Source organism: Schistosoma haematobium, chromosome 7, assembly GCF_000699445.3.
Source record: "Schistosoma haematobium chromosome 7, whole genome shotgun sequence".
NCBI classification, from domain to species: Eukaryota; Metazoa; Platyhelminthes; class Trematoda; order Strigeidida; family Schistosomatidae; genus Schistosoma; species Schistosoma haematobium.
The window spans coordinates 16,961,787-17,033,875 of record NC_067202.1 but is presented as its reverse complement, the minus strand read 5'-3'; the positions used below and the strand labels follow the sequence as shown (position 1 = coordinate 17,033,875).

Sequence of the window (72,089 nt, the reverse complement as noted above, 5' to 3'; positions counted from 1 at the left end):
GATATAACAAGCTAGTTGAAACATTAGAAATTTGTGGATGGGTTCAACAGGTCCGAAAACCGACCAGGGGGAATAATACACTTGATTTAATGTTCACAATCAACATAGACTCTATCTCAGTGCATATCAGTCATGAGTTTTTTATGAGTGACCATAGAGCTGTATTGAGTATTATTCACTCTTTAAACGCCATACAATTGAACTGTGAAGCTTCGTTGATGTACCAAAGCAGACATTTTGATCAACAAACATGGAAACGGACTGGAACTCTCATTCAGTGTTTACCATGGGAAACTTATTTTACCACAAATAATGTTGACATTGCGCTTTCCAATCTACACCACAACCTGATATATTGTCTTGACTACACTGCTCCAGTTATTGGCCGTGTGGCTTATAATGCTAATAGGGGCCAAAATACTTTTAAAAGAAAGCTGAGGAAATTAAAATGCCGCTACTACGAGCAGAATGATGTGTACGCACTTCAGACTATAATTAAATTAATCAACAGAAATGCTTCATCTAAACGTAAGTATTTTATGAATATAGAAAATGAAGCCCTACGTGGTAAAAGCCCAGAATTATCAATACTTCGGCTATTTAAATCCCGTGTAAAGTCAAATTCCCTTGGGACTACTAAATTCTTCATAGTTAACGGAATCATTGTTAACGACGCGAATACTATAAGCGAACAATTCAGCAAGCACTTCTCGCAGTGCTACAAAACTGGAACTGAAAACTCCATCATTACATTTACAATGCTGACATCCAGACATCTGTCGAAAATTGATTTTACACCCTCCAACATCAATCAGGCCATAGCTGCCCTGAAAAAGTCTTATGATGGTGGACCTGACGGGATACCTTTATCATTTGTGAAATATGGAAGTAGAGAATTCCCACTATTTTGTTCGAAACTTTTAAATCTGTCCATGGAATATGGGACCTATCCATCTGTATGATAAACATCCCTTATCATCCCTAGATTCAAAGCAGGACTACGTAGTGATATTATTAACTATAGGCCAATTATGTTGACATCCGTGCTCTCAAGAACCATGGAAAAAATCATCCACAAACAGCTATTATCATTTTTACTTTCGGCTAGTCTGATCAGCCCATCCCAACACGGGTTTATGACTAAGCGCTCATGTTTCACATCGCACCTGGAGTGTTTTGATCAAATTACCCAGAAGAGAGATGTTGGTCAGTCAGTGATAATTCTTTACTTCGATTTTAGTAAAGTTTTCGATAGTGTCTCACACAAACTTCTTCTTTTAAAACTCTCTTCATTTGGCATACAGAATCCCCTTTTATCTTGGCTCAAATCTTTTTTAGAAGAACGTAGCCAAATCGTTCTTTTTGGATCTTGCTACTCTAAACCTGTGAATGTAACCAGTGGGGTTATACAAGGAAGTGTGGTTGGTCCATTACTCTTTCTCCTTTTTATCAATGACGTGTGTTCCCTTTTTCAGTATGGTAAGCCTTTCCTTTTTGCTGATGACCTGAAAGTAGTATATTCATTCTCTTCTCCTACGAAAGAAAGCTATATTTCAGCGGTAATCCAAGAGGAAATAAACAAGTTGTAAGAATGGACTGTTTCGTGGAATATGTCACTTAATGTTGACAAAAGTGGATTTATTCACATTGGTCGCTGCTTTAACTTAAATCTGACGGTACACACACATACACTCAAACCTCTCAACACTGTTCGTGACCTGGGTTTAAGATATAGCAACAGTCTGAACTTTTCTGAACACATTATATCTCAAGTATCCAAAGCTAGAAAGCTGATCGGATTGATAATGATAAACTTCAATAATATCGAATCGAGATTGTTACTATACAGAAAATGTATCTTACCCATTCTTGAATATGGTATTTTAGTTTACAGTAATTGTAGACATACTGATCTGATTAGAATTGAAGGTGTTCAAAGAAAGTTCACCAAAGCTGTTCTGGGGTATTCTGATAACAAAGACTGTCACCAAAGATGTCAACAACTCAACTTAGAACCTCTTTGGATCAGACGTATCAAATTAAATCTTGTCTTCATCTACCGGCTTAATAACTGTATTTGCTACTCTGCGGTATCCACCCCTTCATACCTTATGATATCATCCCACAATCTACGCAATAAGGAGAATATTCTAGCGATTCGAAGAGCCCACACAAACTTACGTCAGAATTTTTTCCTTATTCGCTACTCAACGATGTGAAACAGACTGCCAGTGAACCTCCGTTGCAGTAAAACTACAACCCGGTTCAGAAGTTTCCTTAGCGATTTTCTTTCCAACAAAGGACTACGTCACCTATTGAATATCAATGTATTTAATAATGATTTATACAAACAAGGTCCATCATCCATTTAATTGCCTGGAAAGCAAAATAGAACCTTTAAAACTCTTCACGTCTATTTTATTTTATTTCTATTCATCTTGATATATGAAGTCTGCTTATGTTCGTATCTATAATTATTACTGTTATTAGTATCATTATTGTTCCCCCGACATATTAGATATTCCTTTTATATCTTCTTATCTTAATTCCTGACTGTCCTTTGAAATTAATTGTGACTTTCATAGCATCATTCTTAATTATTATTGCATAAATATTTATACTAATATCCGGGTTTCACTCTGTATACCAATACATAAATCTAAATGTATTTATCCGAGTGCATTAAAGGATTTTTATTTTATTTTTCTAAATTGTTGGTTTCCTTCTGAGGTTGATACTCATTACACAATTATTATTCTTATCATGGATGAATCTTTTCACTAGGTGTTCACTTCTTTTCTTTCTCTTCTTTCCCTCTAAATAAATATTATTCTGAAGATTACGAAGTTTGTAATTAAGACAATAACTTGTGTTACACTTAAATTAAATTCTCAGACCCATTTTATCTTCACTATGCATATATGACTACTCATACATATTGATATTTCATTATCCTTTTCACTCAATTGAGACTTTCATCGCATCACTCCAAACTATGTGACTGCACAAACATTTATTCTAGCGTCATAACCTACTGCGATAATAAGTGGTTTTTTCTTAATTATTTTTTTGTTACTAATTTGACGATACACACACAGACGTTTGTTCTTGTTCTGTGTTCATAAACACGCCAATTAAACTGTTTGCGTATTTCATGTCTCCTTAATTTCTTTTCCCTTATTTTCTCCATTTACTCTAAAAAGTTTTTTAAATATGACATGTATAATGCTAACATAATTGAAAATTGTGTATTATTGCATTTTTTGAAGAAACCCGAAATGGTTTCTTCACCACACTTATGTACCCATAAGATGTTTGTGAATAATAATAATAATAATAATAATAATAATAATGTTGATTATTACCCTGCCATCCTTGCTTTTCACAGGTCGTTCTGGTTTACGGTGATTTCCACAGAGTTTCTTTGTCGTGTCATACAGTTGTGTGTGTGATTGAACACCTGTGGAAATTTCATACACATAGTTCCCTCTATCACTTTGAAAAGAGCAAGAACAAACATTCTAGCAGAATAGCATGAATTCATTTTTATTTCGTTGGTTCTCGTCAGCTGCTTACAACCTGTGATTGAGTTACTGAGCATGTTGTTTTATACAGAATTTGAAGTTTGGCCGCCGGAAATGATGCATTCAGAAACCTGTTGCATTATTATTGTGGATGTCGATTGTGAGTAAACATGTCATGTATGCAGTACAGTTTCAAAACTAACAAAGAATATTTGGAATGGAACTCTCATACAGAAAAGTAACGTAAATGTCAAGTATCTGCACGATAAATACAAAAGTGAACAAATTGGAAACAGTCATTTTTCATATCACCTGTAAACACAGAGATCGAACTTAAAATGATTAACTTTAAAGTACTACTTTTCTAGGATCAGTTTTATTCAACGTTCTCGACAGCTGAATACTTCGTTTTTGCGAATTTGCTTGGTGGGGGAACAAGTGAGTTAAGGTCACAAAATCTCCCAAGATGCTCAACAACATGTCTAAGGAATGGGTAAGATTCATTCTCAGATAAGCATGGAGGGTCATGTTTCGAAATATGTCCAAAAACTGAAAAATTGATGGACTTAATTGGTTTGCTATTAGTTGGCAGTAATCATATTTGCTTTCAATGCAATAGTCACAATGTATTCATCAAAATTAAAAATGGATAAACTCGTTTCAATTTGTTCCAAAGTCGTGTTGGGATATTTTACTGTATATCATCCGTTATAAAACTGTCGTCACCATGTGAGACTGAGTTTTGATGTGACATATATGAAGAATAGCTTTTGGAGATGCAGTTGTTTGCCTGAGTAGGTGAAAAGCCATCAACGTTTCACATATGATTTTAACACATTAACTGATATAGACTGTGTTTTGAACGGAATGATTTTAGGATGCCTGGACATTAATGGAATATCAAGTTTTTATTGAATATCGTGCTTATGCACACCGTTGATCATCTTCTTAACAAAGCGCTCCTTACTTGTCGATTGTTGATGTCTATTCACCCTATCAGAAGTAGTGATCATAATATCACATCATCAATGCTAAATGTTTCGAAATGCTGGGTTGGGCTAAACAGAGCACAGCCACATTTCCAGCATTTAATTATACTTGCATCACCCAGTTGTTAAACACACACTAATTATTCTACATTTCGTATATAGCGGATCTTTTGATTGTTTCTGAGTCATTTATTTGTTTGTATGCTTGTCTATTTTCAAGTCGGCGTATGTTGCTGCATGCTCATCAATTTTAGTTGTTGTCACAATTACTCAGCGTGTTTCTCCGTCTTACTAAATAACTGGAGCATCACTCGTTTTCAAATACAATTTACACGTTTGACATCGTATCTAACTGAATTGGTTTACGAAATATAAACATCCGAAAAATTCGTATTCAATGTTCTAAATGCGTATTGTTACCAATACGTTTTGATGATCAAGTTTAAACAATATGAGTAGAATATATTTTCGTTTATTTCATAAAGGATTTCATCAAACTAGTAACAAATGGCATGATTTTCGATTGTTTCGTCAGAACTATATTAAATATTGGCCACAAAACATTATTCTGGTTTACTTTATTGTTCGCTATTCGTAATTGTGTGGAGACAAAACATTCAATATATCCATTGTCATCAGTGTTACGTCGAGGTTTTTGCTCGTTCCCGTTATTGAAGTACAGTATATCGATCTATTTGCAATTTACGAACCCAAATCAATAATAGAACGAAACTCCAATTTACGTACCAAAGTTTATTCGCAATTCACAAATAGTCGACCCAAATGTCGTCCTGACAACAATAATTATAAAGATTACAAAACAAACCATCAATTTTGTAGATTCCCGGAGTAAAAACTCCCAATTACCAAACCGAAGACAAACAGAAACCAAAATATCCAAAAATAATGATATAAACAAACAAGTTCAGAAGTTAAGTAAAATAAATACATCCAAAAGCACAGTGAAATTAATCATATACAATAAAAGGGTTTTAATCAGTCAAATGTCTTCAGTTCTCCCGTAACAATCAGCAAGACAGTTTTTATGAACTTTCATGTTTTATTTATCGGCTTGTAGTAGTATTTATTATTATTTAGGTTGTTTCATAGCTCTTATGCACCAACGTTTATACTTCCATCTTAATTTTAGAAAAAACATGGCTAATGTAATCAAACTAGGTGTCATGTCAGTTATAAGGTCTGCTGCTTCCAGTATTTTCATACATCATGATGTTCGTTTTTACTCACTATTTTAATAAATGCGATTTTCAACATACAAATATCTCTTCATTCATTGTAGTATGTTTGTAGTTGTATGAAGTGAATAAATATATCTTGTCATGAAGGGGTTTGGGGGTGATGGTTATCAAAAATGATATATATGACTAGTTCAAGTGAGAGCTTGTACAGTTTGTGAAGTATCGTAAATATAGTCGACCATATAGAGTAGTGGTGAAACTCCATGGTTATGCTGAAATGAAAATTGCAGTCTGTACTTTGGTGAATGTCTTTCTTAAAGCTCATGGAGTTTCAAACCCCCAATCTGCAATCACCAGGCAATAGGCCGTGGTTTTAAGATCATAGCTCACTTCAACACCAAGATCCTCCAGCCGAACTGCAAATACAGGCAATGGGTGCCGTCGAACGATCTAGACCTTGCAGATGATCTGGCTCTTCTATCGCACTCGCATCAACAAATACAGAAGAAGACGACTAGTGTAGCAGCAGCCTAAGCAGCTGTGTATCCTGTTATACACAAAGGGAAACGCAAGATTCTCCGTTACAACACATCATGAACCAATCAAATCATACATAGCAGAGAATTCTTCGGAGGATATAAAAACCTTTAAATATCTGGACAACATCATTTATGAACACAGTGGATCTAATGCAGATGTGAAAGCGCGGATCGGTGAAGCAAGAACAGTGCATCTACAGTTGAAGAACATTTGGAAGTCGAAACAACTGTCCACAAACACCAAAGTTAGAATTTTCAATACAAATGTCGAAACAGTTCTCTATATGGGGTGGAAACTCGGAGAACTACGAAAGCCATCATCCAGAAGATACAAGTGTTTATTAAAAGTTGTCTACGAAAAATACTTCGGATCCGCTGACCCGACATTATCAGCAACAACCTACTGTGGGAGAGAACAAACCAAGTCCCAGTGGAAGAAGAAATAATGAAAAAGCTCTGAGAGTGGATAGGACAAACATTCGGGAAAGTGTAATGTGGTGTCGAGTCGCGGTTGACTATGAGCACTACTACAAAGTAACGAGTATCAAACAAATCAGAAGGCGAAGATAGCGCGTAACCAAGTTTATTTCGTTGGCGATCTCGTGCTGTCGGAAGCACACCGAGGTCCTGCCAAAAGAAGTACAAGTGGAATCAGCAGTATAGAGTACGAACGTTCGAGGTCACAATCCGCATAAAAGTAATCGAGAATAATGGAGGAGTAATATGGCTGTCTTTAGCGCCACCAAGCAAACGAGCGCAGTAAAACAATCACTGGAACAATTGGTTATAATAATGATTGTTTCCATTAAACCAATCGCGTTCAGTTGATAAAAGTAAGTCTCTACAAAAGCACTCAAGGCGAGTCACAAAGCAAGCCATCATCACATGGAATTCTCGAGGCCAAAGGAGAAGAGGAAGACTGAAGAACACATTACTTCGCGAAATGGACATGGACCTAAGAAGAATGAAAAATTGGATAGAACTGGAATGCAAGCCTAAGGACAGATCGGGTGTAAGTAAGCAAGTTAGTAGTAGCAGTCTATTTGTTGGCACCTTATCAAATGCTTTGCCGAAGTCTATGTGGACACCATCTACTATTTTTTCACTGTCTAGAGTTTTTATGCATTGCCGGCAAAATCAACCATTTGTGAAACCATGCTGTTCGCTGTCTAACAAGTTGTTCGCTCACGTGAATGTCATTATGATCTTTTTGAATACTTTTTCTGGTATTTTAACTCCAGCACTGGTGAGATTGACAGGTCTGTAGTTAGTCGGACGTCTTGGTCCTGCTTTTTGTGTTGTAGCGACTGCATATTTCCGATCCGTAGGTAATTCACTAAGTGACCAAATGACCAAGTGACATAGTGAATGTCACAGCCAGTGTGGCTGCAATATAATGTGCAAATTGTCTTAGGATTTTCGATTGTAGCTTATCCTAACCTGTTGACTTTTCCGTGTTGGAAGTGCTAAGGGCCTTAATTAGATCTTCTAGATCGAAGTACGCATTATTTCCTATTTACTATTTATTAGTGATGGTTTTGTTCAATATTATATCTTGGTACAATATAGAATTCTCAGCACAAGGTATTTCAACAAGTGTTTTCGCAAAAACACGAAACAGCAACAAAAACAGAAGAGGAAAATTTGTACAACATTTTAAACTGGCGATATGTTGAAGAATACAGATTATTGACTAATCTTACTCTAACAACCTGTTCGTCACAGAGTATATTTGCTAGGTAAGGTATTATAGAACGATTACGCCTCTGCATAAGTGTATGAATTTTAATGTACTTGAGTCTCATTTTACCAGAAAATATAAAAAGATGGTTAGAATCTGACAAGATAATACCTGTTAAGAGTTTGTAAGACTTGAGATGTTTATCCACAACAATAATAGTAATAATTGCTTCAAAAGATTTACCACACACTTCGATAACTGCCCTCAGCACTCTCCGCAATACAGCAAAGTCTTACCTCAAAAGTTCAGGAAAGAGTAACGGAAAACGGTAAGAAATAATAGGTAACATTCAGGAATTGACAAATTGTTAGAGTAAATGTCGATTAATCTCAAAAACATGCAGCCTATTTATACAGCGAGTCAAACGGAAAACTTTCTTCGACAGCAGTAAAACATGAGAAGGCCAAAGCATCAGAAGAAAAGGTAACACCAAGATGATTGACATTCGACACTGTGTTTATCAAAGTGTCTCCGATAGAATAAGCATTGTGTGATCCCAAAATAGTGTTTTGATGCCGCTCATGTTTCAGGCTAAAATTAAGAGCTTGACAGTTAGACGGATCATATATAAGACCATTGCCGACAGACCAGCATCCAGGATGAGACAAAAACTTATTCATTTCCATGGGATGTATTGAGGTAGTGATCGACATGCATTCAGTGAGATAGTCAACATATTTCACGAAAGTGTTTTCTGTGGGAGATGGCGTATTACTCGAAAAGAAGAGAAAAATAGAGATGAAGGAATAGCTAGTTGTAGCACACCTTCATGAGACAGTAGAGACGTTGAACGCTTCGATCTAAACACAGTGTACTGTTCTCTTCCAGAGATGTAGGAACATAGCCTATTGATTATCCATCTGCCAGTGTTGACTTGTTAAGTAAAAGTTGTCTTGGGTTAGAATCAAAAGCAGAAGTATAGTCCAGAAAAGCGCATCAAACATGCTTCTTACCCTTTTTCAAGCTGAACACTACTGTGGTGCAGAACAGCAACGGCGTCTAAGATGCTTCTTTTGCACTTGTTAACATACCAATACAGATCAGTGTGGTCTTTTATCGTAGGCTACAGTGGGAGTATCAATAATTTTTCCATTCTTCTGAGGAAAGGTGAAGTCATCGCTATCGGTTTAAACTTCACATTATTATCACCAGATACTTTCTTAGGTATAAGGGTTATCTTTAACTTTCTCTGCATTTTTGATGAGTTTAGTTGAGATGGCTCTGTTAAGGATACACGTGAATGGTTGGCCTAGAACGTCGACGCAGGTTTGAGATACCATCAATTTCTGAACATTGGGATGAAACACGTGACTGGAGGCATTTTCGGGCACCAGTTTTAGTGAAACTAGAAACACAACTATTCTTAAAACCTGTGGATATAAGGAACATGTCATCAGATGACTGACGTACAAAAGGCTTACTTAAGTCACAAACATTTGGTTGGTTATAATCTCTAATGTGCCTATTACCTGTAAGTTCTTTGGAGAGTTTACACATGCTTGGAGAGTTTTTGCAAGAGAGGGGTTTCTTACTAAACGTCTAACCCCTAGGTTTATTAGACCATTTAGTCTACAAACTTCAATATAGGTTTTCTCCTTCTACATTCTTTATTGTACCCTCCGTAATCGTTTTAGTTGTAAAAATGTAGGTCTACTAAAGCGTTAAAAAATGGTTTTGGCGGGACAACAAATATCAAAACAGAATTCAAGACAACACGTTATAATATCAGTAGTGTTTTCCAGCGAGTCATCGGTAAATAGGTCCCAGTAAGTCGCATGAAACATGTTTTTTCAGATGTTGAACATTTTCCTCCAGTTAATATCTTATATTTGACTTTCTTGGTATGATGTAGGAGTGCACCGTTTCCACGTTTTTCATATACTTCAAGGAGAACACGAATTATACAGTGATTCGAGCTGGACAACGGAGCATGTTTACAAGTCACGTATGTACTTACATCGATAGTGAAAGCAAAGTCTAAATGAGCGCCGAACCCAGTAAGAAATTTTGCCGCATTTTGGTAACCTGGCAATAGTCGAATGAATTGAAATCACCACATTCAATTGAAAGTGAACCATTGAAGGCAGTAACAGCGAATCCATCAGCGAAAACAGACAGCACAGATGATTTGCAGTGTGGAGTCACGTAGATCTTAGAAACATAAACAAATTTGTATTTATTCAAATGGTTCGGACGGCATTTTAAGGCCAGACAGTCGATAAAGCCATTTGAAAACCCAACAGATGTAAAAAAGAGAACGACGCCAGTTCAAATATGAACCGTGGCTACACAACCGCGACACCCCTAATTTATCGAACGGTAGATCCTGACGATTAATATTGCAGTCTCATAGTGATACTAAGCAAACGTACTGTTTATCATTTAACCAAAATTTTTGAATTGACATCCCGGTCTACTACACCCATTGTTTTCTTCACCTCAGAAATTTTATTTTACAGACTGCGAGCTCTTGTGTAGCCCGCCTTTATTTCTGTGGGGAACTTTCCCTTACCACCAAGAGTGGTTTAAGAATCGTTTTGCTCCAAACGTTTGCAATCTGAAAACCCTTATGTTAGAGCTTTCTTCACCATTTCTGCCACTCTCATTTATTTCTACTTCTGCCAATCATCTTTCATTATGGTCAAACAGGCTAAGATTCTCGCAGATGTATATTCCGGATCCAGTCAGTTTGCCTGAGTTTTCCTGGATTTGGTATCTTTCTTCAGACGAAGCAAAGGCCACTCTTAAGAGGAGGATTTTCTGAGTATTTTCAGAACCAACCTTTTGTTCTATTCAATCAAGCTTACAGATGCAAACTTCTGAAGCTGTTTCTGGGAGTTCCTTGCACATTAATGGTTTAATGTGGCTGAGGTCGTGCTCAAACTTAACATTTGGCTGCTAATCGGAAGATCCTCTTAAATAAGAAAAAGTGATTGACCTGTCAGTGAAGTCAGTCTCAATGCGCTGTGGAATTTAAGATCTTGGAATATCATCCCTGCTGTCCGTTTCGAGGTCAAACACAGAGGTCTTACTCTGTTTGCTCATTTTCTTTTTATGGCTGTGACTGTAAGCCAATCATTTATCCTATTATGTAACCTAATCACAACATATACACCGTTCAGGCTTTGCTCTCCTATAGTTTGTTCCGTTGATATGGAAATCTGGAGACGAAACCGTAGATTCACATGTCTTGCTGCTGCGTATAACTTGTTTCTCCTCGACGTGCTTTTCTTGTTTCTTGTAACGTGCCTAAATTTGTGTGCTTGTTGTCCGTTTCTCTAATGGGGTCAACCTTGACGGTGTCATTCAAATCCAAGGATGGGCTCACGATAACGCTCACTGTTTCTTTCGAAAACTGAATTCTGACAGTTTACTGCTGTCTGTTTATCTGAGGGTGATTTTCTAGCCAATCTCAACAGCTCAATCGCCTCATGAATCAACAGAGACTTTGTAGAACATCATGCTTTGCACAGTCAACAGGATATTGGCTTGCAGCATATTTTATATGCGAACAGTGTGAGTCCGGTGCACACGCTGTGATTAAACGTATTGTAGTTGTCACAACACATACAATCATCCACAGGGAAATAGCATGCAGATCTGCCACAACGATGTTTTACTTGCACCACAAAACTGTTTGGGATCTCACGGAAAGAACAACAGCAAAAACTGATCTCTAGAATAAGTGTCTTTTAAGGGTTGATAGGTGATAGATACTGAAGAAAAACAAAAGAATATGTTTGTGTATTACTTAAACTGACAACAATAGAAAATTCGACTTGAGTAGATACAAAAAGACCTTAAAACCTTTGGATACAAACAATACTTAAAGATGTATTCGACGAGGGAGAAAACACCAGTACTCTTTTTAGTATGTAGTGACTTACTTTTATCACGAGAACACGATTGGTTTAACGAAAACAATTATTATTATAATCAATTGTACCAGGGACTGGTAAATGTGCTCTTTGTTTAACTGTGCCAAAAACATCTATTATACTTACTTCGATTGTAACCTTGCACGAATCCAGTTACGCTCAGTAACCAAGTTTGTATCCTGGCACGATCTCGGTATTCTTTCGATACCACGAGATCGCCAGCAAATATATCTCGAATTGGTCAATTAACTGCCTTCTGATATTTGGCTTCCGGGGATTTTATGGATATCCTGACGCGCGTTTCTTTGTAGTGGTGTTCATAGTCAACTGGGACTGAGTGGGTTGAGTACGACACACACATTCTGTAACAGTTGAAAACGTACTGGATAACTTCAACTGAAACGTAAATTCTGACGATGATTTCTGATAAGATGAATCGGTCGAGCTGAGAATTGCTTACAGACACTTTCATTCTAAATACTCTATTTCCTTCGGATGGAATGCAATCTGTTTGACCTTATTCCGATGTGTGAAATGCTATCCATTTATTTGTTGTAAACTTTGACCGTGTTCAAATTATCTAGATGAATCAAAATACCATTGTGTTGTAAGTCAACTGTGCACTGTTTTCATTTAAGGAAAATACATTCTGACACTTACTTGAATGACGTAAGTCCAAATTGATCACTAACATCTACATAATCATGCTGGAATAGTGGAATAGAATAAATATGATTAACAATATATTTGAGTAATAGAATATTGATCAGGTATTCACTGAAGGATTTCAATTGGTGAATTTGAATGAGTGTGTTCTTGTTTTCAGAATGGAGACTTTGATATGTGTGTAATTTGTATGGACGTTCAACCGATCTTTCAATTCATGAGAAAGTCTCTTGCCTCTTACTTCTTTCAAGTATTTGAGATCGTCGATCGTTTCATCGTTTTTGATAAACAACTGATGATGAAATCTCACTTCTTATAATTTTTATTTATTTGTAGATTTGAACTGTGTTATCCAATCTCAACGATCTCCCTATTTCACCCATTTATTCTCTTCAACAATGTGCTTCATATGGTGAAAGAGGCGAGCATGTTTTGATTGGTGAATGCAGTTGATACATTTCAATCCTCTTCCTCCTCCTCCTCCCCCGTCCACTGTTGTTCTCTTAATCATGGTTGTCGTGAATTGTACCTGACATAAATTCACTTCACAAATACATCGCATTCATCATTCCATTTGTAAAGTTAATCTTGTCTAAGCATTGTGCAATACATTAAGTACGTTGTATGTTTCAGCTGTGATAAATTCATCATTTTAATTGTGAATTGATGATTCACTATTGTCAGCAAATTTTTGTCATGTTAATGCAAATGTCAATTTCATGTTATAATTAACCATTCAATGTGCAGTTTTAGTAACAGTTCTCAATTATTTAGTTCTAAACTTCATGCTTTCCCTAACTAACTGATCAGTCAATCGATCAATTTAAATCCTTGATATGTGTGTAGATCTGGTTAGTTGTGTGAGTGCCAACAGTCCTGTGATGAGGTAGATCAGTCTCGACAATCTTTCTGCCTTTCATGATGTTGATCTGTTTGTGAAAGAGCGAATTTGAATGGACGTGTTGTGTGTAGATGTATTGTCTGGTATAAAACTGTTCATTTGAATATGTGTAATAATTCTGTGTGAGCGAATGGCATTGTCTTTTAAGGATAATTCTCACATATGGTGTTGATGTGTATTTGTTAACGCTGAGATTCACCATTCCGTTTGTGTTTAGTGTTTCGATACATGAGTTGATAAATCAACGATTATCATATTCTTTGTGAGATGAAGTAAACTATATGGTAATATTTAGTGATACTTGATGGAAAATTCCTTTGATGAATGAAAGAATGTTGCATATCATTAGTTACTATTGTTCAAGACCCTTGTAAATCTGTGAATCATACAATTCTTTGAATCCAGTTGAGTTAACATAGAACTTCAAATGGAAGACCGAAACATTCCATTTGTTAAGATTTGTCTTGTATACTGGAACATCTATATGTTGGTCGTTTCCTCGTATTAGTTGTATCTGTAGTTTCTAATCACTATTCATTCATCTATTCGATGTTCCCTTATCATCTTTACAATCACTTCCAAACATTAATTAACAAGCACAATTTAACACTGTTTACCATGGACAATAAGACCAGAGAATATTATGTGTCCAATTCTTAATCACAAACTGATATCAATTTGAAAATCAATGAAGACTAATGATTTGTTTTGTCGTTGTGCGAATGTCGTTAACATAGTACACATGAAGAACATCTGATACTTGAAGATCCAATAATTGATCTGAGGAAAAGTTGAACTCTTTCATTGACGACCGATCATTGGAGAACACTAGTTGTATTTGTTGTATTCCATATCAAACTGTGATGTATTCAGAAAGCGGATACACTTTTCTCTTTCTCTTAACTCAACAATTTTCATTTGCAGTTGTACACTTCACGTAACGACTGCATGTACAGTTTATTCTGTACGTTTATCCTCAAATGAAGTGTGATTTCATGTTTGATAATGATATTGTAATTTGGGAGAGTGTTTGATCGTTAGACAGTTGATTTCACAGTTAAATGAACGGCACATTTATTGTTTGAACTACATGTTCATGTTACATTTAGATATTCAGTATAGGACAGCTCATTTTATTTGGGAAACTGTACACTGTTGACAACCTTGAGTGATTTAATAGCCATTCTGGAAGCGTTGTTTGGTTACAAATCCGTTACAATATAGCAAAATTTAATAACAGTAACCGAACAACTTTGTTTGTATTAATTAAACGTTACATATCATATTATCGCGTATGGTAAATGGAAGTAGTCGTGTTTACATAGGCTTATGTATAAATAAATAATAGGTGTTGTGTTAGTTTTGTGACTTTAGGTTATCATCCCATTGTGTTTTGAACATCAACTGATATCTGCTATAATTCAAAATGTTTGAGGTTATGTTCTAACAGTTCGTTCTGTAAATTACGGTCAAGTTTATCAAATTGAATTGACATGCGATATAATGCAATACCTTCCCACTTTCACATCTACGAACTGGAGGATCTTGTGGTGAGTATTACACAAAACATGAGAAATTAAATTAAAGACAAAAGAAAGTTAGAAAATTAAAACTAATTTTATACAATAATACTGCACATGAAACAAATTCCCTGATTATTTATTCAGCGCATATAATTGATACTACTGAATACTTATAAGTAGATGCGTGAAACCCTGATAATTTCATAAACATTAATATCGTGACAGATAAATTCTGTTCCTGTGAACATTTATTGATTGACTTTGAATTGTCCTATAATAACTTTACTCATTTTTTCTGTTGATCGGTCAATTTTTCACCGTTTCCTCCCTGTTTTGCCGTGATATCACCTTATGCCCTATTGTAAACATGCAAAAATCATTGATGATAAGACTTTGCTACCTTTACTTTAATTTTGGAACTATAGTCGTCTGGGATCCCAGTCAGTTTGTCAATAAATCAGCTTTATAGTGATTTCAACTCAAGCGTGGTGACTTTGTCTGTAAAGTGTTCAAGATGTAAAATCAGGTTTTTGTAGCTCTAGCCATACAAACGTTTGAACCCGATTTATGTGTTTACTATCTATTCGTACTTTTAATCAACCTATCTTATTACCATTGATTTATCTAGTGGATTGATATGTTTCACAGTGCTTTATTTTTTATCTTTGATCATTTTCATTTATCTACTTATCGAAACTCGTTCAAATATGAACTCTTTAACAGGTGAATATGTGGTTTTAATTTTCGAAATGTGTTGCGCCAATATGACAAAGTTGAGATAAAATTTTGTATCAGTATAGGGGTCGTGGAGACCGGTAATTTTTGATTGAGATCACGAACCGGTTGATGTAAGATCACCATTGAAAACCTGGAAGCACTGTACAGCCGTTTCGTCCTATTGTGGGGCTCCTCAGCAGTGAGCATCCACGGTCCCGCTCGCGAGGTTCCAAGCCAGGGCCTTCAGTCTCGTGCGTGAAAGCTTAACGTACTGGACCACTGAGCTGGCATCCAATGGTGATAGTGTCTAACATCAACCAATCCATGAAATTGCGCGACCATCTTCCATTTTACTGAGGTAGACACCTGTTTATACCCGACACGGATTAGCTCCACGGGTTACGGTTTCTCACCAGAACTTCAAGAATTTTCTCACGATCTGATCACATTATCTAAACGCCAAAAGCTGTTAAAATTAAAGACAATTGAGTGGATGACATAGGACGAGCTCAATTCACAAGGCTTATATCAACCTCTTATTTATGGAGAAGGAAAATCACTTTGAATACATTATTTGCACATCATCCTTTAAATGTGGTTTACGTGCGTCATGATTCTCTTAATTCAGTTGTTATTAAAATGGCTTATTGTATCCTTTTCTATCCTCTTCAATCCTATCTTCTCTTGGCAGACATTCCACATCTGACGGAACGGCCGTCCAGTGTGTCCAGGTTTCCCATGGTGGTCTAGCTTCAACTGTCTCATGATCTTAACCATTGGAATAAATATTTATTGAAATGTATTTCAGATATTCAATGATGACGTATTACGTAACATCACTATTTTGATTACTTGTGAGTCGATGAAGTGAACCAGAAGATAATCATCTTTCACTTCTCGATATCCAGTGCACTGATGAGTAAAAGTGTTTTGTCAAATAATCATCAAAGCATGTTTGACTGAATAAATACGAAACAAGAAATAAGACAATTCAATTTTCAAGCATTCTGATATCAATGCTTATTGATAATTCACTTGCAGATCACGTTTCGCATGATCTGTGATCTAAATTTAGAAAGTTCACCTCAAATTCTATAAGTTTGACTGAAGTAATTTCAATAGAGCATTGCCTTCAGAAGTCTGTTTTGAAACTCTACTTATGTTAATTATTATGTTTCATTAAGCGAAAATAGTTAACTTGATCACATTAAAATTGAAATCAGAAATGAGATGAAAATGGTTCCATTTTGATGGTATGTTAACAAACAAAAGAGAAAGGACCAAAAAAATATTTGGATCATAATAATAAAACAGAATAGAAATTTCATAATAGATCCATCTTATCAAACAAGCGAATTGATCTTATCAAGTCTTTGATCAGAAAACAGTCTGGTATACATAACTTACATACTTACGTATGTTACTCCTCGTGGAGTAGCACAGGTCCCTCACAAGTATTCTTTTTCAAAGTCTGTTCTGACCAATCCTTTCCAGTTCTTTGCAGCTGCTAATCATCCTTTTTGTATCTGCTTCTATTTCCCGTCGTAATATGTTCTTTGGCCTTCCACTTTGCCGCTTCTCTTCAGAATCCTAAGTTCGGACTTGCCTCGTGATGCAGTTTGGTGTTTTCCGTAATGTACTTCCTATCAATTTCCATCGTCTTTTCCTATTTTGCTTATCAGTTGGAATCTGATTTGCCCTCTGCCACAGAAGGCTGTTGCTGATAGTATCCGGCATAAATATAATTTATGTAACTCACTTACATTTGTCATTGTAACTGCAACCACTGCCTGCGAAGTCTTACTTACTCCCCTCTTATGGCCAGGATGTTGTTTACGAAAGTGAGAGGACGAAAAGCGAATGTCTGGCTCTTTATCCGGGTTGGTGGATATGGAGGATCCATCCAGGTGAGTTGGAAAACCAAAAGTGCACATGGGTTCAAGGATCCTAAGGAAACAAATGGCACATGAAACTATCGTTGGTTACCGGTTACCGTGAGATTGCATCTTCTAAAGTTGCTCCACTGTATTGTGGATTAAACCTTTAAGTCGGATGCTCGGGGCGTGGCCCCTAAGAAAACAATCTACTTCAGTGTGGGTAGCTAGGCAGTATCCCAGCCCTCACATTAATCATCAGGTTAACGTGGCTCATATGTATTTAGTGCCTACTTGTACCAATGTTCATATGTTTAAATAAATAAATGTACTTAAAAGACTAATGACAATGCTCTTTATGTGTGGTTATATAATTGATATTGATAGAGTAGAAGAAAATATTCAGGATACAAAGTTATTTAAATGTTAATATGGATAGTGGCTAGCAGTGGAATCCAGGACGCGCGTTTCGTCCTGTTTGGGACTCGTCATCTGGATGTACCTGCATCTCAGAGTTGATGTTCACTCAAGGACTAAAGCATATACAAGCTTATACAAGCTTATAATACTTGTAAATTGAGGCAATATCGAGGCATACGCACAGTGTGCACATGTGTTAATAAGAGACTGATCGATTTCAGTCCTAAAAAATCAATGGGAAGACTCAAGTAAAACAATACCAAGTGAATTATTTAAATGTTGTTTTCAGGTGACAGATACGAGGAAGATATTTCGAATCAATTATAATTGGTCATTTACTCATTCGTAATGGTAGGTAATATGAAATAATTAAACGAACTATGATTGCTCATCTATTCACTTCACTTGGTGTTGTTTTACTTTATCTTCTCATTGTTATTCAGGACTGCGATTGATCAGTCTCTTGCCGTCATACGTGCATCCTATGTAAACCGCCTCGATATTGTCTTAAGTCACAAGCATTCTAATCAAAGATGGATAGTGACTATCACTGGAAAGATACAAGTAAACAATGCCGATGAATTCAAACTTCTCGCCATTGTATTAGCAAGTGACTATCAGGACCCAGTAGCTGAGTGGATAACGCGATGGCGTTTGAAGCGAATGGTACTAGGTTGGAGTCCCAGAGTGAGCATCAACTCTGAGATGCAGGTACATCCAGCTAACGAATCCCAGATAGGTCGAAACCCGTGTCCTGGGTTTCACTACCAACCACCATTCATCTTTACTTATCAAGTTCATATATTCAGTTTGAATAACACTACTATATTATATTTGTACATTCCTGAGAGTTGGCGAATATCTATCCAATATAAAATATGACTTGATTTAATTTAAATGAATCATTTTCTTTTGTTTTATTTCACTAATCATTGGTCAATCAATAATCTTCACTGATGACATAATAAAAGCACGGGGACAATGAGAGAGAGTACCGAGAGAACCGATTGATCGATCGAGGGAGGTTCCATTAACAACGTACCTTTCAATATTACTCTGCATAGACATGTTCTTCTTGTCTATTCATTCACTTCCATCATTTTGTAAGTCGAAAATGATCTTTTATTGTATGTTCGATGAACAGTTTTTTGTTGTTGGTATTTTATCCAAACTCAATGTAATTGAACACACCATTATAGAATGTCTTAATGAAATCTGAATAGTATACAGTATATAATTCATTTAGGGAATCTCAATCAATCGTCCTTCAGTTTCATAACGATCACATTCTGTTGACATTTCATTTTTGTTTGATGGTATATACTACTTATAACTGTTGACATCAGTAGTATACAGAACAGTTTGTCCAGTTTATTTCTATCATTGAGTCATTGATCCTATAAATTTTGAAGTAATGTATTGAATAAACTAACCTGTTTAATTCAGTATCTGAAATATGTGATGGGTAGATGCATGAAAGAAAAATAATCACGCACGTTATACATCATCACAAATAAGTAGTTCGGAACTAATAGGGATTATAAGTGAACCATTGAGATTTATATATTGATTTATTTGAACGCATAAATATTGGTAAAAGACGGGCATACAAGTCACTTGATTTATGGGCGGACTGTGATACTTCCCGGGTCCTGTGACAGGAGCAGACGGTTTTCCTAGGGGAACACATCCTCAGCCTTCAACCTACAGGTTTAATCCACAACACAGTGGAGTAATGTAAGGAGATGAAGTCTCGCGGTAGACGGTGGCCAATAATCGGTTCATATGCCATTTCTTACCTCAGGATCCTGAAGACCATGTGCACCATCGGTTTAGAATCAGGGTCTTCCAACTCCCCTAGGTGGATTCTCCGTGTCCACCAACCAACCCAATTAAATTTAAAACATAACTATTTTGTATGCTACCGATATCAACAGATATAAGTAGTGTGTATCATCAATCGAAAGTGAAATAACTGACAGCAGAAGGTTAAGAGGATCGAACAAAAGCGAAAGAGAACAGACAATGACTGGTATTGAGACGAAAGAACAATCAAGTCTGAGACAACTGATTGACATTATGCAAATGAAGTATTTACTGTATGGTTCTCAGATTTTACTAAGGTGTTATCTAATTCTGTATTCAAATACATTCGATCATCCCTATTTGTTTTTTCGTTCATTACATAACTACTACTACTACTACTACTCCATATGCCCGTTACCACTCACAAAGGAGCATAGGCCTCCAAACAGCATCACTACATAACTCCTTATAGCTAAATCATCTGCTAGTCATTTATACAACAAAGTATTAATGTAAATGTAATTTTTGTTTTCAGCTGATTTTGGATATGTGAATAAAACTATTGAAGATTTAATAAAAGAAAACACAGGTAATCAATTGAAATAGGTTACATATTCGCAATCATGCAGTGAATCATTATTTCAATATCAGAAAGGGTTTTGTGAATATTATGGTAAATTTAATAGTTGAGATTAATTGAGTCAGTTAAGATAGTAACTGAATGAAGACAATGGTGGATGTTTTGCTCAATGTCTTGGTTGAGTTGAAGTTAGATATCAACACTGTTAGATATTGGCTCAGTGGTCTAGGGGTTAGGCGTTCCCGTGCGAGACACGATAGATCCTGGGTTCGAATCTCGTGAGGCGGGATCGTGGATCGTGGTCTAGCTTCAGTTGATCCATGAATTCGACCATTAAGATCATTTTTTAAATAATCAATATGTTTGTGATCAATCATTTTTGAGAAGTTTGATGTTGGATGCTATATGGAAGAGTATGATTTTTACTTGAAATTTTTGTTCTATGATGGTATCTAATCAATTGATAATTTGTATAGTAACTAGAGAATTGATTAAATAGGAACAATTATGAATACTATTTCACTTAGCAACATAACTTCTAATTGTCATTTCTATAGTAAAATGATCCATGTTTATAAGCTTTATATTTCGAAATTTAGATCTGTTTCCTATGCTTGAAAATAATATCAGAACAATCAATCATAAATTGAAAGAACAAAATGGGTTATTAGAAATTTTTTTATTTAAATCACTATTTAATCACTATGCAACCCAAGGAATAAGTAAAGTGTAATTGTCTTTATAAGACAGAAGAACTTTAATCTATATCAGTAGTGATGGAGAATGTTTGTGGTGGGAGGACTATGCTACTCGGCAGGAGTAAAAGGCTTATGTAAGTTAGTAAGTAAGTAAGTAAGTGTGGAAGTAAGTAAGTAAGTAAGTAAGTAAGTATGTGTGTAAGTAAGTCAGTAAGTAAATAACTAAGTAAGTGTGTAAGTAAGTAAGTATGCAAGTAAGTGTGGAAATAAGTAAGTAAGTAAGTAAGTATGTGTGTAAGTAAGTCAGTAAGTAAATAAGTAAGTAGGTAGGTAAGTAAGTGTGGAAGCAAGTGTGGAAATAAGTAATTAAGTAAGTAAGTATGTGTGTAAGTAAGTCAGTAAGTAAATAAGTAAGTAGGTAGGTAAGTAAGTAAGTAAGTAAGTGTGGAAGTAAGTAATTAAGTAAATAAGTTTGTAAGTAAGTAAGTAAGTAATTAAGTGTATAAGTAAATAAGTAAGTAAATAAGTAAGTTAGTAAGTGATATGCCTTGTCGATGGAACTCTATATTGGTTTCCTAATCTTCTCTGGAAACCCGCAAGCTAGAACTACACAGCGACCTGAACACCTGCGAGAAGACGCAAAGCATGAGAGAAATACTTTACTCCAAGGTTCGTTTTTGTACAGAAAACATGGGTATTTATAGATGTTAACGTTTATTAAGTCAACATCATATTTCGGCCAATCAGTTAAGGACATATTATGCTACTGACCAATAGTAGCACGCCACGTTGGAATTCTAGAATGCCGCATCATTCTCTGATTAGCTAGGACCTTTCTGCCCTTTTTGGGCCTCTGGAAGCTCCGTTGAAGTTCTCCGAAATCCGACTCAACACCTTCCCCGAATAAGATTTCTTTCTAGGATCTACTTGTAGTTTGACAACTGGGTTGCGGTGGCGTCTCATTATTTTTGTCGTCTGCCTTGTCCGAAGCTTCTTTTCGGTGTACTTGGGCATGTGTAGCATTGGTGTATCTAAGATTAACCCCAACGGAAAATTCGGCCGGTTATTTCGAGATTGCATCGTTCTTTTGTCTTTATAGATTTGATTTATGTGTCGAATACATGTTCCAAAAATTACTCGGACTCTGTACAGAAGGTTTCCCAATTTTCGTACAACTTCTACTTGCTCCCATCGGTTCTTCACGATATATGATTTAATGAAAACTTTATCGCCAACATTAAAAATCCGGATATTTGGAATGTGATTGCCCTCATCCATTAATTTGGATGGCAACATGACGTTGAAGACAGTTCGAATACGCCTTTCGAACATGGCTTCAGCAGGAGACTTGCTGTCTGGAACATTCGGGTTCGGGTTGGTTCTGTACGATATTAAAAATTTTGTGATTGCCTGTTCAGTCATCCCTTCGCCTCCCCCTTCCAGTAATGCTCGTTTAGAGGTGTCCACAAAGCGTTCTGCTTGTCCATTTGAATGCGGATGATAGGGTGGAGAATGAACATGAATTATTCTGTTTATTCTACAGAAACGCTTAAACGAATCAGCGGCGAATTACGCGCCCTTAACGATTACCATGGTCTCTTGTACACCGAAACAGTCACTCAGGATAGAAAACATGTGGACAGTTTCTGATGTTGTACAATTTGGCATGGTATATATATATCTAAATCTATATATCTAATATATATGTATATACATGGTACTAATCGACAAGATATAAAGGGATACTACCCCTAACTCTCGGTCTGAAAAGTCGGACAAATGAAATTCTCGCAAATGCGATGAAAATGATCTTGGTAGTGTTGTGGTAGTATCCAGACAGCAGACAATGGTTTTTAAGCGTTGTTCGATCACTGACGCTTCAGACTGGGCTACTTCGTTTACTACCCTACATGTGTGTGATATACTGTATAAACTAAATTGCTATGTACAGCTGAACGTCTCATATCACACTGCAGGTTCACCATTGATACTGAGAATGCTTCAGCATGATCACTTTGGCAAGTTTGCTCACTGCTCATACGTAAAGTTGTTTTGCTGGTTAACCGATTTCATTGATACATCTTGCATTTGACTGATACATCTGACAATGTGTTGTAAGTTGTCAAAAAGATATTCGCAAGAGAAATCTCACCTAACAGAAGACAAAGTATATATATATATTGCTTTCAGACTAAAGACAACAATCACTTGTTCATAAAAACATAGTTTACAGTACAACAAACCTTCCTTCAGTAACATTATGCACTGACGGTCTATCTGGAAACAATCAACAATGAGATTAAACTCACTATGACTTGGGACATCACTCCAGCGTGCAATGAATGTACAGTGTAACGCAGTCGGACGTGGCGAATAAAAATCAAAAACGGAGCAAAATTAACAACATAATCTAGTTATTTAATTAAAAATACATTATGAAATGGCAAAATCTATGGTTACTTGAACGAACAGATGACCCTGGGCGATACATTAAGTTTACATGGTTGCGTTGCGGATAAATTCACCCGTTTAGCCACACTTTGTCTAATAATGACATCGTAATTATGCATGATATAGAACAAATCTTCAGTGATATTATTTTATCACAATGATTTACCAGTTTGGACGATTTTGAAACATGCTTGGAAGTACGTATATGTATACTGTTGGATCGGTAAATAAATCCACGAAATGAATAGCTCTGTAAGTTTACGAAATTGCATGCTGACCACATTAGTTTTTAATGGACTCACCCAGCTCAAGGCGCTCGGTCATGCATCCGCACCAGATCACGAGTCGGAACGCCGTGCTCAACACTCTCTGCAACTGCTAACCAGATTAGATCAGACGATCCTTGGTATTGATAGCCTATGAAATATGAATTCGAACTTCCTCGCTCCTGTCTTTTGATTTCACTTGATGGGTACGATTCGTATTGGAAGGTGTTGTAGTGACTTAATTTTATCACGAGAACGCTATTGGTTTATTGAAAACAGTTATTATTATAACCAATTGTACCGGTGCTTGTTTTAATGCGCTGCTGTTTAACTGTGCTAATGACAGACATATTGTGTACTTTCATTGTTGTTTCGCGGTTCGTGACTCTGCTCGCACATACTCCCTTCTGCTGCTTCTGCTTGTACCATTTCTTGGCACGATCTTGGTATTCATTCGATACCACGAGATCGCCAATTAAATAAACTTGGTTCTATTCCACCTTCTGATTTTATTGGCACGTATTTCTCGGTAGCGGTGTTCATAGTAAACTGGGATACGACACCACGCTGGTTAAAGCGTTGTAAAACTCCGAACACCCGTGGCATCTTCACTGTCATAGGGATTCTGTGATTGATGATTCCTTGCACAGTATACTCACACTAAGAATGTCACGTTATTATATATAAAAATTTAAGTATGACACGAGTCCAACATATCTTTTTGTCAGATATTTGCACGTTTGGATGCAAACTCAATAAACTTTCCTATTTTGGGGAAATCCTCAAAGTCCAATGGCCTTCCTCGGAGTTTGGGGACAAACCTCGGAGTCCGGGTTGCATAGTCTTCCGAACAGTCAGTTAATAACCAATGCATTTTCTAAACTTTTAGATGAAATGACAATTAATAAATATCAATCTTAATATTATTATGAAATTCAGTCAGCATTACATAACCGAAGTTCGGGTTTTGTTTTAGTTTATCAAACAGACACCAGACAACGGAGCGTCGACTACACTCCACCTTCACAAAAATCTCACGCAATCCATATCTACTGTTTCTACTGACCACAACTTCAATCAATGCTTCTGTTCAACCTGACTACGGTTAATTGTTTCTTTTAGACTAATAATGTAGAACGTAATGAAAGAGATGAAGGACGGGTTACAGGCAGTAGAGCGTCAAACCTGATGGGCTGCCCTAGATCAACCTTTAAAAGAGGGTTGATGAAGCTAAGATCTGGGTTTGAGAAAAGGTATCACTTAACGACTACTGACTATGAAAACTACAGTTCAGTTGGTGTAGGAGTAGGCATCGCCGTAGCTACAGAGCGACGTAGACGTACTGACCCACAATCAACCACTCCTTCATGTAGCTGCGTCCAGTGTGCATAGAGTACAGAAAAAGGTATAGTTTACGCTTCTTTATCAACAAGTTGTAGGTGGTGAAACTGCGAAAATGTCTACATCTTTTCATCTTTCAATAAAGCAACAGCTAGACAAAGTTGTAATTGAGATGATGAAAAGAGGTGACATAACTGGGAAGAAGGCAAACTGAATTCTGGACTTTTTCGGATGTATAATCCAGGTCCCTCCATGTCCGTCAAAGTGTACTAAGTCGTTACCATAGTGTGGAACCAACGTTTCCGGAGGCAGGAGTAAACTACTACATTGAACTGAAAACAGGTTTGCAGAGGATTTCAGAATATTGGCTATGCCAAGTCAGTTTCAGCAAACCGAAACCGCAACTGAAGTACGGTGGCCTGTCGTTATTCCAAATCTCTAACCAATAGTTGTGGTCAATACACACTCTAGACAAAGAAGATGACGTCAGTCACTTACGCACGCCACGTTTCAAAAGAAATTGACATTCAAGTCCAAGTACTGCCACTGCCGATCTGGACTTTGGATCCGTAAATTAAATAGTGAACTAGGGATTGTCACAATTCAGATAATGCTCAACCATCCTTGCAAAGGATATATTCCTGTAAAACCTTCGAAACAATGAGCGCTATTTAAAAGGGACAGTGGTATTTTTCTTTTGAGTATATTTCATAGTATCGATCGTTTAATTACGCATCAAGACTGTCGTTTTCGCTTTGATTGGATTTATTTGAGCTAAAGTAGTCTCCAAGAGTATCACTTTCTTTCTTAAGTAATTTATCACATGTGATTCTTGAGTGCAAGTAATAAAAAGGATACTGGTGTTTTCTCCCTCGTCGAATACATCTTTAAGTATTGTTTGTATCCAAAGGTTTTAAGGTCTTTTTGTATCTACTCAAGTCGAATTTTCTATTGTTGTCAGTTTAAGTAATACACAAACATATTCTTTTGTTTTTCTTCAGTATCTATCACCTATCAACCCTTAAAAGACACTTATTCTAGAGATCAGTTTTTGCTGTTGTTCTTTCTGTGAGATCCCAAACAGTTTTGTGGTGCAAGTAAAACATCGTTGTGGCAGATCTGCATGCTATTTCCCTGTGGATGATTGTATGTGTTGTGACAACTACAATACGTTTAATCACAGCGTGTGCACCGGACTCACACTGTTCGCATATAAAATATGCTGCAAGCCAATATCCTGTTGACTGTGCAAAGCATGATGTTCTACAAAGTCTCTGTTGATTCATGAGGCGATTGAGCTGTTGAGATTGGCTAGAAAATCACCCTCAGATAAACAGACAGCAGTAAACTGTCAGAATTCAGTTTTCGAAAGAAACAGTGAGCGTTATCGTGAGCCCATCCTTGGATTTGAATGACACCGTCAAGGTTGACCCCATTAGAGAAACGGATAACAAGCACACAAATTTAGGCACGTTACAAGAAATAAGAAAAGCACGTCGAGGAGAAACAAGTTATACGCAGCAGCAAGACATGTGAATCTACGGTTTCGTCTCCAGATTTCCATATCAACGGAACAAACTATAGGAGAGCAAAGCCTGAACGGTGTATATGTTGTGATTAGGTTACATAATAGGATAAATGATTGGCTTACAGTCACAGCCATAAAAAGAAAATGAGCAAACAGAGTAAGACCTCTGTGTTTGACCTCGAAACGGACAGCAGGGATGATATTCCAAGATCTTAAATTCCACAGCGCATTGAGACTGACTTCACTGACAGGTCAATCACTTTTTCTTATTTAAGAGGATCTTCCGATTAGCAGCCAAATGTTAAGTTTGAGCACGACCTCAGCCACATTAAACCATTAATGTGCAAGGAACTCCCAGAAACAGCTTCAGAAGTTTGCATCTGTAAGCTTGATTGAATAGAACAAAAGGTTGGTTCTGAAAATACTCAGAAAATCCCCCTCTTAAGAGTGGCCTTTGCTTCGTCTGAAGAAAGATACCAAATCCAGGAAAACTCAGGCAAACTGACTGGATCCGGAATATACATCTGCGAGAATCTTAGCCTGTTTGACCATAATGAAAGATGATTGGCAGAAGTAGAAATAAATGAGAGTGGCAGAAATGGTGAAGAAAGCTCTAACATAAGGGTTTTCAGATTGCAAACGTTTGGAGCAAAACGATTCTTAAACCACTCTTGGTGGTAAGGGAAAGTTCCCCACAGAAATAAAGGCGGGCTACACAAGAGCTCGCAGTCTGTAAAATAAAATTTCTGAGGTGAAGAAAACAATGGGTGTAGTAGACCAGGATGTCAATTCAAAAATTTTGGTTAAATGATAAACAGTACGTTTGCTTAGTATCACTATGAGACTGCAATATTAATCGTCAGGATCTACCGTTCGATAAATTAGGGGTGTCGCGGTTGTGTAGCCACGGTTCATATTTGAACTGGCGTCGTTCTCTTTTTTACATCTGTTGGGTTTTCAAATGGCTTTATCGACTGTCTGGCCTTAAAATGCCGTCCGAACCATTTGAATAAATACAAATTTGTTTATGTTTCTAACATCTACGTGACTCCACACTGCGAATCATCTGTGCTGTCTGTTTTCGCTGATGGATTCGCTGTTACTGCCTTCAATGGTTCACTTTCAATTGAATGTGGTGATTTCAATTCATTCGACTATAGCCAGGTTACCAAAATGCGGCAAAATTTCTTACTCTGATACACTCCTACATCATTCCAAGAAAGTCAAATATATGAAATTACTTGCAAGTAAATATTCAACATCTGAAAAAACATGTTTCATATGCACGTTTATTCAAATGTTGAAAATGTTGCTGTGATATGTTTGGCCCCACCCAGCATTTCGAAACATTCAACCTTGGTGATGTGATATTATGATCACTACTTCTGATAGGGTGAATAGACATCAACGATCGACAAGTAAGAAGCGTTTTGTTAACAAGATGATCAACGGTGTGCATAAGCACGATATTCAATAAAAACTTGATATTCCATTAATGTCCAGGCATCCTAAAATCATTCCGTTCAAAACACAGTCTATATCAGTTAATGTGTTAAAATCATATGTGAAACGTTGATGGCTTTTCACCTACTCAGGCAAACAACTGCATCTCCAAAAGCTATTCTTCATATATGTCACATCAAAACTCAGTCTCACATGGTGACGACAGTTTTTTTAACTGATGATATACAGCAAAATGTCTCAACACGACTTTATCCATATGGAAACAAATTGAAACGAGTCAACCAACACGAAGGTCAGAATTTTCTATACAAATGTCAAGACGGTTCTACTGTATGGGGCAGAAACCCTGAGAACCACGAAAGCCATTATCCAGAACCTACAAGTGTTTATTAACAGTCTTCTATGCAAAATACTACGGATTCGTTGGTCAGATCTATCAACAACAACCTACTGTGGGAGAGAACAAACCAGATCCCAGTGGAGGAAGGAGTCAGGAAGAAGCTCTGGGAGTGGATAGGACACACATTGAGGAAAGCACCCAAGGCAAGCCATCATCACTTGGAATTTTCAAGACCGAAGGAAATGAGGAAAACCGAAGAACACATTACTTCGCGGAATGGAGACAGACATGAGAAAGATGAACAGGAATTGGATGGAACTAGAAAAAAAGGACTAGGACAGAGTGGCTTGGAGAATGCTGGTCGGCGGTCTATGCTCCATTGGAGGTAACGGGCGTAAGTAAAGTAAGTAAGTAAGGTTTACGTTCAGTATTTTTATTATTTCATTATCTTCGTGAAAGGTCTCACAATTGCTCAAAACGACAATGCAATTATACTTTTCCTTTCACGTTCAAATCGTTATTGTTTATAATATCACATGCTCTACACTAAATGACTATATATTTAATATGCCAACGTCATGCTTTTCAGTAGTTTCATTTCAGAAGTTCTAAATAAAAACTAACAGTTTGTGAATAAGTGGAATAAGTGGAGGATCGTTCAAACAGAGCGGGATAAGTATGCTAGTCGTTCTACTTTGTAATAACCGAGCACTAATGAACTCGACTGTCATGTTCGGTGAGTGCGTGGAATTGTGGTCTACTTTGTTATTACCGCTTTATAAATAGACTTGATCCCAAGATTGAAGATTTGTCATGATACAAATGCCTAATCTATAAGATTTTACGTGGGAGTCACATTATTATCTGCATCATCTCATTGCATCCCAACAATCATCAATATAATGAAGGACACACTTAGGCTAGAGATAGAACAGTATACTTAATATGAATAAAAGATATATAACAAAATTAAACGATGACCACGCCTGCAAGGTCGAGCCATGCCATCCGATCGATTCGAATAAATTTAATTCCATCTTCACGCCTTTCCATCGTTGAGTTTTTATCCGTGTTAAATGTTAAATGCCTATTTTCCCAGTTTTCTCCTGTTCAGTTTTCAGGATTGTGTGGGAAGGACCCAACGTCACTACAAGTGCTTGTCCATATGAATGTGTGCTTCTTGTCTTCTAATTTTTTAGCATACCAGTGTTATATCCGGACAGTACTTGTGGGGCTATGTAGAAGATTTTAGATAAGGCTTATTTTGTAATTGGGTTTGCTGTAATCCGCACCTTGTCACTAATTCATATCCTTATATTAACCGCCAGATATCCTATACATTACATTTACTATTTCATCAACAATATGAATGGCCACACTGTCTTTTCGAAGATTGACCGGGAGTTAAAACTTGTTCCCTAGTTCACGTCCAATATACGATATTTTAAGGGCCACGAAAACAGAGTAGCAGATGGTCTATGAAGAACCCCAATAAACGCGCTTATTCCAAGTGTAATCGAGTGTCACCGTCTGGTGAAGTTGCAAGAGTCGGACATTGAGTTAAACAAGCTTACATCCAACAAATTGATTCCGTCATATTAATTGCTAAACATGGATAGAAAAATCTTGACGACAGGCGATCCGCGAGAAGGTTCGGTAAGTGAGCGCTTTTGATGAATTTGACTGTTTTCAATATCTTATATTCTCAACATCATATCTTATAATTCGCATTCATTGGAATGGCACGGATAGTGCGCATGACAAGCTACGAAAGTAAGGGTTTGCTAGCAGTTACATTTCATTTATTTCGCTGCTTTAATTTTCACCAGTTTTTTCTATTAACTCTTTCACACATCTTAACGAAAAAGGTGAAAGGACGTTGGTAATGTGAAGTCCCTTGAGAGCTGCGAAGAGCCTGAAGTTGTAAACAGTAACATTTTTCAGAACACTCGTTCAGCATATTGTTGTTAGTGACGTTTTTGAAGAAGGTTTTCAAAAAATTAAAGAGACATTTTTATCTGAAAGATAAAGATAAAGGGTGCGTGCTTGAACACAGATGGGAATAATGCATTAATAAACAAAAATGCCAAATGTGGGTAATAATATCAAGCGTGAAATAGTGTTACACAGTAGTCAAAGAGTAGCAAGTATGCAAATGTCAAACGGTGGAGTGATGTGAAAGACGATTGTCTACTTGTTGAATATCAGGAGGACATGGAGGAGAACAATATGTATTACAATCAACTTAGAATAGGTGGATGCGTTGTTCTGTTCATAATCTGTTCAACCACTAAACATTCCACTAGCATATAAAAAGCATCACAATTTTACTCATACAATATCAACATAAAGGAAAGTAATAAGTGCAAAATAATATAAACTCACCGGACATTGAGTATCAGTGTAGGAATTCAGCAAATGAAATGTCTAAATATATCCATGACCAGTGAACTACATCGCCAGAAACTTACATTTCTTACATATATTTTGCTTAACAATTAATTATGACTAGTTTTTTTGTCAAAAATGGCATACATAATTGACAAATTTTGTTTAGAATAAAAACTGTTTGTGAGTTAAATAAAAACAAAATGAAATGTCGAGAAATATTTTCGAAAGTCAATAAGAATATGTATTCGTCTGTGGGGTTATCCAAATCACTGGTAAGAATTAAAATGAATGTGATAACATTTTGAAAATAATTATACATAATTATATATAAACATAAAGATATACAAGATTTGCCGAGTTTCACAGTGTATAACATGAGCTTAGTTCTTTGTATGTACAAAATGAATGGGAATAATTATAGTTAATATTTGGAATAGTGGGAAATTATCAATTTAATATTTTAGTATCATAGCGTTGCGGCCACCTTACTCTGCAAACAAATGTCGTCGTTGCCCTGGTCTCTCTTTTAGCTTTGTTAGCGACGTTTATTCTTGAAACTCGAGTTTCATTGGTGTGACTGCTTTCGAGTTGTCTGTACTTGTCGAAGCTGATTTTGCTCAATCAATGTCAGCCACATCAGTCATTCTAGGTTTTTGAACCGTCACTGTTTTATAGGTCCTCGTAATCACGATCATAATTCCATTGCAATGGCAGATGCACACAGTCGCTTCTGATGAACACATGCGTGCCATTGTGTAGCCGTTGAGGCACGAACAGTCGGCATTGTTGTGATCTGAGGAGCGATAATTTTGAGTCAATCATGTGCTGTACGTAGTTGATACCATCCACCAGAAAACTAACCTGAATCACAAAACTCACCGGGTAAACGTAAAGTAGTTCTGTACACCCAATCTTGTTTAATTGCTGTACTTAGATCTGTAGTGACTTACTATTATCAAGAGAACACGATTGGTTTGATGAAAACAATCATTATTATAACCAAATGTACCAGTGATTGTTTTACTGTACTTGTTTGTTTAACTGTACTAAAGACATTCTTCCCTCCGTTGATTGTGACCTTGCAGGAACTTACGTCTGCTCAGTAGTTCCACTTGTACTCCTTTGGCACGATCTCGGTATTCTTTCGATACCACGAGATCTCCAACAAATATATCTCTCTACAACCTTCAATCGCTTTCTGATTTCTGGTTTACTCGCAGGTTTAGCCTGTCCTAGTACGCAATCTTCTCGTACTGGTGATCATAGTCAAACGTGACTCGACGCCGCGCCACAACTGGTGAACCCAAGACTACGAACACTTTCCAGTCGCGGTCAAATCTTCCAAAGCAGCCATTTGCGGTGAGTCTAATACTTATCTATCCACGTCTGTTTCACATTTTCTTGTTGATATTTTTCAATATATAATATTCTAGCAACCATTTGAGATGACCGATAACGATAAGAATAGTATTGATATAATAGACTCTGATGTACTCAGTAAATACAGGTGCCCAAGTTTAAGTCGTAACTACTGGTAACAGTAAGTCACGAGCTACAACGCTTCGACTACAAGCTGCGAATGGCTCAGCCATTCCTACCTATGGTGCACGACAACACACGGTCATCCTGGGGAACCGACGACAGTATCCGTGGACGTTCTCACAGGCATATTCCGTATTGATTTCCCACAGCATTATGAATTGCTGGTCGATTCACGTAGGCTACAGTTAGTTGATACTTCGTCGAACAATAAATTCAAGGGTTAAACAAACGCGTACCGAATCTTAGGCGTATTTTATTCGCGTGACGACATGTTCAACGCTTAGTCTAGAAATTCCTCTAAATCAAATAAACCACTCGAGGAGACTTCATCGGTGACCAGCCGTGTGGTACACCAAATAGTCACCCACAGACTCCCAGTCACGGCAAGACTACGCCGACTGGCACCGGACAAATTGGCTTTCGCTAAACTTGAGTTTGACAATTTACTAGCTACTGGTATCAGTTGTCCTGCTCACAGTCCCTGGGCCTCTCCTCTTTACATGGTGCGCAAGAAGGATTGAGTTAGTTGGAGACCATGCGGCGACTACCGAGCATTAAACGTAGTTACACGCTTTGATAGTCACACCATTTCCCACATACACGACATCAAGGCACCGCTCAAAGGCACGACTATCTTTTCTAAGAAAGATCTGGTACGGGCATATCATCAGATCCCAGTCGCTCTTGAAGATATCGAAAAAACTGCTATCACGACTCCTTTCGGTTTGTTTGAGTTTCTACGAATGTCATTTGGATTACGGAATGCTGCTCAAACTTTCCAAAGGTTTATCGATAGCATAGTACGAGGCATTTCTCGGTCTAGTTAACTTCTACCGACATTCTATCCCACACGCGGCAGAACGGTTACGACCATTAACCGATTTATTTCGCGGTAATCCACGCAAATTAGAATTGAACGAAGTCGCACGTATTGCATTTCCAGAGATCAAAACGGCTCTGACTCAAGTTACACTTCTCGCTCACCCTGACCCGTCAGCCATGCTTAGTATAGCGGTTGATGCATCGGATTTTACTATAGGGGCTGTTATGCAACAGAACATCTCCGGTAGTTGGCAACCTCTCCAAATTTTCTCACAACGCCCCACTCACCACGGAATCGAGATACAGCGCTTTTTGTCGAGAGCTACTAGCAGCCTGCTGTGCCATCAAACATTTCCGGCACTCAGTGAAGAAAAGCATCAGAACCGACAAACGTAGATATGTGAAAGATTTAGCAATGATGGCGGAAAAGGCTGCAAGAGAAGGAAACATGAGAAAACTGTATGACACGACAAAGAAACTCTCTGGAAATCACCGTCAACCAGAACGACCAGTGAAAAGCAAGGATGGCGAGGTAATCATCAACATTGATTAACAACGAAACAGGTGAGTAGAACACTTCAATGAACCATTGAATCGACCGGCCACACTGAACCCACCCAACATCGAAGCAGCACTCACGGACGTCCCAATCAATGTTTGCCCACCAAAATTTGTAGAAATCAGCATGGCCGTCAAGCATATGAAGAGTGGCAAACGGCGAGACCAGACAAAATTTCAGCAGAGGCACTGAAATAGGACGTAGCGGTAACTGCAAGGATACTCCATATTCTCTTCAGTAGGGATTGGGATAAAGAACAAGTACCAACAGACTGGAAAGAAGGACATCTGATCAAGATACCAAAGAAAGGCGATCTCAACAACTGTGCTAACTACAGAAAACGTCTTCGACAGGGTATTGGTAAACGGAATGAAGGACCGCGTAGACGCCCAACTTCGAGACCAACAGGCAGGATTCCGTAAGGAAAGATCGTGTATAGACCAAATTGCAACTCTATGGATCATTGTGGAACAATCAATTGAATGGAATTCATCACTGTACATCAACTTCATTGACTACAAGAAAGCGTTTGACAGTATGGACAGGAAAACACTATGGAAGCTTCTTCGACACAACGTAGTGCCTCAGAAGATGGTCAATCCCATCCAGAATTCCTGTGGTGGATAAATCCGCAAAATCGTGCATGGAGGACAGTTGACAAAGTCATTCGAGGTAAAGACCGGTTTCAGGCAGGGTTGCCTACTCTCACTCGTCCTCTTTCTCCAGATGATCGACTGGATAATGAAAACATCAACATCTGAAGGGAAACGCTGGATACAGTGTACATACAGGATGCAGATGGACGATCTGGACTTCGCAGATGATCTGGCCGACCTATCCCAGACAAAATTGACGATGAACTGAATATAATCCGAAAAACGCTTCTGAAATATTTTCTCCAACCCATGTGCATTGAAAGCAATCTCAGACCGGGATGTTAAGTCAGAATATCTCCCACTGTTGCAAACAAAGTTCTGTTCTCGAATATTGAATCCAGGGGTGACAGGGCATCTAAGACACCAACGAACAAACGTACAAATCCTTGAAAAACGTCTTTTCTAATACACTGCTCCAAACTGTTTTATCAACCATGAAAGTCATTCAGGGAAGTCTTAAGAATCCTTTGCTACCTCTGGCCATCTCAATATTGATCAACAAGTTTGCTTACTCTCGTGAAGTAGTTTGTAGCTGTACCTGATGAACGAATATCCGAGCGCCATTCTGTATGATTATCTAAAGGGATGAACAAACCAATCAACAACTCAGTTCTCGAACACAGTCGATTTAGTTCACATCCATCACGCGAATCTCCGTTCGAATTCCCTTACACAATAGATAGAACAGGCTCAAAAAGCTTTGGATGAGGCCGAAGCTATAGCGAGAGGAGAGGACTCACGTTTAATCTACTATTCCCCAACGGCCTTAGCACCCCATAGAATGATACAAATTAGAATTGCTGATTATTACATTCCTCTTCCTCTTCACCTCCTTCTCTCCATTATCACCATTTAAGTAGACAGTTATCTCTATCTTTTGTTTCATAGATTGTTGTTTTGAACACTGCCAATACTACTACACAACGTAGACTCTTTTTGACTGTTTACTACGTCGACAAATGACGAAACCTATTTTATTCAGCTTTCAAAGACTTAGATTACCATTAAATAACACCCCTCCATTTATAAATTATTGCTTCAAATACTCGAAGGTTCTTGATTATCTCGACTATTTATATGCGCAACAAAATTTCCTCTCGACTGAACCCGCATAAATAAGTCTGATCATCTGCAATAATTCTGCAACACCCATCTCTTATATCACACACTAATACATGCGAAAACATAATCTGGAAATACAATCGTGCAAATTCAGGAGTCGATATTGTCAAGAAGATAAGTTTCTTCATGAAACATCTTCATTAGTTTTATTGACAATTAGTGATATTCAATGATACAGCGAAGCGTGATTCCAGTTCCATAATGATTATCATTGATTGCTTGTTGGTTTATCTATTTGTATTTCGTCTTCTCTTCTTTGATCAAGCAGGCATTCGTGTTTCACTTCTCCACGTCGTTTGAGACCACAATGTGTTTGGTAAGTAAAAGATATGGTTGGACGGATTTGGAAGATAACATTTTTTGTACAGGAACACACTATTCTCGATGAACAGTCGTTATTTGGCTTGATCACATCATGTACTTCTAAAGTCCTCCTAAATCTAATCGGGTTAGGGACTGTCACTTGACGATTCAGTCAAGATTACTTAGTTGAATATTGCACATGATCATCGCATCTACTTCAATTCTACCAATCTGATATGCGTTGTCTCACATTAAATATTCTTTTAAAAAGACACTGAAATAGTAGTGAAAAACATCTGAATATTTCTGATGACCTCAGTTGTTTGTAGAAATTTCAATGATTATACTTTCTCTTCCTCTATCACCTCATTATATTTAATTATTCAAATAATATGGTATTGTCTATTGTGTAGTAGGCGAGATATGAAACATTAGAACAATGTGTCTACAATTAACCTACTATGTTTACACAATCCACTGTGAAACAATGAATGTTGTAATTTGTAAAAACATGCCTGTAGAAGTGGTGTGTACCTGCCATAGCAGAAGCATATATCATTACTATTGAATGATTAATTAAGAGCATTAGAAGAATGTATCTACAATTAACCTACTATGTTTACACAATCCAAAGTCTGTGCCATGATGAGATCAGAGCTGAGACATCTCTAAGATCCTTATTCAGCTTCGCTGAAATTTTCTGTACATGTCTAATCTCCCCGTTGTTTGTTTCATTCAAGTTTTCATTTCAAGTTTACGATTATTCTAGTGCTGAGCTTCACTGCTCCAACGTTTAGTCAAAATAACCGTTTCGCATCTCATCTGTTCAAATGTCTAATTAGTTATGACTTCTGAAAATCTACATAACACTTGAACCAGTATTATTAACATTACAGTTGTCACCATTATTATGATTACTTAACAGTCATGTCTTCAATTACAGTTAATTGTATCTTTTAGTCAACCCTATGAATAACAAATTGAACTTGTTCACTGCGATTGATTGTCTACTGCATGTTCTGTCTTAATATAGAAGCAAACTTGCATGGTTTTGTGGAGAAATTACAATTGATAAATCACTGAATGTTAGCCAACTTTTTATTTGTCTTATCTTTTAGTATTGATCACATTGCAACGATTAATGAATTGTAATGAACTTTAATGAATTGTAAACATCTCAAAAGTACGAGAAGCCAGTTACAGGTCTAAATAGCTGGATGACTACCTGTCAGACTGTTTATTTGGATAGCACGAGTTTGAATCTGTTTGGGAGCTTTAGACCTCTATAACATGTAGATACGCTTTGTTCATTAGTGTAGACTAACACGAATTACGTTTAGCATCATTCGATTTGAATCCGTTGTTTCGACAAATACCTTTTTGTTCTATTCTCTTCAAAAAGTAATGCTGATGTGTGTGAGTGATTATTAGACGCAAGTGTAGATCTAAGCATTACATGTGGAGAAAAGAAATAGTTTTCATTAGAAGATTGAGTTGATTTAACTTCGTAATTTGTATCATTGAATGTTTTTGATTTTATTAGTCTACGAAATGTACATAACGTTTAGGTTACTTTATAAGTCTACTAGAACAGGTTAAGCAAGAAGGTGTAGTGCTACTTTCTCATCCACCTCTTGTTTCGCAGTAATTGATGGGAGGGATCTTTTATTCGCAGTTTTCTCTTCTTTGTCTTGAGAAGCTTTGTGGAAAGCTGGTATCATTTTGTCTACAGAAATGGTCTCTTTGTTCCCGTTTTCGTTGATAATCAAGTATTTGTGAGTGCGTTTAATTACTTTAAAAGGATCTTCATATGGTGGCTTCAGTGGAGTTTTCACAGCGTCTACTCGGAGGAAAACAAATTTGCACGTTTCAAGATGTTTATCAAGTTGAACTCGATTGTTATGTTCTCGCGGGATATTGCTTTGATGTTCTGCGTCGTTTGCACTAAGGCTTACAAAATGGGAAGGATCCCCTGACGTTGCAGATTCACGATTGATCAGTTTCCCTGGTAACGTTAAGGTTGCACCATACACTAGTTTGGCAGCAGTGCATCCGATGTCTTCCTTTATAGTTGAACGAGCGGTAAAGCGTCGCTCCACTTTGAGGTGTCAGCTTGTGCCATCAGTGAGCTTTTCAACTGACGATGAAATCTTTCAATCATGCCGTTAGCTGCTGGGTGATAAGCTGTTGCTCTGATGTGGTTTGCCCCGACTTCCTCTTTTCAATGAACGCGTTAGAGCACCTCAAAATACAGACGCATCTAGTGTTCTGAGTAATGACTCCATATTCATCACAAGGCTTAGCAGTGGTCATCATGTGAATAGTTATAAAAACCTAAATAAAATCGAATCCATAATCATGTATGTGACCAGTGACTAGAGAAAATCTACAAATTAGTAGAACCACGACTTCCGCTTTTATTAACTGAACACACTTCAATAAATTAGTTTGACATTTAAATCGTTGACTTGTTTTTCGCTCATATCTTATGAAACCAGTCTGACGTTTGTCTAAGCCCAATATTTGCAAAGTGTTTATTCAAAGTTCAGATATTTCGACACGGCTACCGAATTCGCAAGCTTTCGTGAAGAAATCGACTCGAAATCATATGTTTATTTTGAGTCGGTGACTGCGAATCCTCATATGGGGTATCACTGAGTGAGGTGCTCTGACTCATTACAGTGCAATGATGACGTTTTATTCTAATGAATGCTGAATAATCTAATTTATTTACGAGTTCACGTTTATCCGTATTCCTGTCTGCGTAAAACTCAATGCACGACAGTGTTTCCAAACTCGAAATGGGTGTCTATGACACATAAAAATCGATTCGTCAAATTACTTGATCAACTGACAGTCATTCCAAAAACGATGACAACGCGAATGATGAAAGACAACAGGAAGTGTAATGGAAGTCTTAGTTTCGAAAATCTTATTGACGTAACGAGCAAGCCAGCGTAAATATTTGTGACATGAGTGGTGCAACGCTTGTGGAAAAACTCAATGAAAGCGTTAGAAGAATGGCGTTTCGAGAGTCAACAATACTACTTGATCATCGTTACAGAGGACAGTTCATCATGATATGAAAAAGACCAACCCAAAACAAACCACTATGACATCATCTGTAGATCATTAACAAAAACAGACATGAAAAGAGAGCTGAAGATTAGTATCAGTGGAACTCCATTACGTGTTGGTTTTCATAAAGACACAGCACTGTTGAATATATTCATCACAACATTTCAGCACACTTCAAATTGAACCGAAGCTAGATGTGGAAGATATCATTGAAACATTTTACTGAAATGTTTGTAGCCAGATGATGTTGTCGAGTCAACTCAGACATTCATTAGATCATAACTGTCTTACAAGAAACATTCACCACAATTTCAGATCGATTCAATATGTGATATGTATATTTGTCCGGAACTCATAATCCCTCCGTAGTTCTACGCATTGTTGTATGGCATATATTTTAGTGTAGGTAATAATTACATTATCCGCAAACTCCTACACTTTCTCATCGTATGGCTCGAGCTCATGACATACATTCTCGTGCGCCATCGATTATCGTCAAATCATTCAGCCAGTATCTTACAGTGATAATGTCTAACATCAACCAATCTAGGAAATTTTGCGACTATCCTCCATTGTCTTAGTTGAGTAACTGGCCCATGCCTGACACACATCAACCACAATGATCACGGCATCCCAATCGAACTCAGAAAATTATCTCCTACATTGATTGGCTCTTCTGAAATAAAACTCGACAAACTACGCAATCCTATACTGACTATTATGATTACATCTGCTGATACCATCATTAGATTTATTATCATTGTTGCTAGTTCTACAAATTCTACCATTCGTGCCATAAATAACCCGCTTACCAGTAATGATCGTAATACAAAGATACAATTATTCATAATAATAATACCACTGAAATTATTGCCGCTTCCATTATTAATACTCTGTTTATTATTATCATTACTACAGTGAACGAAGACATGGTGAGGCCAACCAATTTAATTTTAAATGCGAAATCACATTGTCGTCGTAAAATCCGAAAACCGTACATTAAATACTTCATTCGTACATCTTTTGTCAGTTGTCCCTCATAAACTTCAAAGTTCCGTGGTTCTTTTTTGTTACAATCACTTCTTATAACATATACGTTCTCTTCAACTCGATTTGCACATTATTCTGTTGCCAGACATTTTTTTTTGATTTGTATTAAATATTGTTCATGTCAGCCAGCATAGGTAGGATACATCACAACAATACTAGAATTTCCGAGTAATCGGATGTACAATGTGGAATGTAGCAATGTTGTGAACAATCTATGAATCTTAACAATTACTTTATGTACCATGGTAAATATTTTCTTCCAATTCATGACTATCATTATCATCGCCGTTAATGCACATATTAGCTTTTGCATACCACATACATTCCACACTTGATGTTGTCGCATTTTGGCATTTTTCAATGGAATCGTGTTTTGAACAACTTACTGTGAAAAAATTAGCGAGACGGCATTTCAAGTTATCAAACAAAAGATACGTGAATAACAAAGTGTGTAACTGATATCAATTATATCATCAATCTATATCTTGTATACCGTTTCTGCATGTGTGAAGTGCACAATCAATTCGTGAGCTCACTAGCACTGACTATTTCGAAATCAGTGCATGAAGGTCAGCTGTTCTCAGGCCGAAAACTGATTTTCAATGTTGTTGATTCGATGGAAGGACAAAGGAAGAGGGACTTTGTTTTTCAAATCATCATTGTGGCTTCCACGAAAATATTTTCACTAACCCATTATGTGATATAAGGTTTCAAACAACTGAGCTTAACAGACAGATATTTGCAAAACCACTCTCAGATAATCTACACTATTGTTACTATCTTTCAAAAAATATTTCTTATGCGAAATCGTAAATTAGACTAGTAGAATTCAGGTAGACATGATGATTATATGTAATATTCAACCACATCATCCTGACTGAATCGTCAAGTTACAGTCTGAACGATCCAAACAGATTTCGGAGCACGTAAGAAGCATGTGTATGTTTAGGCCAAACAAAGAACGTTTATCGAAAATAATACGTTCTGATGGTTCAATACTATCTTCCTAATCAATTCAACCAGATTCTCTAGTTGCCAAACACAGTGTGGTCTCAAACGAAGTAGAGAAGTGAAACATGATTGTCTGCTTGATAAAATTAGAGAAGACGAAATATAAACAATTAAACCGACAAACATCGATGATGATTATCATGGAACTGAAATCTTGCATCACTATCTCTCTGACGGTCATTAATCTTCAATAAAACAATTGTTAACCTTTCAGTGATGAACTGAGGCAGTTTCTTCGACTTCATACCCTGGTTCCAGATTATTTCCAATGCACCTGATTTGGAAGCCATTGTGCAGAATTGTTCGTCGGATTATATTCAGTTCACCATCGATTGTGTCTTCATTGCATATTTGTATGGCTCTTGTGGATGGAGAGTAGAATAATTTCCTCTTCCCACTCAGAACTAAGAAGTCTATATCCTGTTCCACGTCATTTTGATTGACTTCCACTCAAGTACGTTTACTATCTTCGATATATTTGTCAAACCGCTTATATTTAATCACAGAATACTACATGTAAAGGAATCACCTATGATCCTATCATTATAAGTGTGACATTTCTGATCGATTATTCATTCTATTTCATTAACTTTATTACTCGTCTTCCTTTTCTAATTCCTCGCTGACCTCAGAGCTTGGTTACAAGTGACAATATTAATTTCGGTCGGTCGAAATCAAACCCAATAAGAGTAAAATATATGTGATATCCTGATTGGTAGAAATTATAAATTAGCTAACAAAGAAAAAAACGAACATGTCAGTGTAGGGTATGAATTGAGTTCTGTTAAGCCCTTCAACTAACTCATTTGAAAGACAATGTAGTTCAAACGACTTATAAAATAATCATTGAACCAATATCACGTTGAAATGTAGTACTGCTTGAGCATCTGGACTACCTGTTCCTGCCATCTAGATATTTCAACAAGTTATCTATTTTTTGATTGTTTTAATATATCATTATGTTTATTAACCTATCCTGGTGCATTTCTGAAAAGTGTACAACCTTTCATTGTCAAAGTTACAAAGAGCCCAATAAGAGATAATGTGGTCGCTGACAATATGTAGAGAAGAGAATATACATTATTCAGATGTTCATTTACTGTACAGCTAACACCTAACTGGAGATCACTCAATATTTATCGTCAGGATCGACCAAGAAGTAAAGAACGGAAACCTGTTGAAATACCTCTTACTGAGAATTCTATATTGTACCAAAAATATAATATTGAATAAAGCTTATAACAATAATAATACACCTTGTACCTACCGACAGTATTCCTCTCCTTCTTTGTGTAACGTCATGCCGGTGTCATTTCCAGGTGTAACAATTCTAATTCATCAATTTCAAACTGTTTTCTGTGAGCTTGCTTTTATACAAACTAACCTAACCAGAAATCCCTGTGTTAAATAGGAAGAAATGAAGAATATTGTAGTGGAAAGTGTTTTCGACAACTTCATCATCACACTCTACAGTTACAAGTTCACAAACATAGTGTAAGGAGGGCTAAAATTGAGCATTCAAGTGGATTAGACAATGTTGTGTTAAAACGTGACCAAATCGGTTAAATGCCGAACATTCAATCTTCGTTCTCTCAGTTTCGTAAATAACACTCTTTTCGTGTGAAGGCAGTGAGTAACACTTTCCTGGTAATGGTTTTGTTCACGTGGCCATATGAGAGCATTTGGCGGGGGAGAGCTGACTATCCCCACCCTCGGTCGTACCAGGGCATTTGGAGGCAAATAAGTTTACTCAACAGATAATCATAGGATTTTACCTATTCGATTGAGTATCTTGTATAGACGATTGTTTATAAATACTTGCACCGTTTTGATGATGATTGTAACAGCTCTCCAAGTTTCACCTCTGTACTGTACGGGTTGTCACGTGAAGGTCTGGATGGTGTAAAATTACCCTGGTCAACAAGGATATATATATATATATAGATTTGATCTCTGATCATCGAATGTTCATTAGTTCTGTTTAATTAATTAAACCAGTTTCTATAAATCTACTTAATTAATTCTAGAGTGAATACATGTCTTGAATCTCTGACCAGCAAGGAGACGGGTCCATTTATTAGAACAGAACCAATCGAGTGCGGCTTCATCTGTGCTTGTTACATTCTGTGACGACTCTGGACAACTTTACTGATCGCAGTCGGCCTTGTATCGATGATGGATCTTTCAAATATCTGCTCTATCAATTTGTTTGTAGGTGATTTGCATACCATATATTACTTATATTAAACGTATGTATGTATGTAAAAGTAGTAAATAATTGAATGAAATACCTTTATTGGACTACGTTATTATTGATTTTTCTCTTGATATTAATTAGGTGTTACTTTTTATTGATTATTTTATTGTTTCCAGGTAGCTTCAATTACTAATCTATTTTAATTATAGAATGATTTAAGCGTTGAATTTATGAGTCAATCCAAGCTAGATCACCATTGAAAACCTGGAAGCACTGGATATTCGTTTCGTCCTAGCATGGGACTTTTTAATAGTGTGTATCCACGATTCCGCCACGGTCACTCATGACTGTCTCTAAAAGATATTTTCTGGAGTTCTAGTGAGAAGCAGTGACTAGTGCAGTTCAACCTGATTAATTGTGAGGTAGTTACTCATTAAAGACAACGGTGGACGGTGGCGCAATATCGTGGATTGATTAAAATTAAATATTAACAAAGTTGGATACCGGACCAATGATCTAGAGATTAAGCGTTCGCATGCAAGACTGAAGGTTCTGAATTCGAGTCTTACATGCGGGATCATTAATGCGCATTGATGATGAGTCTCATACTGAGATGAAATTGCCATCTAGTGTTTCTAGGTTTTCCATGGTGATCTCGCTTTAATTGATTCATGAACTCAACTATTAAATTACATTGTAAAATAGTTCACATGTAATTTGAAATTTCACCTTCATTACTATTGTAGCTCAATTCAACTGACATTGTCTTCTAGTATTCTGCACTAATGAAAGTTAAATATTTTTCAATAAAATTTAACAGTACATAAAACTTAACTAGTTATTACATCATTATCAATTTAGGGTTGTATAGATTAATGTGTTGAGATTGATATAATGAGTGGATCAATGTTAGACTGTCATTCAAAACTTGGACGGCCGTTTTATCCTAATATGGGATCGCTCAACTGTACGCATGCAGGATTAGAGACCAGGACCTTCGGTCTCATACACCACTGATTTGGTATTCAACTGTGTTAATGTTTAGTTTCAACCAAACCACACTATTGAGTGACCAACCGCTCCCGCGCGAGACCAAAGGTCCTGTTACTCCTCGTGAACGAGCATAGGCCGTCCATCAGCATTCTCCATAAAACCCTGTCCTGGACAACCCCTTCCAGTTCTTTCCAGTTGTTATTCATCTTTTTCATGCTTGCTTCTATTTCCCGACGTAATGTGTTCTTCTTGGCCTTCCTCTTTTCCGCTTCCCTTCAGGATTCCAAGTTAGGGCTTGCCTCGTGATGCAGTTTGATGATTTGCATAATTTATGTCCTATCCATTTCCATGGTCTTTTCCTAATTTCTTCTTTAGTTGAACGATGGTTTGTTTTCTGCCACAGAAGGCTGTTGTTGATGATATCCGACCAATGGATGTTGAGTATCTTCGTACACAATTATTCATATGTACTTTTACCCTCCTGATGATGGTTGTAGTAGTTGTGCAAGTTTCAGCTTCGTTCAGTAGAACTTTTTTGACGTTCGTTGAATTGTGGGTAGCAAAGAAATCCAGTATGTGTTTCACTCTATTTCGGACTTTTCAGGTGGATGAAAGGCTTGTTTTGGATCGTGCAATTAGCCACAGTTGAACTACATCAAATTTTGTAATCAAAGACAATATAGCTTCAACGCACTGGAATTGTTCCCTGAATTTTATTCCACTCACAGGATAAGACGAAACAGCCGTCCAGTACCTTCAGGTCTTCAATGGTGGTCTAACATCAATCAGTTGGTGATTTCAATCAAAAACTTAATAATTTCGTCAACCCTATACTGATGAATCAGTATATCATGAGGAATTTACTTCAAGATCAAGACGGAACATTTGCTAGTTTGTTAGTCAATAGTCAATACCAGCACGTGACGATTATCACAGTCAGATTTGAGTATCCGTTCAGATCATAGGGTCACCTATTTTATAAATAGGTTAATTTAGATTGATAATAACCATATTATTATAAATCCTGACTGGATATACTCATTTTATATCAATAACAGGTTACAATCTATCACAGTATAATGTTACGATAATCTTGAATGGATACTCTGTATATGTCAGTGAATTTCTCTGCTTGTCTACTCTTTTGAAACCAGTTAGGAAATTAATTGATGAGGATTTATATTTTCAATTTCTTATATATAGGAAAATATATAGTCGTTTCACATTATGTTCTACTGATATCGATAAATATAAGTAGTATGTATTATCAATCGAAAGTGAAATACCTGACAGCAGAAGGCTAAGAAGATCGAAAGAAAGACAATGAGAAGAGAAAATGATTGGTGTGGAAATGAAAGTACAATGAAGTGTGAGACCATTAATTGACATTTTGCAAATGAAGTACTGTTCTCAGATTTGACTAAGATGATCTGTAATTTTGTACTCAAATATATCAGATCGTTGCCACTTGTGTTCTTGTTCTGGGGTTGTTAGATCCACAGAACTCACTTGACAAATATCTTGTTTTTGTAATTTTATTTTAAAAATTTGAATTGCTTGTTTTCGCGCCAAAAGCTCTCATTTTCACCTTTATGTCATCTTTTCCACATGAGAGAATCTTAAACGCTACTCGTTCGTTATATTTTTTAGTCTGATATTTTGTAACGCTTCCCAAGGACAACGATATGCTGTATATAGACGTTTGATTTGTGCCTATTGTTATTGCTTGTGGTTCTGGCTGCTTGCGGAATATATTCTCAATTTTGAACATGGACTTCTCTCTTTAAATAGCGGGACTTGAACGCGTCAGAATAGCTATCTTATTGATATTTGGTCATAGAGTCTTTGTTCCGTTCTCAGACTAGGTGAACTCGTAATCGCTTCAAACATAGCTCATTAGTAGTAGTAGTATATCACTATTATCCATATTAGTAGTATAACTATTACTATTAGTAGTATTCGTATTATTGGATAAAACTTCAAGCGTGAAAATCCCATAAACTACTTTGAATAAGAAAAGCAAAATCTTTTACAAATTCAATAATTCTTCTTCATCCCCTGAAAGACAAAAAAAGCATGTGAATTAGCGGCATTCTATATCTGATAGCCGGTATTATCTTTTTATTGTTAATTCTGTTGAAAGATCTTTGTTTTTTGCTTTTTTGTTTTCTTTTTTAATGATTTCTCCAGAATTCTTTCTTTTTTCTCAATTTCTTCTTTTTTCTTTCTTCTACATATTGTCCAAGTTGAGTTTACTTCTATGGTTTATTCATTAGAATTCGATTGTTGATCCGTTAGCACAGTTTCCTGCTTTTTTTCTTTTTGTTGTTGTGGTTGTTGTTAAGACATACTTACCGGTATAGTTCGATTTGGGAACTCAACTGTTTCGGTAAAAAACAAAAAAAAGAAATGAAAAGAGGGTTGAATGATTTACGACTAATATGAATCTGTCGACAAGTAATGAATCAGTGATTTATTCATGTACTAAACGATTTTAGATGATTATAAAATTGAATGAATGATCTAAATGGATTGATTATTATAGAAATAGATTTTTCTGATGGAGGTTTGTTCTCTGTGATTGAACTGTACTACTCAGGTTAAGCTTGCATGTTGTCTATCTCTCCTGTTAAACGGGATTGAGCTACACTGTATGGGTTGTCAAGTGAAAGACTAGATAGTGTCTAGTTCTCCTGAAAACAAATGTAACATTATCCTGGCCCACAAGAGTATATTATATATAAATTTGATCGCTGATCATCAAATGTTCATTAGTTCTGTTTAATTAAACCAATTTCAATACGTCTACTTAATTACTAAATTTCTGGTATTGACTGTGTTGTTTGAGACAATAGGATCAACATGATTATGTCATCTAATTCATAGAAACTAAAACAAACACAATTTCCTTTCTAAACTCATGATTCTTGTTCATCATTTTTACATGAACTGTCATAGATAAGCACCCGTTACAGAGTAGACGAGCACTAACGACGAGTCCTATACTAGAACGAAACAGTCATCTGATTCTTACAGATTTTTAGTGCTGATCTCACATTGATCGGTTCATGATTTCCATAAAGTTCAACAACCTTCACAACTCTATACTGATAATAATCAATCGTAATCAGTTTTTGTTTTCAATGAATATAAGAATTTGAAATCAATATTTAGCATAAGATGGTGGAGAAGATTTATAGCTCAGGTGGATGATTTTGATAGAGTTTTGTTCTCTGAGCTGAATGGTTTAGTCGAGGAGCTTTTGTGGTTATTCTGAACGATATCATCAGCATACACTTCAGGTAGTTTGTACTGATGATATCGGTTCAGAATAATAATAAAATCTTCATGAACAAACCATCCAGCACAGAGAGCTAAAGTCCTGCTTGAATATCTGTGCTAACTGTTCCTGTCATCTAGAAATTTTTACAAGTTATCTTCTTTGTTTGTTTTAATACATCATTATGTTCATGAGTTGCATAACCTATTCGGATACGTTTATGAAACGTTCACGATCTTTCACTGTACAAGTTATAAAAGAGCCCAATCAGAGACATCGTAGTTACTGGCAATAAACATTCAAGAGCATGAACATCATTCAGATGTCTCGAAAAGCGCATGTCCGACGCTCTAACTGGGTTGGTGGACATGGAGAGTCCACCTAGAGGAGTTGGAAAACCCTCATTCCAAACCAATGGAGCACATGGACTCCAGGATTCTAAGGAAACAAATGGCGTATGAACCTATTGTTGAAAACTGGCCAACATAGGACTACATCTCCGGACGTTACTTCACTGCCTTGTGGATCAGACCATTAGGTTGAAGGCTCCGAGTGTGGCTTCCTAAGAAAACCACCTTCTATTTAGGTACTCGGGCAGTGTCCCAGCTCTCATACAAATCGAATGATTTATGTGGCACATATCTATTTGGTGCCTCCCTGTACCAATGTTTATGTGTTCAAATTAATAAATAAGTAAACTCTATGGGTCGATATAAATTTCAAGCCTAAATTGAAATAAGGTATTTCATGATTATTGGGATGATTTTATGATTATTTGGGCATCTGTATGCATTTCGAAAATATAAACCTAACTTCTCTCAAATTCACTTGGTATTATTGTTTACTTGAATCTTCCCACTGTTATGTAGAACTACAATTCCTCAGTCTCTTGTTGGCATATGTGCGCATTGCCTCCTGAATTCCATCGCTACCCACTATCCATCTTGCCAGTACAATTTGAAGGTTGAGATAGTATTACACGATTTCTTTCGTCCCATTTACTGAAACCAAATCAAACCGAAGTCTTATGAAATCATATTACCTTTCGAAACTAGATTCATTTTTTACAAAACAACGATTTCCTTTTTATAGGATACTGTTGTGGCTTGAGAATACTGGCTGATATGTGTTAAAGTCGCTTATCGGAATTTCAACTATTCCGTTAATAACCTAGCATTCTAGACTTGATTAATTACACTTTTGATCGACACAGTTAACCTTGAGCTGGAACAAACTAAGCTTGCATCTATCCACCATTGCATAATCCTTTCTCTATCTCTTGCCTTGAATCTAAAGAAAAGTCAGCAGCCAGCTTTAGTTATTCAACTCAACTATGATTCATACAAAAGGGCAAAATTGTGATCACACATCAATGCAATTGGAAAATTACAGTAATGCCATAAGTGAAAAAGAACTGAGTAATAAGTTAACAAATTACGAAAGATACAACGTATAATGAAGGTATTGTATGTCACAGAGAAGATTACAAGCAGGAGAACAAACATAAAAACAATAACTTCAGGTAGGAAGACAGTTCTGAAAGTTCGACTTTTCCAAAACTTATCCCGCCAAAACAGATAAACAAAATTCGTCACATCAAAATGGAATGGTAACATTGAGAGGCAATAGCAAAGAGAAGTGGGCGTCTAGCGTTTTATGGATGAACTCATCTAAGTAAGTCGGGAAATACTATTTGTATACCAATAATGCATGTGTACTACAAAATCTTGAAGGAACAACTAGTGTATAAGCCAACCTTAATCACTGACTGGCATTTCCTAAAGTTTCTTCGCAATCTTCTTCAGATCAGATTACTAGATTAAAGGGTTGAGGATTAGTTCCTATTTATTTCGGTTAAGCTGTCTCAACAATATCATCTTATCATTTATACAAATCACGGAAATAGGGAAACTATGAAACACTATTTTCGTGTACATTTCTATTGTACATAAGGATTTTGTACAGATTGTATAATTCCAAATGTTGAACCATTAGAAATCACAGAACTGCGCTGACCTCCATACACACAGACACTTAAGTAACAGGTAAACAATCCCTAATGTGTTTAGATTGATATCATGAATGGATCAATGTTAGACCACCATTGACAACCTGGAAGCACTGGATGGCCGTCTCGTCCTGTTGTGAGACTCCTTAATAGTGCGCATCCACGACCCTACTCCCAAGATTCAAACCCAGGGCCTTCAGTCTTGCACGCGAACGCTTAACCTACTGAACCACTGAGCCGGCATGCAATGGTGTTAATGTCCAACCTCAACCAATCCACGAAGTTGCGCGACCATTTTCCATTGTAATGAGCTAGACACCTGTTTCTACCCGACACGGATTATATATATATATATATATATATATATATATATATATATATATATATATATATATATATATGGTGTCATTTAGCCAAATAAACTTCCTTTCTCACTCTTCATCTTTTATTTCGAGTAACCAGATTTGCATATATAATGAGTTAGTATCAGTATCAACTTTCAAATACCTTATGTCAAGAGATTACCATCCAATAAATTTCGAAAAGAGTTTATACATTTGTACTCTACCATACACACACACTCTTTTGAGTGGTGTTGTTGGGAATGGGGTAAGGGTTTGGAAATCCTCTGATCAATTGAAAATTATGCATAAATTAAGTTTTTTTAGAATCTACGGTAACATATAAACACAAATATAGCTTTATATATATATATATATATATATATATATATATATATTCTTATGTGTGGGCGTAGATAATAATTGGTTGTCCGCTTAGACGGATATGTAGATAGTCTGACAGGTGTCGGATGAGCTATATATTCCTCTATCATTATTATTAGGACTCATTAATATCAGATGGGTTTTGTGGAGATTGTAGTAGTTTCAATGGTTAAGATCATGAACCAATTGAAGCTAGATCACCATGGAAAACCTGGAAGCACTGGACGGCCGTTTCGTCCTATTGTGGGACTCCTCAGCAGCGCACATCCACGACCTCGTCCCCTGCGAGGTCCAAACCCAGGACCTACTGGTTTCGTGCGCGAGCACTTAACCACTAGACCATTGAGCCGGCATCCAATGGTGTTAATGTCTAACTTTAACTAATCCACGAAATTGAGCGACACATTCACTCATTATTGATTGTTCATTACTGTTGGATTGTGTCGAGTTTTTGGTGTGGAAATAGATTTACATTGTGGTCAGGCTAATCACGGTGTTCTTGATCATCTGAATTGTGTTGAAGTCCTGTAGAATAACAGACACTGGGTGGGATGAAAATTTAGTGTAGATATTCATCTAAAAGGTAAATTAACGTCTCATACGTGTAAACATGGCAACCCAACCATTATAACATTAGACGAAGTAAAAACTGAGTATTATAACAATTTCTATTCTAAACATTTCATATTTCTATACAACACATACAAAAGATGAAAATCCATTCAATCGAAAGTGTTTAAACAGGCAACACGATATAGATGATGTATACATACTACCTAAAAGGTATATATATATATATATATATATATATATATATATATATATATATATATATATATATATATATCCAAATTGTTTCAATGAATGAATCGAAGTTAATTCAATCACCAGAATCAGTGGAATAAACAGATTATTCACTATTCAATTCAATATGGTAAATGTTGTTTTGTATATTATAAAGAATAAAACACAATAATATATTTACTTCCAAATATAATTTTTTGGTAGATCAGCCCTGAAATTAGTTTTTATAATCCATGGATTAAACATTATTTCAAGTATACTTTTATATTTTGGATTATATGCCGGTGGTATACAAGTACGAGGATCCTAAAAGGAGAAAAAAAAAGATAAGATACATACATAGAAAACAAACAAACAAATGATAATAATGAGAGATTTAAATCAAATCGGAATTTATGCAAACACACACACAATGTGAGGTATGCTACGGTATGGTCGAAGGTGAGGAAAGTCAGCTCTCCTTCTTGAAATGCTCTTTTATATGTCCACGTGTATACAACCGCTCTGCTAGGGGAGACCTACTGATCAGTGTCTTCTCGCACCATAGACGTTGTTTAGCGAAATTGAGAGGATGAGAAGCGAATGTACGTTGATGATTTTAACCAGGTTGGTAGATATAGAGGATCTATCTAGGGCAGTTGAAAAATTCTCATTCCAAACTAGTGGTTCACATGGCCTCCAGGATCCTGAAGAAATAAACGACGTGTAAATATATCCTTGTTCGCCGGCTGCTATACAACTGTATCTCCTGACATTGCTCCACTGGATTGGACCTCTAAATCAAAGGCTCGGGGAGCGGTCCACTAAGAAAACCAGCCGCTTTAGTTTGGGCACACTGGAAGTATTCCAGCCCTCGTGCCAACGTTTATGTGTTTAAATAAATACAGTATGCTACTTATGTTGACAGATATAAGCAGTATATGGAATGCCTGTGACTAGAAGATTGAAATAAAGGGGCAAGATAAGAAAACTTAAGGCAATCAATATAACAACAGGAATTAATGGGAGATGGGAGAATAATGTATTTAATCTATGATTTGCATATATTACCAAGACGCTCTGTAATTTTGATTATCCCTATCAAGTTTTCGTTCAGTTGGACAATATCATACACATTATAAACGTAGTTTATTAGATTACTTAATAATAAGCGAATTCATGTCATACATTTACACGCCATTGTGTTCTAACTTTCTAGATTATTAAAATCATTTAATAATTTAGCTTTGAAAGTGAGACCATTAATCTACTATCTTAATCCTAAGGTGAAGTCTTAATTTTCAAAGGGTAATTCTAACATAATTAATTAGTTAGTCTTATCTCATTGAGTTGTGATTGATCAGATGTTATAATTCTCTTTTATTATAACAACCCAGCTATTCTTATTGCTTAGTGATCTCGGACATTAACTTCACTCGACAACTCCCCAAATCAGAACACAGTTGAACAGGAAAAGAGATTATATTTCAAGTACCAACAGTAGATGGAAGTAAGAAGCACAACAGGGAAAACATTAGTATATTTATAGTTTTTATATGAGAAGATTCCTAGAGTCTTCTTCAAGTATCGACTAGTGTTGATTGTTATCAGAATGGGTTTTGTGGAGAGTTATAGAAATTTCACAGGTTGAAATCATGAATCGATTGAAACTAGACCACCATGGAGAACCTGGAAGCACTGGACGGCCGTTTCGTCCTAGTATGGGACTCCTCAGCAATACACATCCACGATCCCGCACCACGCGGTGCTCGAACCCAGAACCTACTAGACCACTGAGCCAGCGTGCAGCAACACAATTATCCATGAAGCATACTTTAATCTAATCTACGTCCCGCTAACATCAGATTACATTAAGAATCAGTCAAATTTATTGATTATCACTACAGTTCACCTTCATCATTCAACTCTATTAGATGATGATTATTATTATTATAATGATGAATTACAACAACAACAAAAAAAGGAATAAACTAACTAACCATATGAATAGCTGCACCTTGTAATTCTTGTGCTTCATAAGTATAAGTTAATTCATTTAAATCCATAGGAAATTCTACTTGATCAAATACTCTTGTAAATTTTTCATGAGCATTTGAAAAACTTGAAAAGTAAAAAAGAAAAGAAAGAAAAGAAAAAGAAAATCGATTCAAATTTATGAGACTCTGATTTTTCAAATAAGAAATTGATGAATAGTAACTTTGATAATATTTGCATATTAGTTGCTTGAAACTTCCCCCCCCCTCTTATTGATGTTTAGGATTGTAATGAATGAATCTTGAGATGGTGGAGAAGATTTATAACTCAGATTGATGATTCTGATGGTTTGGTCTTGTAGCTTTCATCGTTCTTCTGAACAATATCATCAGCACAAATTTCAGAAAGAAATGAAGTGTTCGAATTTCTCCATATGTGGTTCATAGCTTGCTCTGTAGACCTCGATGTTGATTAGTTTTTGTTGACCTTAAACTTGTCATTGTTTACTTCATTGTATCTCCCATTGGTTTGGTTTTTGTTCCTATATTTGTGCATAATTTTCCTTCCACGTGTCATGGCGTTTGACTGCTAATTGGTGTTCATGCAGGCGAAGATGAATTAAGCATCTGCTTTGTTCGATGTAGTGTTTTTCGTAGTTGGCACAATTTATTTTGTAGATGATGTTTGATTTGTCTTCTTTTGTCATTTCACTCTTTGGTTTGCATAGGATTGATTGTAGTGATTTTCTCAGTTTGTGTGCCACACCTATTCCGAAGGTTTTCAGCAGCCTTGTTTTCGTTTCTGATATGCCTTTTATGTGTGGTAGGGAGATCCTTTTGTTGATTTCTGTACTTGCCTTGGATTCTGATGATGCATGCGGCTGGTATTTTTTGATGAAGTTGATTGGGTGGCCGTTCTTTTGACATATGTCCTCCAGGTATTTCTTTTCATTTTTTTTCGTGCTGCCACTGTGTCCTCGCCCTCTTGAACAAAGTGTGTATGCAGTTGACTTTGTGAGCTCTTGAGTTGTTGCTATTGTGGTTGAGAATTCGAAATTATGCACAAACATAGGAACAAAAATCAAACCACAGAAGTAAACAATGACAAGTTCAAGGTCAACATCGAGGTATACAGGACAAGCTGTGAACCACATATGGAGAAATTCGAACACTTCACTTCTATCTAAAGTTTGTGCTGATAATATCGTTCAGAAGAACGATGAAAGCTCCACAACCAAACCATTCACCTCAGAGAACAAAACTCCATTAAAAAAATGGATGTCTCTTCTTTCGAGATATATGTATCCTGTAGGGATTGCTTTGATATCACCACTAAGTCATAAATAGTATAAACAAAGACGGATTCGAATCACAGAGTGAACATTAACAAGCCTAAGATGCAAGTACATTCGGTTGACGAGTCCTAAATAGGATGAAACACGCGTCATGGATTCCACTACTAGCCACTATCCATCTTTGCTTATAATAGTGGAAAATGTTTATGAATTTCGACAGAGGATTACTTACTTTAATGTTACTATTAGCTACTATAATCTAATATGAAATAAATAACTTGAAGGGGGTATATTCAAACCACAAATTAGATATTTGTTTGTTATAGTCTATAACGTTAGAAGCGGTTTAGTGATTAAGGATGCATTTGTGAATTATATCACACTTATATCAGATTACTTTCTTACATAAAAAGTATGGCGCTTAAATTCAAATACACAAATATGTTCTAGGTAAATAAGTTGAAAACTTTCCCATATTTCAGTATGTTCGATATGATATGTCTGCCACTATAATACCTAATTAATGACTTCTTAGCTACTTTCTATGGTCTTAAACTGTTTCAACACTTCAACTCGAATAATAGAGAAAACAAGTGGGATGTAAATGAACACTTTATTCCAGAATTAATAATGATGTACAGAAAATCAAGTATATTCATAATTACACGTAGCTTCAATCTTCTAGAACTTTCTGGAAACATGCTAAATATAGTAATGACACAGGTAATTATCCAATCAAAAGATGAAATATAACCCTTCTTATTTATTTATTTATTTATTTATTTTAGCACATACATATTGGTACAAGGAGGCACCAAATACATATGCGCCACACAGATCTCATTTGATTTGTGCGAGGGCTATGATACTACCCGGGTGCCTAAACCGAAGCAGGTGGTTTTCTTAGGAGACCACACCCGGCGCCTTCGACCTACAGGTCTGATCCACAAGGCAGTGGAGCATCGTAAGGAGATGCAGTCCCATGGTAGCCGGTGACCAACGATTGGTTCCTACGCCATTTGTTCCTTCAGGATACTGGAGCCCATGTGCACCATTTGTTTGGAATGAGGGTTTTTCAACTCCTCTAGGTGGACTCTCCATGTCCACCAACCCAGTTAAAGCGCTGGACATGCGCTTTTCGTCCTCTCAATTTCGTAAAAAAAGCCTCCGCCACGAGAAGGCAGAGAGTAGGACTTCCCTGGCAGAGGCTATATACGCGTGGCCATGTGAGAGTATTTCGAGAGGGTGAGCGGACTCTCCACACTCTCGGCCGTACCAGGGCATTTGGGGGCATATTTTCATTTTCTTAGATATATTTGAAGATGATCCAATTATTACAAATAGTATGGTGAAAAACAGCAACGAGATCGCCCACTGACTTTGATTCTGAACTATATTCCATAATCCATTTTTTGTGTTGGTTGTTTGTATCTTCCTATTGATGATTAAGATTGCAATTGATCAGTCTCTTTTGATATACCTGTATCCTGTGCGCATTGTTTCGATATTGCCTTAAGTCACAAACATTATAAGTAGAAATGGATAGTGGCTAGCAGTAGAATCCCAGACGCGCGTTTCGTCTCATTTGGGACTTATCAGCTGGACGTACCTGAATCTCACTCCGAGACTCGAACCTAAAAACGTTCAATTAAAAAGCCATTACGTTATCCACTTAGCTACTGAGTCCAAACAGCCACCAACTTGTACATTGAGTTCGAGTCCTGGAATGAATACTAACAAGCCTGGGATGCAGGTACATCGAGCTGACGAGTCCAAAACAGGACGAAGTTCGTGTCCTCAATTCCACTGCTAGCCATCATCTTTCTCTGCTTATATATTTGATAATATCACAAAAGGTACAGTGTTGAACAATCCTTGAAACTATAAGTAGGCCCCTTCATCTCTAATCACCTTTTCCATTTAATCTGATAATTGGTAAGTAATAAATGATATAAAAGTTCTTGGGATGAACAATAAACTGAGACACATTTAAATGCCCTTTATTTATAAATTAAAAGTCAAACTGATATGAATCCAGGTCTAAATAATGAACGTTTTTCTTACTAACAAAGTATTAAACAAGTAAATGACAAATCATTTCAAAATTAATCCACTTACTCGAGTCTGGAACTTATTAGACTACTTGCGTATCTTAAAGCAAGACGCCATTGAAGAAGTTTGTAATCATCACGCATTAAATATTGACCACTTAAGTCAATTTCAGTGGCATTTTGTGCAATCTTTAAAAGAAATACATTGAATAAAAGTCAAAAATGTACTCAAATAGTAGAAAATGATTTATTCTATATTGAATCAGTTAGTACTGTGTATATGTATTACTTAAGTTGATGACTTTGTGGAGAAATGTGTACTCACAACTCTCACTCTCTCACTATATATATATATATACAACTCAAAGCAACTGTCAACCAACATCAAGGTCAGAATTTTCAATACAAATGTCAAGACAGTTCTACTGTATGGAGCAGAAACTTGGAGAACTACGAAAGTCATCATCCAGAAGATACAGGTGTTTATTAACAGTTATTTACACAAAATACTTCACATCCGTTTACCAAACACCATCAGCAACAACCTACTATGCGAGAACAAACCAGATTCCAGCGAAGGAAGAAATCAGGATGAAGTGCTGGAAGTGGATAGGACACATATTAAGGAAAGCACCCAACTGTGTCACAAAGCAAGCCCTCACTTGAAATCCTCAAGGCCAAAGGAGAAGAGGAAGATCAAAGAATACATTACATCGAGAAATGGCGAGAGATATGAGGAGAATGAACAAGAATTGGATAGAATTAGAAAGGAAGGCCCAGAACAGAGTGGGTTGGAGAATGCTGGTCGGTGGCCTATGCTCCATTGGGAGTAACAAGCGTAAGTAAAAAATGAAATTAATACCATAGAAAATATTTGAATGTAAATTATAAAAATCAGTTTTATTGGATCTAGAAAATAAATCAGGGATAATATCCATTTGTATTGTTGAGTATAGTACTATTGAATCGGTGAATTCGTGAGAAATTGAAGGTCATTATGCACAATATGAACTCACCATCTATAATGGAATTCAGATGCCCAAAAAAGAACATAAAAACAAGATTTTAAAAAGGTATCACAAATATTAATGAACTGTTTTTTCTTTCAAAACAAAAAAAACTTACAATATAGATATCATCATCATCGTAAACATCCACTGTAGAACCATCAACAGTGAGGATATGAGAGTAACGGTCCATATTTTCTATATAGTAATTTCCAAGTAAATCTTCGTAAGCATTTAAGAATTCATCAGTTAGATTGCGTGCGTTTACCTCCCAAGGCTAAAGAAAGTGTTAATCAAACATCCCTTTAGTAATATATATATTGTTTGAAGTAATTGAACAGAGTCCAGATAAAATAGTCTATAATCTCATACAAATCTATGCCGGTTCAAGTTGCTACACTATGCAACAGTATAGTAGGAGTATATGAGGAAGTACATTCATAATGAATAAGTGAAATATATACAATGGTGATGTAGATAAACGAGAAATCATAGGTTTCACATGTACAGAAACACCAAGAAGTGAACACATATGAGCTATAGCGATTGTTTTGGGATCAAATCACACAGGGTTTACAAATAACATTTGATTATCACCAGTGAAACTCAGTTTGAAGGTATTCTCCTATTTATATGAATCAGACCATTACTCCATAAATTAATTTATAGAGTGAATTTATGTATTAATTTGGCTACTCTCTGTACTTTTTTTCTCTATATGACTAGTAACTGTGTACATGTTGTAACATGTGTTCGAGCTATTTCAAACCAAACATATTCACAACTTGACCAGATTCTTTCTATTCAGTCAGTAATCAACTTACAGCCTGGAGCAAATGTGAGCTAGCAGAAGTCTTTATACCACATTAGAACGACAAGATGAATAGCAAACGAGACGAAATAATGTAGTAACGACGGTAGTGAGAAAAACTAAGGATTGAGAATGTGGTTCGAGAAGATGAAAGGAAAAGAAATACATCAAGGAATGTTAGGTGGTTGGATGTGTCAAAAGGAAGATCTACTAAATCTAGGTCTCAAGCTAGTTGACATTCATCGCCGAGGTGTACCTATATTCTTGAAGGGACTTGTGCACTTTGACGGATAAGATCTTGTGTCACCTAGGTGGGGGACGTTGCAAATGAGCTATTCGGGGTGCAACTAACCAGATGTAGAAGTGAGTTCTTTATGATCGATTGATCAGTGAGTAGTGACCAGTTTCATGTTTGTCAAATCCTTTTTATTATTGATCGAATTCTATAGACTAAGGAATGAATACTGGGACTCAACATATACAGTAACATTGTGACAGATTCTGAGCAACTCCACTAAACGTTTTCAATTACTGATGGTGGTTATCGTGTGGATAGTCTTCTACCAAAATGACTCAGATCAACAGTCAATGACTTTATGGACTGATATCAAATTTTAGTTATCCCCAAACTTATTCCTACTCCATCCAACATTGAATGTCGAGGTAGGAGGCTACTGGACTTATGTAATACATACCTCAGCCACCTCAGTTCAATGGGGATTCACAACTTCACCAATTGATTCGCTACCCTTGCCTAGGTATCCTACGGCTAGGCAATGACAAATAGGAAGATAGGGATCTTCCCTCTCCTCATTGTTTAAAATTATGTGTCCAATTTTAAAATTACTCAACTGATGGTATCACCACACACCAACAATACTTCGAAAGCACATAAAATCCGAATACTCTTCGTTTTAAAATACCTACTTTCAAGTGTAATGCTTTATAACTACATATTAGAATGAGGTAGACAGATTAATATATATTACGTTCTTGATATCTACTTAATAATATACAGGAGAGAACTTGGCTCGACCTAGGTCAAGGTCTTGACACGATAAGCTAATTGGTTCGCCGTCGAGGCTAAAAGTGAGTGAATCCGAACCAAGACTAACGGGATTGAGCAGGGACGAGAACTATTCTGTCACCTGATTGGTTGACAAGTCCTGCTTCGGCCTGAACACCCGGACAGTATTCTAGCCCACACACAAATCAAGTGACTTGTGTGGTGCATATGTATTCGGTGCCCCTTTGTACCAATATTTCTGTGTTCAAATAAATATTAATTAATTAATTAATTAATTAAATATTAGGGTATAAAAATAGAGTACAAAAGGTTACGTTTAAATTACAGTAGCTTTGGAATAGAAAAGGTTATGAGAACGAATGATGCATTGAACGGTAGCTTATGGTTTGTAGAATCACTAGGAACAAAAGTGCATGTATTTTACAAACTTTGAATTAAGCAGAATAATGTTCCCGAAAATACCTTTCGTCGTTCAACATGGCTCCTTTACTTCTTTACTTACATCAACACACAGTCAGTCAGTCAGTAACAACGTAGAACTTCGTACGTACGTACATCAGTTCGAGTTGCCACACCACATTAGCACAGAGATGCAGTTGTCGATTCAAATCCCGTAGTCGTAGAGGTAATAAGAGTATAAGCAGTAATCAGGAAAATTAGTGTTTGGAGATGTTATTTAAAGAGTATAATACAGTGAAATAAATTTGGGAAGAGAAAAAAAGAGACATGGAGGAATAAGGAGATCAGAATTTGGGAGAACACAAGGAGTGGATGCACCTGCGCCATTGCAAACGATTTTGAGCCATGTCATTCAGGGTCTCTAACCATCGGTTGCTATCATCTCGCGGACCCCAACCAGATAGTCTACACCCACGACCATGGTTCAGTCCACTTGTCAGTGACTTCATGGACTTGTGCCATGTTTTGGTCTGGCCGCCCCTAGCTTTCTTCCAACCTACTCCTATACCACTGAACATCGCACGTCGAGGCAGTCGGTCGTTGGGCATACGTAACACATGTCCCAGCCATCTCAACTGACGATGTTTCACTACTTCGTCAATTGATTTGCCATCCTTACCTAGTACCCGTTTCCTAACAACTGCGTTACTTACTCGATGGTCCCAGCATATACGAGCAATATTTCGAAGACACCTATGATCAAATACTAGTAACCTACGAATATCCTCTACTCTTACTGGCCACGTTTCACTGCCATAAAGTAGGACGGAATGAACTGCTGCGCAGTAAACACATCCTTTGGTTGATAGACGGATATCTCGCCTACGCCATAAATGACGCAAGTTGGCAAAAGCTAGTCGAGCCTTCTGTATCCGTGCTGAGATTTCGTCACACACCAGACCACAATGGCTGATGAGACTTCCAAGATAAGTGAAGCGGTCGACACACTCAACTACTTCACTCCCTATCACTAGTTCGGGTGTCGATGTAACCCAATCCTGAAGCAACATTTTGCATTTCGAGGGATAGAATCGCATCCCGAACATGCTTGCATTGTTGCTTAGAGTGGTCAGAAGACTCTGCATTTTGTCAGTGTCTTCACCAAATAAAACTATGTCATCTGCATATTCTAAGTCAACAAGTGAACCTCCCAGTACAAGTTCAACCCCTGGAAATTTAGATGAGGAGAGTGTTATCTCTAAAAGTACGTCGACCACAAAGTTGAACAAGAATGGGGAGAGTGGACAGCCCTGACGAACACCACTTGAGGTAATCAATTCTGATGACAGTTCGCCATAAGCTCTTACTCTACCAGTTGTGTTCGAGTAGACAGCCTTTATAAGGTTAATGTACTTCTTTGGTACTCCTTTCAGTGACAAACACTGCCATAGAACCTCACGATCAACAGAGTCGAATGCCGCCTTAAGGTCGAGAAATACTACCATTGTGGGGCGTCTGAATGTGTGTCTGTGTTCTAGAATCTGACGTAGTGTGAATATCTGATCTATACAACCACGTCCAGGTCGAAAACTGGCCTGGTTTTCTCTAATCTGCTCTTCACGAGCTTTGATTAGGCGTCGAAGTATTATTGAAGTTAATATTTTAGACACTATATTAGTCGAACTGATTCCTATGTGATTGTCACAAGAGGACTTTTGTCCTTTCTTATAGACTGGCACAAACAGTGATTGAGACCAGTCAGATGGGATTGTGTCCGGTTCCAAAATTCTACCTAAGACCTCAGTTAATCTCACTGCTAATACTGGACCACCATCCTTAAAAATCTCAGGAGTAAACCTGTCAGGGCCTGCTGCTTTCCCTCGCTTCAGATTTCCTGTAGCTTTCTCAACTTCGTAAAGAGTCGGAGGACTTATATTAACTTTCCATCCAGGTCAACTGGAGATCGTGGGAAACCGAAGTGTGGCTGAAGGCCAGTTGAACTGATCCCTAAAGTGTTCTGCCCATCGATCTAATCTCCTGGATTGAGAATGTATAATATGTCCATCTTTTTCTGAGATAGTTTCGATAACAGTCAGGTTCCTAATACCGGTTTCCTTAATAAGTCTGAACAGTTGTCTGCTATTACCTATTGCCGCTGCCTTTTCCATCTCTCTTGTTTTCGCTATCCACCACTGTTCGCGATCATTGCGTAGGCTTCTTTTCAGCTTGTGCTTAAGCTGACTCCGCTCTTCATTATGTTCAGAGCCAGGTGGAATGTGTTTCCGAGCATTTATCAGTGAGATAGATGCTGCTGAGATCCAGTGTTGCTCCCTAACCTTCTGGTTTACCTTACTAGCAGATATCACTGCTGTTTCCACAGCTTTTCGGATATCATTCCATACTGCATCGGGGTGGGCATCACATACATGGCTGCCTAACTGTTTTCCTAGTTGTTCCTGAAATATACTCTTAGCTTGACTATCATTAAGTAGGGCCCTAAGAGGTTTCCTTGCAGCGTCTTTCCTACGTCCAGTAAGACGCAAGCAAATACGCGCTCGCACTAGAGCATGATCTGAATCTAGGCATGTGCTCCAGAATGAGCGACAGTCTTCTATCGAACCCCTCCGTCGGTGGCTGATAGCGATGTGATCTATTTGGGTCCAACGTTGGGACGAATTAGGGGGTCGCCATGTTAAAAGATGTTTTTCCTTATGCTTAAAGTTAGTATTTGCAAGGAACAGGCGGTTATCTGAGCATAGCTGCAACAGACGGTCGCCATTATCTGTTCTTTGAGCCACGACACCATAAGATCTACCTAGGTGTCTTTCCCTATCGCTTAGTTTACCTACTTGAGCATTAAAGTCACCGGCCACTATTACTACATCCGAGCGCTTAGCTTTTCGGAGAAGGTCCGAAAGCTTTCTGTAAAACTCATCTTTTACATCATCTGAGCTGCAGTCAGTGGGAGAATAGGAAGAGACGACGAAGAGGAAACGACGAGTGTCCCTATCTTTCCGGATTCTTACTGTTCCGTTCAGTCGGACAGAGCACAAACGACTGTCTACTGGGATCCACTCTAAGAGAGCTAGTTCTGCCCTAGGACTCAATGCTATACCTACGCCGGCGAGGCCACGGGAAGCAGAATCAGGGCTTCCAGATACACGGAGCGTAGATCGAGTCGGTTCTTTATTTTGGCATGGTGAGGTCAAATGAATGACGCTACTTGGATCCTGTATGCGCGTTTCGGAGGCGCAGCACACATCGATGGCGCGAGATTCTAAAGTCCTAGCTAAGGAAGCCTGCTGTCCTATTTGGCAAAGTGTTCGTACAATAAAAGCTCCTACGTGTAGTTTAGAGCGTGGTTTCAGGAGACCAGGAATGGTGTTCCACGTACTCGAATCGTTTGCCCTAGCGGTGCGAGGTGATAAAGAGACGTGAGGAGGGTTAGTCGGGGAGATAAGAGAGGTATTAGAAGGTGTAGGAAGGATTTGAATGTGACCAACTCGGTCTCTTGTGCTGTTACGGGTATGAGGGCGGTTATCACTTCCCGGTTGCCCACACCGTGGAAGGGTTCTTCTGGAGGTACCTGAAAAGGAAATTGGATTAGAGGCGGACTCAGTGACCTGAGAGCGTGACCGCAGTGCCCAAGGGACAACTGCTTGAGGCCGGTCGTGCACGGCCTTTTCGTGGGAGGTTTCTGACGTGTTAGCTCCGTTCTTCAAAGGGCCTTACTACCGAAAGCAGAAATCCGTGAGGTAAGGTGAGGTGCGCATTTTTAGGGTCGACCTTTTCTAACCCCACCCCTCCTTGTGGGAAGGCAGCATCGCTGTCATGCTGGTTGTCCGAGGGAAACACCTTACTGCTGTCACACCTCTCTACAGTCAGCAGTACGACTTCGCCCTCAGACCTTGAGTTGCTGCTTTTAGTCTTACCGTTCACCAATCGACCTGCCTGGCATGGTAGAACCTGCAGGAACATATGTTCCAGCCAATATAGCTCGGTTGGGTCATCACGATAGGCAAGCCCGACCACCGCGTCAAGGTAGCAGCTTCGATCGGGACATCAACACACAACATACTTAGATTTTGAAAGGTAGTTAGAAATAGTTAGGAAGTTAACATTTCAGGTTAATCTTACAAGTAAACATTTAGATGACGCAGGTAAAGTGACAGTCAAAGGAACCTATTTATCTAAACACATACATTGGTACAAAAGAGCACCGAAACATGTATGTGCCACACAACTGAATTGGTGTGTAGGTTGGGATACTCTCTGGATATCTTTAGTCCCTACAAAACAAATACCATTCATATTAAAGCCCACAGACATTTGCTAACTAATGAGATGCATTAACAACTACTAACAACCCAGGATTTATAAATAACGAATACACACTTAACAAATGAAGTGTTAATTGTAATGTATTGAGTTTATAGACAACCATAACAGGTGCGCAAACCCTGGATTTACTCAAAACAAAATGAAGCTTCCAACCACATAAAATCGAGATCAAATTAATAAGACAATACTGAAAATTTAACATAAATGTACAAAATCGATGTCAACCGTATTAGTACCCCATTTACAATAAGTTAGTGTAGATCACAAGTGGCACGAGGCAATACCCCAAAGAAAACAGATAAAAAATGGACTTTTTGTTCTCATATCTATATATCTCTACATACTATAGAATTCTCAATCAGTCAGTCGCAATGCAGAACCTAGTACGAATGCACATAGGGTCAAGTTGCCACACCCCGTTAGCAGGACGAAGGGAAAACCTATGGTTAGAGGTAATGACATTATTAGTGGTAATAGGAAAGATCAGGCAGTCAGTCAGTCAGTCAGCTACAAAGTAGGACCATGTTTCGCTGCCGTAAATTAAAACAGAATGGACTGCCGCGCAGTATACTCGTCCTTTTATTGATAGACGGATATCTCGCCTTCGCCATAGGTGACGCAAGTTGGCAAAAGCCAATCGAGCTTTTCGAATCCGTGCTGAGATTTCGTCCGATACCAACCCATTAGGGCTGATCAGACTTCCAAGATAAGTGAAGTTGTCAACGCGTTCGACTACTTCACTCCCTATCCTTAGTTCAGGTGTTAACGCAGACCAGTCCTGAAGCAACAACTTGCATTTAGAGGGAGAGAAGCGCATTCCAAACATCCTGGCATTGTTGCTCAGTGCTACCAGAAGACTCTGCATTTTGTCAGCGTCTTCACCAAACAGGACTATGTCATCTGCGTATTCTAAGTCGATAAGTGGACCTCCTGGTAGGAGATCAATACCCGAGAACTCAGTCGACGAGAAAGTTATTTCCATCAGTAGATCTATGATGAAGTTAAACAAAAATGGGGAAAGTGGACAGCCTTGACGGACACCACTTGAGGTTGCAAAAGTAGATGACAGTTCGCCATAAGCTCTGACTCGACTAGTAGTGTTCGAGTAAAGAGCCTTTACAAGGTTTATGTACTTCTGGGGTACGCCTTTCAATGACAGACACTGCCACAGAATCTCGCGGTCTACCGAGTCAAATGCCGCTTTTAAGTCGAGGAAGACCACCATTGTCGGACGCTGATAAGTATGCCTGTGTTCTAGAATCTGACGAATGGTGAATATGTGGTCGATGCAGCCACGACCAGGTCTAAAGCCAGCTTGGTTCTCTCGTGCTTGCAGTTCACGAGTCTTAGTTAGGCGTCTGATAATTATCGAGGCTAGTATTTTAGATATTATATTAGTTAAACTAATCCCTCTGTGGTTGTCACAGGATGATTTTGACCCTTTCTTATATATTGGGACGATAAGTGATTGTGACCAGTTAGATGGAATAACGTCTAACTCCCAGATCTTAGCTAAAATATTAGTCAACCTAATCGCTAAAATTGGACCACCATCCTTAAAGACCTCTGGAGCCAATCCATCTGGACCAGCTGCCCTTCCTCGTTTCAGATTAACTATAGCCTTTTGAACTTCAGCAAGAGTTGGGGGACCTACTTCAATGTTCCATTCACACTGTCTGGGAATGGAGGGTAGTTGTAGAGTAGCTGAAGGCCAGCTGAACTGTTCTTTGAAATGTTCCGCCCATCGTTCTAAACGCCTGGACTGGGAGCAGATGAGAGTATCGTCTTTTTCCGATATAATCTCACTTACACTTGACTTATTAATTCCAGTTTCTTTTATTAGTCTGTAAAGCTGTCTTGTGTTCCCTATTGTCGCCGCCTTTTCCATCTCTTTTGCTTTCGTTGCCCACCACTGCTCACGGTCGTTTCTTAGACTTTTTCTTAACCTAGATCTGATTTGTTTACGCTCTTCATCATGTTCAGAACCTGATGGGACGAGCTTGCGAGAATCCATCAGTGTGATAGACTTTGAAGAAATCCACTGGTTCTTTGAAACTCTGTGGTTTAAGTCGCTAATAGATGTCACTGCTGCTTCCACAGCTGCTTGTATTTCATTCCAAGCAACATCTGGGTCAGCCTCGTCTTCAGAACTACCTAATCGTGACCTCAGTTGTTCCTGGAACCTACTTTTGGTTTCCTCGCTACTCAGTTCGGTTCTAATGGGTCTTTTTACTGTGGCTTTTTTGCGTCCAGTGAGGCGCAAGCAGATGCGTGCCCGTATTAGGGCGTGGTCGGAGTCCAAGCAGGTACTCCAGAATGAGCGACAATCTTGTACCGACCCTCTCCAACGATGACTGATGGCAATATGGTCTATTTGAGTCCATCGTTGGTTTGGTGCAGGCGGTCGCCACGTTAGACGATGTCTCTCCTTATGCTTAAAATTTGTGTTTGCTAAAAATAAGCGATTGTCTGAGCACAGTTGCAGCAGACGGTCACCATTATCTGTTCGCTGTGTCGGAATGCTAAAATATCCACCTAAATGCCTTTCTGTTTGGTTTAAGCTACCTATCTGAGCATTAAAGTCACCCCGTACGAGTACTATGTCTGAGAGTTTAGCTTTCTGAAGAAGTTCGGACAGCTTTCTGTAAAATTCATCTTTCACATTTTCTGAGCTGCAGTCAGTGGGAGCGTAGGCAGAAACGACGAAAAGGCAACGACGTGTGTCCCTATCCTTCCGAGTTCTTACGGAGCCGTTTAGCCGAACAGCACATAGACGACTGTTGACGGGGATCCACTCTAGCAGTGCTTGTTCCGCCCTCATGCTTAGTGCTATGCCTACACCTGCTAGTCCACGAGAACTGGCCATCGGGTCACCAGATACACGTAGGATGTATCTCGTTGGCTCTCCGTTTTGCCGAGGTGAGGTCAAGTGAATGACCACACTGGAATCCTGTATGCGTGTTTCGGAGACACAACATACATCAATGGAAAGAGACTCTAGGGTTTTAGCCAAGGAAGCCTGCTGACCGATTTGACATAGAGTGCGTACGTTGAAAGCTCCAATGTGTAGTTTGGAGCGAGGTTTCAGTAGACCTGGGACAGAGTTTTGAGTACTAGAATCGTTGGCTATGGTGACACTTGAGGAGGAAGCCGAAGGAGGAAGTTTAGGGTTGAAAGTCGATGTAGGAGGAATAATAGGAATTGAAGAGGAAGGTCGATTATGAATACAGTGGTCTTGGGTGCTGTTAGAGGTATGAGGGCGGTTATCACTTCCCGGTTGCCCACACCGTGGAAGGGTTCTTCTGGAGGTACCTGAAAAGGAAATTGGATTAGAGGCGGACTCAGTGACCTGAGAGCGTGACCGCAGTGCCCAAGGGACAACTGCTTGAGGCCGGTCGTGCACGGCCTTTTCGTGGGAGGTTTCTGACGTGTTAGCTCCGTTCTTCAAAGGGCCTTACTACCGAAAGCAGAAATCCGTGAGGTAAGGTGAGGTGCGCATTTTTAGGGTCGACCTTTTCTAACCCCACCCCTCCTTGTGGGAAGGCAGCATCGCTGTCATGCTGGTTGTCCGAGGGAAACACCTTACTGCTGTCACACCTCTCTACAGTCAGCAGTACGACTTCGCCTTCGGACCTTGGGTTTGTTGCTTTTAGTCTTACCGCTCTTCAACCGACCTGTCTGACATGGTAGGACCTTGAGGAACGGTTATTCCAGCCAGTATAGCTCGGTTGCTTCATCACGATAGGCAAGCCCGACCACCACGTCAAGGTAGCAACAACGGTCGGGAAAGATCAGGCATCAAAGATACGATTCAAGAAAATATAAATAAGTGAACTGAGTACGATAGTCCCAAAATTTTGGGTTACATCTTATTCATTCATATCAAAATGGGGAACTACATGGAATACAGATTTAAGATATCTGTTAGGAAGTCCAAAATGTGAATATGCTTCTACATACTAAGAGATTTGCGAAGCGTGGCGAGTATATGACGATTAAAGCACTGGGATCTCAACAGGTCATAAATTCGAATCCCTTTTCATTTATTTTGATTACAGTAGCTGGATAATATCACTCGTTCCAATACAAACACCTGCGTTAAAGTTCTGTCATTTACATTACCTTCATATAGGGATTTCGGTAGTTATTTTCTGATAAGATTTATTAAGCAATCAGCCGGATAAAGTAAACTTAGAAGGACTTCTGAATTACAGCTAGTGTTTGGTGAATGTCATACAAAGACAAGTGATGGCTAGTTTCAACAAAGTATTAATTTCCAGCATCAAAGAAAGTTTGTGATTTTTTGGTAGTCCCGTGTATCTTTAATCGTAAATCAAACTTACGTCTCGAGTTTTTTTAAACTTCTTAGTTAAATTTTCTAATACACATTTTATGGCTGTCTGACTAGCAATCGGTTTTTAGAACTTCCACATACAATCTCAATGCTAAACGTTTTAAGCATTAAGGCTGTAAACCTAGAAAGAGGCCTAGTCAGAGGAAGGAAACTACTTTTGGTGCTACTAACCTTAAGGACTTTTAACTCGCCTAGATTTGCGCATATCATTTAGATGTGAAGCGTAATATCACAAAAGTATAAGTAACTGTAGTAGAAATATAGCTCGCACTTGCTGAGATCACTGGGTAAGTAATAGTGAGGTCAAACACAGGGTGTTAGGGAATGATGTTAAACCAGTTGATGAGGCTGTGAATCTTCATCGACCGAGATGGTTGGGCAACGTATTACGTATGCCTGAACACTGATTACCACGACGTGCAATCCTAACCGGTGTTCGGGATGGTTGGAAGAAAGTTAGGGGCGGTCAAACCAAAACGTGGCATCAATGCTTGAAGTCACTAACTTGTAGTCTGAGCCATGTTGGTAGGTGCAGACTACTTGGTTGGGGTCCACGTGACTATCATAAGTAATGGTTGGAGACTCTGGGTGACATGACTCAGAATCGATCACAACGGTGTAGGTGTATACACTCTTTTTCTTCCCTTAAACTATGAGATTAAAATCGCTTATATCTTTCTTTCTACGAACTAATTCTTTTTTCCTGTACTATATCTCTATATGCAATCTTTCTTTTATACATTACCATTATTGAATTAACTACTTTTATAAATCCGGTGTTCATCTTGTTGTGCTAATGATGTAAGGCAACTTGGATCGACGTATATGTATGCTCTTACGTTGTAGCTGACTGAGTTGTGTTACGTTTTTCACCATTCCTAACAGTTAGCTATGGTTACTAAGTGTTGCGACAACTAAATCTGTATGCCGATAACCAAAGGTAAAAGCTACTGCCTGTCGAAACATGTTAATTGATAAACATCGTGTTATAAGAATTTCTGTCACATCATATACTGAACTAAGAGGTGCGAGTGAGTAAGAAACAAGATAGTAACACAAACTTACGATATTACGTTTCTTTATTTTTTCACGTATTTGCTTAATAGGAGCCTTGATGTACACTAGTAGATGCGGTTTCCAGAGGTTGTTTATAGTCATCGTGTGATTTTGTTTGAACCATAATAATCCTACGGTTTTAAAAAGATATCAACAAAAATTTACCCCGTTCTGACAGATAATTGCACTTATGCATGGCTTCAGCGAATATAAACTCTGAAAACGGACTTCGGTCAATCACAACGCCTTGACCTGAGGAAGAGGATAGTACATATTTGAAGTGTACCTGTATTAAATAAATGACATAATGCTCTTAAGTAATTCCAATAACGTCTTAAGTAGAAATGGTATTGAAGATATAGTCCTTTTCCTTTATTTATGAGATCCGGTTCATTCCAAAACATTTCACATGTATAGTATTTTGCATAATCAGGAAGCAAAAAGTTGTGACAGCGAATATCAAAATTTGGCTCCACATTTCTATAAACATATATGTCGTCTTCAGTTGGGTCAGGAAAATACTCCATATCAAGATATTTAGCCAACTTAGCAGCGACGTTAGATTTTCCGGAGGCAATATTACCTTCGACCACTATTACTTTTGAATTATCGTTAAATCGGTCCATAGTTTTAGTATTATCAAATAGGAATCTTAGGTAATTATTTCCAGAGCTAAAGAAATCATAATTAGGTGGTTTGGCACGCTTTATACTGCCATCTACTGCAAGCTTCAAGGTGCCGTAATAACATCCTTTTAATATTTTGCCGCTCCTCTGCAACAGTCCTGAAACTCTATAGGTCATTTGCAGACAGTACTGCACAGCTTTGGATAATAGGTCTCCCTAAGGTCATTTATCATCCAATAATCAATATCGGTCTTGATTTGAAATTACATGAATAACATGTGAGTCGGATTAAAGTAATCAGGTAAAAATGAAAGAAGCACACCAGCATAGGTGTTTTCGGAGTTCAAACTCTGGGACTTCCTGAATGTATAAAGACCCAGAAGGCAGAGGCTATTGAATAAAATCCTATACCAAGTTATTTAACACAACCTAGAAAGTTTCCGGGTCTAGCTAAATTTCATCGACGACTGATACTCAGTTGTGCATAAAAAGTGTATCTGTTGACAGATTCCAGTAGACTGAAAGCAAAAGGTTTTAAGCTGATTTATGGGGCTACTAAGGCTGTGAATGATCTAAAGAACAAGCTAACCCAAGTATGTATGTTGGAGCTTCTAGATCCCAATTCCTCTCTGCCTAATGGTAGAATCTTCAGACAAGGAAGAAGAGGACGCCTAAAGCGGATGGTTAGAAGCACATGGTAACCAATTGTATTCTTCTCAGAAATACAGGTTTCGAACGAAAGCTCCTCCTAATTTGCCCAACTGTTAAATATTTCCAGTAAATTCTAAATCTCATGGAACTTATTCTAGTGGTTTTATTGATTCATTTACCTATGTATTCGTTTAGATGGACAGTTAAGTTCACAAGGTTCCAGCCGGCCGCACCAACAATTTATATCACAGCTCAAAAGTGGCCAGAGATTTCATTCAGAAATGGGTCGCCACTCTTTGACGTCTTTCACAACAATTACTGACGAAGGGGTCTAGTTTGAATTTGAGCTATTCAACAACTTATCAAAATTTCTATGAGCTCATAAAATACATTGCACAACGTACCATCTTCAGGCTAATAGGCTGGTAAACGCTTGTGCCATCAGCTAAAAGCCGCTCTAATACCACGGTCAGACCCCACTTTATGGACAGAATTCCTGCCGTTATGTTAGGAATAAGAACAGCTGTCAAATATAATTCACATATTTTGGCAGCAGAAAAAGCCTTTTAAGCAACATTAAGAGGGCCGGGAGAGTTTATTAGTTCTTCTAACGAAAGCCAAATGCTTGACCTAGCAAATTATGGGACCAACTACGGGTTCAAATTTCCAAACATAAGCCGTTTATGTAAGCGATTTTCCGAAACGGGCATCATCGGGTTTAGTGTTCTTCGCTGATAATATGAGACTCCAGGGAGAAGTTTGGAACTAAGAGGATAATTTGGCACTTCAGGAAGTTCTCACTCGACTTCAAAATTGAGCAGACGGAATTACCTTTAACACTTCAAAGAGCAAAATAGTCCATCTAAAACATGTTGCAGACTACGAATACAACTTGGGTAGCTCTCTTCTAAAGGCAAATTATAGTCTCGCCGGAGTGCCTCCAATCACTGGACCTTCACCCCATTAAAGTACAGAAGTCATTCAGGAAGTCTCAGAGTTTGAACTCCGAAAACACCTATGTTGGTGTGCCTCTTTCATTTTTACCTGATTACTTTAATCCGACTCACATGTTATTCATGTAATTTCAAATCAAGACCGTCGATCAAAAACTTATCAATACGCCCTCGTGCAAAGGGCATATCTCGAAGCAAGTCGTCCACAAGCATCTTAAACTTTTGTACCGCGTCTCTCAGTACAGATGTCATGCGCGCAAGCTCCAACAACCCAGAGTAGGTGGTAATAGCTGTCTTGGAAATACCTTTCTCAGCTAATGGGATATTGTGATATGTCCTCGATCATTTTTGGTGAATATGATTGTACTCTGTAGGCCGTCTGTAAAATCTTGGATGTGAAGTACCGAACACCTACCTGGTACGGTTCGACGGTTAAGGGATTTACAATTTCTGCATGGTCTCCTATCACCTTCATCTATTTACGAGACTGTATGTGGAGGTGATTCCCACTGGCCACTAGACGAACGGACAACACTCAACTACTGCATATATTCAGGTT

The 72,089-nt window shown here is 37.7% G+C and overlaps 1 protein-coding gene across 2 annotated transcripts; it reads right to left on the bottom strand.

Moving 5' to 3' along the window:
* Positions 1-46,139: 46,139 nt before the first annotated feature.
* ND42_1 (NADH dehydrogenase [ubiquinone] 1 alpha subcomplex subunit 10, mitochondrial) lies at positions 46,140-70,375 on the bottom strand. Of its 2 annotated transcripts, XM_051218123.1 has the most exons (8): positions 69,587-70,375; positions 69,466-69,552; positions 69,310-69,431; positions 57,431-57,589; positions 56,373-56,494; positions 52,966-53,086; positions 51,168-51,292; positions 46,140-46,550 (listed from the first exon to the last, which is right to left on the bottom strand). In XM_051218123.1, exons 1-8 carry the CDS (start codon positions 70,101-70,103, stop codon positions 46,547-46,549), a joined length of 1,257 nt encoding a protein of 418 aa, XP_051064559.1. In that variant the 5' UTR covers positions 70,104-70,375; the 3' UTR covers positions 46,140-46,546. The 2 variants fall into 2 exon arrangements, with proteins under 2 accessions (XP_051064559.1, XP_051064560.1); XM_051218124.1 differs by lacking the exons at positions 46,140-46,550; positions 51,168-51,292; positions 52,966-53,086; positions 56,373-56,494; positions 57,431-57,589 and adding an exon at positions 69,198-69,262 and having other exon boundaries at positions 69,310-69,552; positions 69,587-70,157.
* Positions 70,376-72,089: the final 1,714 nt, after the last annotated feature.

What these genes read in the sequence shown, in the direction of transcription:
- ND42_1 (XM_051218123.1), bottom strand. Translation starts at nt 70,103, where the DNA reads ATGACCTATAGAGTTTCAGGACTGTTGCAGAGGAGCGGCAAAATATTA. An exon ending in ATGATGATGATATCTATATT is followed by an intron (nt 56,495 to 57,430) that starts GTAAGTTTTTTT and finishes TTTCTTTTAAAG; the next exon opens with ATTGCACAAAATGCCACTGA. An exon ending in CTAATAAGTTCCAGACTCGA is followed by an intron (nt 53,087 to 56,372) that starts GTAAGTGGATTA and finishes TTACTTTTCAAG; the next exon opens with TTTTTCAAATGCTCATGAAA.